A 72,089-nucleotide genomic window follows, 5' to 3' on the forward strand; every position below is an offset into this window, starting at 1 on the left:
TCTCATATATGTAGATATAGGGTAGACTGATAAAAAAGAATGTTGGGATATTGAGAAACTCAAAATTAAAGTGAGAGGATTTACAGTAATAAAAACAAACAAATCCCTTGAAACTTTCTAGATTAATTAGACAAAAAAAGTATAGAGAGGATTTTCTTATAGAGTTTCCAACTTTTGTCTAACAATTTGTAAACCTCACAAAATATATATTTTTAAAGGTACTTATAAAAATGACAAAAAGTAACTATGTATTAAGTCAGAAAGGAAGTGTCCACAAATTTCATAAGGCTAAAGTTGTACTTTTTTCACAAAAATAAGTAAGATAAAATTTAAACAACAAAAGTGGATAATTGTCTGGCTAACTGAAATTTATGAACCTTCTTTTTGAAATTAACTAAAGCATGTACTTTATTATTAAAGCCCCTAATGTGCTTTTATTTTTATCCTATTTACCTCTCTTTCTTCACTATGGAGGTATCCTGAGGTTTTAAAATGCATTCTCCTGCTTTTCTTTATAATTTCTTGAACACACATATATATCAATAAAATGATATCATTTAGTTTAAGTTGCCATATATATTTATTAAATGTTATATTTTTGTTCAATTTCCCCCGAAACATTCACTTTACTACAATTTTTATATTTAGAATTATTAGTTTTTATAAAACTTAAATTTTTAGAATGCAACTTAGAAATTACTCCATTAATCCATTTTCCAAAAAGTGGATATTTGAGTTATTTACAATGTTTGATTACTATAAGCAATGATGTTATGAACATACTTGTATATTTATCTTGGTGAACACAGAACACATGCAGAAGGTTGAAGGTAACTTACGAAAAAAATTGCTGGAGTTCGTGTGTGTACACCTTTAATTTATAAGGATATTATAATTTTCTGAAGTTAATGTAATAGAGGAGAACAAATCTGACTCTATATTAGATCTGTTCCTTTAGTTTTGACCACTGTGCCCTGTTTCCTAGGCTTAGTCTTGCTAGCTCTGCACTCACATAAAGATAAGAAACTGCAGAATAGAGAATAACACTTGTTTGTTGGAGGTTTACAGGGACACCATGAACTGACACACATGGACAGCTGTAAGAACAAAGAATTTCTACAGCAAGAAGTTTGCAACAACCAACCATACACCCTCCCTTGTTTTTGTTGTTTGTTTTTTGTTTTTGTTTTTGTTTTGTATAAAAGAAGCCTGTATTGTGACTGGATCTGGATGGTTCTCCAAGACATTAGTCAGCCATCCTCTCGGTCTGCCAGCTTTCCAAATAAAGTCGCTATTCCTTGCCCCAACACCACATCTCTTGTACTTAAAGTTTAAAGTTTAAACTTAAAGTTTCAAATTTGTGTGTTTTTCTATCTTTTCTGCTAAGTGTTACTGGCTAATATTTATGGCTGGAATTTACACTCACCTAATTTTTTTAAAGAATAACTTGACTATTATTGGCTGTGTCTTTTTCCATATAAATTTTACAGTAAGTTTGTTGAGTACCATTCAAACCTCTGCCAGAATTTAATCATAGATATTAAATCTGAATCACTTTGGTAAGATTTTATATGGTTAAGATATTGGCTTTCCATATTCATGAAGAAGCTATATTTATCCAGTTACTTTTGTATCTTTAATGCATTTCCACACAGTCATATTTTTTTTTCGGATGGCATGCAAGACTTTTATTTGGTGAATTTCTTTTCTTCATATTTTTCTGTGGTTAAAATTGTATCTGTTTATTGCATTTCTAACATTTTGTTTCTAGGCATAGAAATACACCTGATACTTAGTCTCTGAAAACTACTCTTTTTATACCTATCTTTTTGGTTTTTTTAACATAAACAGTTTAGATTACTTCATTCAGATTCTAGTAAATAATACACTTGATTCTGTTTCTTACTAAGGTCTTAAGTACCTCCCTTACAATGATGAATGGAAGAGGTCATAGAGGTTATTGTTAACTTGTTTCTAATTTTGAAGTTAATGTTTTTACCTTTTTTGTATTCATCACAATAGTTTACTTTGTTGTTTTTTTTTTTTTCAGGTATTCTTTGTCAGAATAAAGAAGTTCTTTCATTTCTTGTTTTCTAAGAGTTTTTATTACGACCAGTATTGGACTTTAATCACGTATTTTCTCTGCATCTTCTGAAATGATCAATTGCTTTTCCCCTTGTAGTTTTGTAATCTATTAATGTGCCATACTACATTAATTTATTGTATACAGGCAAACTAATTTGCATTGTTGGAATAATCCCATTTATTTTTACAGGTCAATTTTGCCTACAGATTTATATTTTTCTACTGTATTTACCTATTTTTGTTCTGTTATTTTGTGTGATAGTAAATATGAGACAGTTTACACTTTAAGAGTTAAATATGCAATGCTGAATCTCGCTTTTTTCATAAGGCGTACATGCGCTCAAACTATTTAAATTTTGAGTTGTGAACAAGTCACATTTAGTCAACCTGAGGTGAAAGAGTCACGGTGAAAAAACGCCCACTATAAAAGTATGTAGAGTGAACGCTAGGGCCTTGCTTCACCTAATCCACACAACTGGATATTTACATTTGCTTTTCTCACAGGAGGGTACGTCCTTCTTTCAATTTTATATTTATATATAATGTGCTGAAAGAAGCATTTTCTTGTCAGAGATTTTACAGTTACTAATAATTTAATCAAGTTTTTAAAAGGTCCATGTCAAAGTGTACCAAATAACTGCTTCCAGAGATTTGAGGTGTGACTATAATCACTGAAAATACAGTTAATTTATGCCAGATGACTTTCTATTATTGTACATATGTACATGAAAAGGTTGTTTTAGTAAATTTAGTAACTTATACAAGGACTAACAATACAAAGGTCCCTAAACATTTAACTTTTCATTAGTAATATATTTATGTGTGATCATTGTTTGAGTCACATATTACTATTTATTGCTCATACATGATATACCAACATCATGAAAGACACAGCTCTAAGGACTAGAGGTGTATAATATAAAATAAGAGTGTGCTTTATTTTAAGGAGTTAACAATTGCATATTAATGGCTTTAAGTCTAGCACATATTTCTTTCTCTTAGTGTCCTTGAATTTTTATATTTATGTTGCCTATTTGTCATTTTTTGAGCCAACTCAGATGAAACACAAACACAACTCTAAAAAATTACCTAAACACGCTGACACAACTTTTTTTTTAAATCAAGAAGCAACTCCATCACTGTCTTCCATGTTTATGTAAACTGGTTAACTACACAGGGAGCTTACAGGGCGTTCCTAGGAGAATAATTTGCCTATACTTTGATGATCACTTAAGAAATTGTCATGGATACATTTGGCAGAATAGAATCATTCATATTATTACATTTATACCATTGATGTTTTCACTGTTTCTGCCTTTGTTGCTTGGTTCTTAAATTATAGTTAAATAATGATGAAGCCTCTGTTTCCTTAAAACAGAGAACACATATTTATACTCTTGTAAATATTTTTAAATACAAGATCTAAAAAGAAAAACAGATCTGTTATTGCAATCACTATAAACCACAGATTCATTTCTGTCTGTCAGCTATGGGTCTGCAACAAAACATCCCAAAGCTTAGAGGCTTATAAAGCTGAGTATTCTTATGCACTGACTAATTGTTCATCTGGGGTTCTACCTCAAACTGCTGACCCACTGGGCCAGCTCTGCTGAGAACTCTGATGCCCTCACTTAGGTTTAGTTCCAGGACATGGGTTCAGTTCAGGTCTAATCTTAAGTGCCTTTGAATTGTTTGAGGCCAATCAGTCTACTCAGCATGTCCTCATGGTAGAGGTAGAGTACAAGACAGAAAGCCCAGTGCATAAGCACATTTCAAGCCTTGGCTTGCATCACATCATATCTGCTGATAGCCTACGGGCCAAAGCAAGTTACAAGTTCAAGCCCAAAAGTAGGAGAAGATAAATACTCCTCATGTGGAAATAGAATGCCAAAGGATATTCTAATACACACCATAACCTTCTCTGAATTCCACTCAAAAGTTCCCCACTGAAAATTAGAAGCTTAAGTTAATTATAATGGTTAGTAATTTAAGAAAAGATCCTTTTGAGAAAAAGGTCTCTATATTAACACTTTCTATATCACTAACATTTAACACAGTGCTGGTCACGTATTAGGCACTCTCTAAATGTTTACTGGCTAGCTGACTGGGTGACCTGGTGTAAGACATCAATATAATAATGTCCAACTAAAAGAAAGTTACATTACTGTACCAAGAACTGGATTGTCTTGCCCACACAGTTTTTAAAAAATATGCATATAAAATATAATATACACTATAATTCACTCAATTCACAATATGAAACACAACAATGAAGATAATATTCCCACTGGATATTCCCCATTGACATTCTCTAATGTATTAACTCTCCTGGAAGGAGTTGCATTAATTATTAGATATTTAATTAGATTTTCACTAATGGTGTAAACACAATATGAAAATTCACTTTGATTTGCTTTGTCATTTAGAATTACTAATCAACTGAGAGGTATGAACAATCATGGCAGGAGACTGAAACTTCAGCATTGAGGGGTTTTTAAAATATGCTTGGCATCATTAGATGAACATATAGTCTCAATTACAGAATGTGAAATTCCATTAAATTATCCCATATGAGCCAATGCCCAGAGGACCATTTTTGATCAGGGTAGAATAACTCATTTTTGAGGACCTTAGGATAGAAAATTTCATATTTTAATGAAAAGTCACATCATGGATACTCTTTATTCCTTCACTGTAAAAGGCAGGAACTGTTATTCCCCTTCACTAAGAATAACAGTAGCTTGAAAAAATAAACAGATTTTGGATTTAAAAACTAGAAAAACTCTGTAATTTTTACTTATTTTGCCAGTGTTTTTCTTTAGAATTATTAATAGTAAAAATCACAAAGTCACTTGGGATCTATGTCCCACCCCTTGTTTTTAGTATTGGCTAAACGAGCTAACCCTGCCAATAACACATACCTTTGCCCACAACAGGCATGTGTGTGTGTGCCCCCACATGCACAACACAATGTATCCACACATCCTCCTTACTACTATTTATTGTAGTATAAAATCTCCTAAGTTTAGGACCAAAGTCATTGTTCTGAACTCTATGTCTCTGATGAAAACACAGAAATGAATTCTTCACTGCCTCTCCTATGAAACAGTCATTGTCAAATACTTTCACTGCTCTGTAACTACTGACTACATGTCTTTCACTATCTTAATAAGACCACATACTCCCAACATCAGGCACTGTGGTTTGAACCTCAGTCTATATACCATGTACATAACAAGGCTTAGCCCAGATTTGTTAAAATCTGTTTTCTGCAATAGGGCCATAGGTTTGATTGGGATAGTATCTTGCTAGGTCTCCTTTGATTTTTGTTTAAAATGAATTTCTAATTCCTCAGTTGTTTTAGTTATGATTAGGTTTGCAAATCCAAATGAATTTGGAACAAACCATAATCAACATTTGTATGACTGAATCATAGAAATATGTGCACAATTGGTAACATATATGCCAATTGGTGGTTGGTGTAAGTAGTCAGTTGTATTACAAAAAGCAATAATAAAATAAAGCAGGCACATGAAAAGTTCAGTAACTTATACAAAAAGTTTATTTATGATCTATATAATTTTTCTTACTTTATCTGGGTAATTTTCTTTTTTTATCTATCAAATGATAGGATTAAGAAAGATAATTTTGAAAGTTCTCTTCATTTCCAAGAAAAATATAGTAGAACTTTAAAAATCTATACATTAATGGCATTTGCATTTATTTATAAACAGTTCCTATGTGTTTCTGGCCAGAAGTAGAAATTACCAGCTTAAATGTGTGTTGGTCTCCACTGTTCATTAGCTAAAATTGAAGTAAATAAGTATTAAAAATCATAACTATTAAAAACTCAAAGCACTGAATTTCCTTCCAACTAATTTTATCAGAGCAGCAGTTACATAAAATTCAAATCTATATTTATAATTTTCTTGGTAGTACAAGAACTTCAGAATTCCATGTAATCGATTTTGTAAGCTATCCACCTCTTTGTCTGTATGTGTCATGAACATTAAATTATTAATGTGTTATCTTATAAGTCACAAGTAAGGATTTAGTTAACAGATGATTATTGAATTTTTTATGTAAATTGTGCATATTGCACTGTAAAAATTTGAAATCTACAATCATAGACTATAGAACAAGCAGATATACACAAGACAAGTTAAGCCCACACTGTTTCAAGAGGCTTCTATTTTTAAAATGTATGAAATATTTATTTTCACAGATTGATGTGTTTAGGCAAATCATTTTAAAATATGTTGTCACAATTACTTTGAAACAACAATAATTTTTATCATTATTGTAATTTTCAGTGTATATTCACATGTGATTCCAACAACTATGACACTGAGTTGCTGAAGCAAAATCAAACATTTTAGAAATAAAGAAATTAAAGGACAGGAAAATTAATTGACTTGCAGCAATTTTTTTATACTGTCATCTTGGCTAAGCTAGAACAGTTTACAAGAATCCCCTATCCTGTATGACAGTTTGTTAACTGGCCCAAATAAGAAATTCTTTTTACAAATTTTGGAAGGGGAAAATAAAGCAGCTCATCTGAAATCTGTTAATTTAGAGGTACGAGTAACAAAGAGATACATGTGGATTCTAGCTAGTTCTTGCTGTCTTTGGCTCCACACCCATATCATCTTCCCAAATGAAAATCTTGCTGACCAAGAGCCACTGAGACCCAACAGATATGTGGAGACAGCAGCTTTCCATAATCTTTTGCACCAGGTCTCCTTTGCAGACCCACTTGGGCAGCCCAAACTGCTTTACTTCAAAGGGTTGGTTATTGTCTTTCCCATGAGCCTCCAATTCTTCCTTTTAGAAATTTATGACCCCAGCAATACACACAATTTGGTGAAGTGCTATCACATATCTAACCCCTTTTCACATAATACTCATATTTGTTTTCATTTTCAGATTGAATCTGACTGAGACATAACTTCGATGAGATCACACTGCTATTAAACGTCAGTATTGAAAATCAAATATTTCATACTATTTCTCAATCTTGAAAGAAAGAGTATTTCCAAAAAAAAAAAAAAGAGGAGTTGTTAAGGTATGTATTTACTAAAAAAAGAAGTTGGGAGCAAGGAATAAGAGGTTTCAAGAGAGATAGAAGTGAGAAAAAAGGAGATAATCTAGCAGGAGAGAATGATTCATGCTTAAGAATGTTTTCATGGTAGCCAATGCTAACTACCAGGTGGCTGGTTATATCAGGAAATACTGGTATAATTGATAACATGGAAAACTTTCAAAGCTTCATGCCCTTAACTTTCATTGAAGATGAAAATGTCCTGATTTTGTATATAGGCTAAATGTCCTCATATATGTGTGTGTGTGGATTTAATCCAAATTTCAGTGGATTAAACAACAAAGATTTAGAATTTACTCTAGCAAAGTCTGTATCCAGATAAGAAGCAAGATGAACTGTCCCACAACCAGCAACTCAGTGATTCAGAATACAAGGAAAGTACCACCATCTTGAAGCAACATCATATGGAGCTTACTGCCTCCTGATGGGCATCTCAGAAAAAGAGGCACCTGCAGAGCCATTGCTGGTTTTTCCGTGCTTTGTGCCAAAATTTATACATGTAAATTTGACTCATGGCCATTGGACAAAGCTAATCACATGACCTTAATGATCTTCAAGTGGATAAATAATGTAGTCTTGCTGGTGCACAGAAAGGATACTGATGAACACTGATAATATTCTTTCCATAAAGCTTAATATTTGAAATAATTGACTTTGGCATAGGGCTTTATGATATTGGTCATATTAGTTAAATTATCTTTTCCTCAATTTTCTCATTAATAAAATGGAAGGCAGTAATATTCCCCTATTAGAACAATTAGGGAATCAAATGCAGGCATATAACACTCAATAATATTAGACATTATCAAAATCATCATTATCATCATCATCATTCTCTATATCTCTAGTCTTTGACAACATGTATCACTGAGGCTGATAGATTTTGACAAAAAAATAAAATATTAGAGCTGGAAAGAATTTTAGAAATTATCTACTCTGATCCTGTCCTTTCATTTATGAGAAAAGAGATGTCCATCAGTTAAGTGACCTACCTGGGCCCAAATCTCCTTAACAGCAAAATTGGAAACAGATGTCTAAGTCCAGTGTCCTTTGTTCTCAAGATAGGGAAATTAGAACTTTCTATCAAGCATAGACTGAAGATATCCAACTCTTTCGTATACTGCTAAATCTGTTCCATGTTACCTTTGTTCATTTTACTCCATCAATTAATTGACATTTTGTAATTAATTAAAATCTTCCCAAAGGTGTCAGCTTAATGATTTTATAAGCATGGCAGAAATATGTTGATATAGTAAAGCCCTTATTGCCTGAGCAAATGCATTTTCCAATTTCTAAGATCTAGTCACCCAAGGAAATTTTGCTTACTGTGCTAAAAATTAGGGATTTTCATGGCGGGAAATGAACAAGAAAAAATTAAAAAGTTAAACTGTTAATAGGTCAGTTTACTTAAAATATTTAATTATTGAAAGAAAGTAGTATTTGACTTATACAGATACAAATGATTTTTTATTCTCCCATTTCCACCAAAAAAGAAAAAAGATGCTATTAGAATTGTATGGTTCAATAAAACCTTACAGAACACAAAATCAAGAATATAACTAAGATTCTTGCCATTATGAACTTTCTTTGGGGAAGAAATTTGTACCATCTGGAAATATATGAATAAGACAGAAAAGGCCAGGTGACAAAAACACATTAAATTGCTTAATAAATGGATAAAACTTAAAATGTTAAATGCCAAAATGTCAAAATTCCACTTCAAGTTTAGGAATGCTATTTTGAAAGACTTTCCAAAGCATTTTACCACTTTTTCTATGAAATCAAAAATTTCTTTTTAATCAATCACTTACAGATGCATAAGAACCTCATTCAGACTCACAAAAAGACCAACCAAGAAATATGTTTGCTATATCCATGGCATGTTGCTGACACAATTGAGAAAAAAAGAGAGAGTGATGACTCTGTGTGTGTGTGTGTGTGTGTGTGTATGTGTATGCATGTTTTTGGGGAGGGGCAGGAGGTTTGAAGGTGAAGTAGACAGGGAAAAAAGAGGCTTTGTTTATGGTGTTTTAAACTTAACAGATAATAAAAACACTGATGTAAATTTATTTAAATCTGCAATGTTTCATCATTACAAAGAATGGAAATCAAAATGCATTAAGGTTAAAGAAACCTAGATGCTAAAAATAGAAAAATGTGTTGCATAAATGAACTGCATCTAAAAACTGTTATTCTCATTAATGTGTATTAAGAATCACAATTTCTGAATGACGGCCATTCTGACTGGTGTGAGGTGATACCTCATTGTAGTTTTGATTTGCATTTCTCTGATAATTACCGATATTGAGCATTTTTTCATGTGCATATTGATCATTTGTATGTCTTCCTTCGAGAATTGCTTGTCTAGGTATTCTGCCCATTTTTGGATTGGGTTGTTAATTTTTTTCTTATTGAGTCATATGAGCTGCTTATATATCCTGGAGATCAAGCCTTTGTCGGTTTCACTTGCAAAAATTTTCTCCCATTCCATAGGTTTTCTTCTTGTTTTATTTTTGGTTTCCTTTGCTGTGCAGAAGCTTGTAAGTTTCATTAGGTCCCATTTGTTTATTCTTGCTTTTATTTCTTCTAGGAGAAAATTTTTTAAATGTATGTCAGATAATGTTTTGCCTATGTTTTCCTCTAGGAGGTTTATTGTATCTTGTCTTATGTTTAAGTCTTTAATCCATTTTGAGTTGATTTTTGTATATGGTGTAAGGGAGTATTCTAGCTTCATTGTTTTACATGCTGCTGTCCAGTTTTCCCAACACCATTTGCTGAAGAGACTGTCTTTATTCCAATGTATATTCTTGCCTCCTTTGTCAAAGATGAGTTGACCAAAAGTTTGTGGGCTCATTTCTGGGCTCTCTATTCTGTTCCATTGGTCTATATGTCTGTTTTGGTACCAATACCATGTGTCTTGATGACTGTAGCTCTATAGTATTGTCTGAAGTCTGGGAGAGTTATTCCTCCAGCCTCTTTCTTTCTCTTCAGGAATGCTTTAAACAAAAACAAACAAACAAACAAAAACAAAGCATAAGTAAAGGACAGAAATAGACTCACAGACAGAGAATACAGACTTATGGTTACCAGGGGGGTGGAGGGTGGGAAGGGATAGACTGGGATTTCAAAATTGTAGAATAGAGAACACTGTATAGCACAGGGAAATATACACAAAATGTTATGATAACTCACAGAGAAAAAAATGTGACAATGAGTGTGTATATGTCCATGAGTAACTGAAAAATTGTGCTGAACACTGGTAAAAATAAAAAATAAATAAATAAAGAAAAGAATCACAATTTCAATTTATTTGTCAATTATTCCTGAGTTAAATGAAAAATAAAATTAAAAAGTCACAATACACTGTACTATATCTTACAGAACAGAATGGGTCTTTAAACAGAACAGCAATAATTTGGGGGAAGTACACAAGGCAGAAGTCAGAAAGGCTAGTTAGGAAAGTACTGAAGTTGACCAGGAGAGAATGTAAAGGGTTATAAAAAGGTGGATTTATTCAAGAATTATTAAGGAGATAGAATTGATGGGCTTATGTACTATTTAAAAGTAGGACATGAAGTTGGCAAATATAGATTGACCTTCATTCAAGATTCTTCCTGGAGTAACTGAGTCAAAGGAGTGACTTACAGCAATAGAGAGTGGGGAAGAGATAAGAAGATAGAGAAATGCACCAAGTGTATTGAATTCAGTTTTAGATATGTTGGGTAGTCTGTGTCTGATTTTAGAAGACATATGCAATTTTGGTATATAAATGAGTACTAGTTTAAACCACAGATTTTGATATTATTCCAAAACTGTATATAAAGGACGATCCTTAAGAAGACCAGCATTTTAGGCATTATAGGGGATGGTAAATCAAAATTTTTTAGAGACATAATAAAGATGAAAGAGCCTGACAAGAATACTGGATTTGATAAAGAAAAGAAAAGGCTATGTATTAACCGATGAGGCCTGTATAATACCACAAACTAGATGGCTTAAGCAGCGATTTATTGATTAGGATGCTAAAAGTCTGAGATCTAGGTGTTAGTGGGGCTGATTCCTTCTAGGGTTTCTCCCCTAGTTTCTGGTGCTTTTCTGGCAGTCCTTAGCATTCCTTGGTGTGAAGAAGCATTGCCCTGTTCTCTACCTTCATCTTCACGTGGCATTGTCCCTGTGTCCATGTGTATCCATGCTCTAATATTCCCTTTTCACAGGGACTCCGTTCGTATTAGGTTACAGACCCGCACTAGCCCACCATGATTTCATCTTCACTAATCACACCTTCAACAGCTCTATTCCATATAAGGTCACATTCTGAGGCAGCCAAGTTTTAGACTTCAGCATACAAATTATACAGAGACACAGTTCATTCTATAACAAAATTCTAGCTCAGTGGTAGAGTGCATGCTTAGTATACACAGGATCCTGGGTTCAATCCCCAATATCTTCATTTAAATAAACAAACAAACAAACAAATAATAAATAGATAGATAGATAGATAGATAGATAGATAGATAGATAGATAGATAAATACCTCCCCATCAAAACAAAATTTAAAAAATATGACCACAAGGAAAGTCATTTTTACTAACCAGTTTCAATTGGTAGTAGAGGCTGATGTTGAAAATTATTTACTTAGTTTAAAAGATAAACTAGAGACAATAAATTTAAACTCATTTAAAAAGGCACTTGGATTTGAAGTGAAGGTCAAATATAAAGACACATTTAGAAGAGGGAGTTTGATATTGAATTAAATATGAGAAAAAAATAATGTTCAATTTTTTATTTAATTTGGCCTACCTGAAATTTCTTTTGAGAAAGTAAACTGTGGAGATAGATCTGGGCTGCCTGGATCTATTTCTGGAAGTAACATGGTCTAGCAGAACGAGTAAGAGATTTGGAGTCACAAGATTCACTGTGTGGTTCTGAATCTGAAATCTAAACTGTGCAACTTTGAACATGTTTACTGACCTCTCAGACTCACTTCTCTTCAATTGTAGATAATAGCATTCCTGCACCAGAATGTTATGAAAATTAAATATTATTATGTTGTCTAAATGCACTTTTTATCAAAATATTATATGTGTATACTATTTTTTATATTGTCAGCATCATTTTATTCTGTCTTATGTTCCCTCATATTAAAATTATTTGTGGTAGCTATAAAGCTTTTATAAACATTTAGAAAATGCAGAATTTGACTTCCTCTGATTGCCAGAGCATAGGAAGGATTGTTAGAAACATAACCATATTTCCAAAATACTACATCTTTTTGTCTTAAAATACGAAAGGAATGTATTACTATAAAAATGTGTTGTATTGTGGCAATGGCAGAAACAAATCTTAAGAAAACTTTATGAACATCACTCAAGACACAGAATGTGCAAACCAAATGGCAGCAAAAACAGAAACATTTTTGAATTTAATAAAATAGTACAATTGCATTCTGGTGCATGGACATCAACCCACAGGAAATATTAATAGCTATTTTACTCACATTTATAATTCAATAAAATGTAATTTTATATCCTTTTTAATATCAGAAAACACTAATAACATGGATTGATTAAATTAGATTTGAGTAATGACAATATGTCATAGAGAAAATGGAAAACCACGTTGTTTCAATCACAAAAGCCCTCATTGTTTGCTTCCCCAAGCTAAAAGCAGATAGTGGCCTTTAAAGATTGATATGAAAATTTTGAAATTGTGAATTTTCTCATGTTAAAGTGTTCTATTTTTTCTACACAGGGAATTAAAATGTGTTAAATTTGTATTCTATTTACCTGTAACATCAGGTTTTCTGACAGACTATAACACTGCATAATTTGTCCAAAAGTTTAATTGAATTAAACTAAATATCTAAGGAGATATATTATATATATCTATAGTACTATTATATATAATACTAAAAAGTAGCTTATTTTGGGGGGGTGTACACATTGTAAGAGGAGTAGTAATCTATCGTGTCATATTCCAGAGCATTCTGTGCCCACCATCCCCTCCAGCCATCCACAGATAGTGTGATTGCCCTGATCACCTACTCCAATTACCCCGCAAGCATGCTGCATGTAAGAAGCATGACCTCAGTGTTTCACATACAAAAGGGAAACTTAAATCGTCTTAGTGCTGTGCTTAGACATTTACACTGAATCTGTCATTCTAGCCAGTGGCAGAATTCTCCAGTTGAGTATGCTATGGAGTTTCCTATTGAAACACTTATCTTCACCCAGCATCTTCATGATATGTATATGTTAGTGATCAAAATGCTCAAGTAAACTTCTGCAAGAAAGTACATGTATTGAGGAACACATAAAAAAAGGAAGTACCCTCAAATCATTTGTCCTATTGATTGAGTATATTTACACCTTGTCTTTTTCCCAAAACAAGTGGAAACATTTCTTCTTCTACTTTCCCTTTGAATGCAAATTACTAAGGATTTATCTCCTGGAAAATGGGAAGAATGTATTACTCACCTCTACAGTAAAGTGTATAGTATAATACACTATAGTATAATATAATATGTAGCATATATGTTGTAGCATGTATAACATAACATATTCTATATGTGGCATGTGTATGTGTGGTAAAGTTGTTCATGCTGGTTGTTCAAATACTTGTCATCTTCTCATTGTACTATGAGTGTCTGGGGGTCTGTAACACATCACAATTTTATCTATATTTTGTTCTCTTCTAAAGGAATTATCAGGACTAACACAGATCTTGATATGCATTAAGTCCGACCAACATTTACTCAATGAATAGCATCATCCAAATATATTTAAAATGAAATACAGCTACCTGCCCCATGCTCTAAGCACAAACTTAAAGGAACCAAAAATAATTATAACAATCACATAACATCCTGAAGGCCTTCAGTGTCGAGGACTGAGCAGTGTCTAAAGTTTCTTTAGAAGACACTTCAACTCTTTCAAAATAGATCAATTTTGCTTTTGGCATCTGAGAAATATTTTCTCCTCTGAATGAGCAGCTGACTTACTGAGAGCAAGTGACGTTAGAGCAGAGGAAGGCAGGACACAAATGCCTACTCTTGATTCTGAAACTCCCTTTTCTTTTCTGTGAGACAAGGGTTGAGAGTCATAAAACTACAGGTTTATAAGAGGATGTACACTGATTCTTTATTAAAGGAGATGTGGGCCAGACTGCCAGTTATCTATCATTCAATGTCCACTGCTCCTTTCCTGGGTAGAAATGATACTTGTACTTATCTGGGAACATTTCCCAGCATGACTTGTAGCTAGATTTAGTGACTAAATTGTAGTCAGTCACATATAAAAGTAAGTGTCACTTGTTCTTTGAGTACAATTTTAAAGGGTTTCAATGCCCTTCTTCATCCTTCTTCTTTTCAGCTGCCCCAGATACATATGCACTGGCTTGAGGACCAGCATATTGAAGGAACTTGAAAATGGAAGACCACCTCCACCCTACTGCCCTCTTCAACAGAAAAGCAACGGGACTGGTTCCTGACATTGTGCCCTGTGGAGCTGTCATTACAGTTTAATCACTCCACTCACCAGAGAACTCGACATATCACATCACACGTCTTAAGACTATTTAGGATGATGGCACACATTCCAAGCCAACTTTATGATTTCCTTTTTGGTGATCTCCTCCTGTTGAAAAGTAAAATGTCCTTCCAAAGGTTGTTTTCTGACGTTGGTTATTTTAAGTGTCCCCTATCAGATTGCCATTCTCCCCTCTCTTTTCTCATGTTCTCCTCTGAATGGATATCCATCCCTTTGTCATCATTTTGTCTAGTTTTCTGATATCCTAACCATTCTCTTAATTTCCAGTTCCACCTCCTGTATACAAGGAACATTATTCTGGAAGACACTTCCCTGAAACCTGAGTTTCAACAGAAACTTGGGGGCAAGGGTTCTGCCCATACAGTGAGAACAAGCAATTATAACCTTAAGAGAGTATGGGAATTCTGATGTCACTACTCCGTGATTCTTTATTTTCAGTCAATAAATAACATGTACCTCTGATGATGGCTGTATGGTCAGGCAACTCAAGATGGCTTCTCTCTATACATCTCCTGCTTGACTGGTGCCTGCTTCACCTACACACAACTCATAAGACTGATCTTCCTTCATATTCACCCCAGGCCCCAGCTAATGACTGTTCTAGATTTAGATCAGAACTCACCACTATGCTTATCCAAGGGGTGGTGAGAGGCATGACCCTGTGCTGATTACCCTCATAACCAATGAGCCAACCTGACATCAACTCCCCTATGACTGGTAACCTCTTCTTCCCCACCAGGAGCAAAGACTGCCATCATGTCCTGCCCTCCAGCTCCCACACATGGCAGGATGTTGCTCCAGGACTTTGCTTCAGATGTGTAAGATCACCCTAATCATTAAACTATTGATTATCTCTGTTGCTGACTCTGGGCTCTTTCTCAGGTCTTGAAGCTGGGCAAGTACAGGGCTTGTAGACCTGCAGGGTGCAGTCCAGTGCTGACATAGCTAATTAATACCCTCACATAAAACACTTCGTTTATATAAACATAATGTAACTAGTAGCCAAATTGGGTTCAAAAGAATGGAAATATATGGAGATCAGAAGCAACCTTAGCTCTAGGGTCCTCAGAAAGCCCAGATTCAGTGGGATATCATGGTACAGCACAAGGCTTGTGGGGAGAAATGAATAGCAGGCACAGCTTTGCCCATCTCTTATCTAATTCTCAATAGTTCCTTCTGCTATTGGACCAAGCTGGGATGTGTCTATGTCCATTCAAATACTATCCCTTTCTGAAATTCTTATGAAAATTTCAGTGCACATCATGTTAATTATGATGTTTCACTCATGATGCCACTTAAACTTATCATCATCTTGCATTGTTTCAAAATATTGAATGTATGTAATTACTCTAATTATTTATGTTGCCTTATTTTAGTTGTGATGGTTATATATTTTTCCAGGTTTATTTTCTTCTCTTGTAAAACTTTCTGCTCAAGCAAAGTAGATCTACCCAATGTTTCACAATGATACCCTGTACATTTTGCCTTCCCAAAATGTTACTTTAAATATTCTATTTGAAGAGATTTCTCTCTCTTCTCACTCTGTGTGAATAGTGTTCATCCTTCAAAAACCAGTGAATGCCAGTGACTTCAAAAGGGTCATTCCTCTCACAAAAGTGTATCTGACCTTGTGAGTATGTTTTTTCTCAGAAAAAAAAATCATGAATTTGCATAATTTTTTTGGCAGTTTCTATATGCAGGTATATCTTATTTTATTGTGCTTCACTTAACTGTACTTTGCAGATACTGAGTTTTTTCTTTACAAATTGAAAGTTTGTGGCAACCTGGTCTCTGGCAAGTCTATCACTGCCATTTTTCCACATTGTATCTCTCTGTCACACTTTGGTAATTTTCCCAGTATTTCAAACTTTTTCATTATTATTATATTTGTTATGGTGACCTGTGATCTTTGATGTTACTATTGTAATTGTTTCAGACTGCCATGAACCCCACTCACATGAGATGAAAACCAGATTCACAGATGCTGTGTGTGTTCTTACTGCTCCATTGACTTGACTGTTCCCCCATCTCTCTTTCTTTCCTTGGGCCTCACTATTCCCTGAGACACAATAATATTTAAATTAGATGAGTTGATAACCCTACAATGGCCTCTAAGTGTTCAAGTGAAAGAGGAATCAATCAATATTTTGCTATCAATTATTATTTATTGTTATTTTAAGAATTTGCCAGACATCTCAAATTTCAGCAACTGTTAGCCTGATCTGTCAGCATCGAGGCAAGACCCTTCACAAGTAAAAAAATTATGACTCACTGAAGGCTCAGATAATGGCTAACAGTTTTTAAATTATTTTTAATTGAGGTATGTGTATTGCTTTTTTAGATATAATAGTATTGCAAGCTAAATAGACTACAATGTAGTATAACATAAATTTTATATGCACATGGAAACCAAAAACATTATGTGGCTCATTTTACTGTGATATGTGCAATCAGTAAATAAAAGGGTTAACAGCAGTTTTTTGGGTCACTGTATAAGATAATGTAATCAAGATAATGAAGAAGCAGAAATAACTTAAAATCAAGGAACACAGTAATAAACGGACTAATTATCAAAATGACTTTCATGGAGAAGAAAAAATAACAAAAAGCAATCATTTTAAATTTTGATCTGTAAGTAACAAAGGCAAAAACGAGAATTTCAAAAAAATTAAGTATACATTTAATGGTATAAAACTTCTATAAAAATTGGTTTTCTGTCACTTCATACAATAGTTATCCAACTGCAAAACTGTACAATAACAGATTTCACATTTATTTCTTTTAAAGTCAATGCGTTAGGCTAATTTCTCCTATCCCATTTCTTTTCCTTTTCACTCTCTCCAGGAGACAATGGAAAAGACTTCTATATAACTACAGCATTTGGCCAGTTCACAATGGAGGAAATAATGAACGGCGTAAGGAGCTAAAAATCATCTATAGTTTGAGTTTTTACTTTCAGATGATAAACAACCCTCAACCTATTATAGATTCTATTTTAGAAAGAATGAGAGGAGTAAATATGATATAACTAAATGTCCATCCAAATAAATTTCAGAAATACATGTAAATAGATTATTTAAAAAGTTAACATAAAAGCATAATTTAAATTACAACTTAAAAAAGGCTTAAATTTAATCCTAATTAAGCTGCACATATCTTTGTATAATGTTCAGTGTGAGGATCTCATTAAATAAGTGTTTTCTTTTAAGTCTTCTCAAAAAATAAGGGCATTATATTGCTTTTCATATGCTTAATGATATCTGTTTTGTAGTGTACTCTGATAGACACTAAAAAAATTCCTTTTATGGGCCCCAAGATCCCTGACATCACAAGGAAATGATTCATTTACAACTTGGGTAACAGGTGAGTTTTTTAAGCAGTGATTTGGGGCTATTGTTAATAACAAGGTACATGAAAGCTTCTTTATAAAACTAAAATTGTATAATAATAATAAATATTACCATTTAGTAAATGGTAAATGTATTATGTAAATTGTTTCATGGAATCCCACACTGGGGACCTGGGCCTATTGTTTCCCTTTGAATAACAGATTCTTCCCTAAATCATTTGAAATCTGTTCCCTGTAAATTTTAAATAGGATAACATTATTTTGCTATAATAGAGTAGTTTAAATTTAAGCACAACCATTCTGTTTCAATTATAGAAGTGTCATTGGGAATTAATTACACAATTTGAAAGACTGAGAGCAAAAACTACCTGCGTGCTCCTGATCTGGGAAGGAAGGCCTATCTCCTCCAGACCAGGGTTTCTGGACTTTGGCATTATTGCCATTTTGGACAGGATTGTGCTTATGTGTGTGTCTGTGGTAGGGGGGGAGTGAGGAGGGATGCTGACTTGTACATTTTATGACATTTAGCAGCATCTTAGACAAGATTGCAATAGCAATGCACTCCTAGAATGACAATCAAAAATCTTTCCAGATCTTACCAAATGTCCCAGGGAAGAATTACTCCACGTGGAGACCTACTGCTTAAAAAAATAAATAAATACATAAAAAACTCTGAGCAACCCACCTAGCCACTTAAAAGCATAATCCTTCAGCCTCTCTTCCTTGGAAACCTGGTGGAATCAGTGCTGCAGCTGTCACCCATTCTCTACGAAAATCACTGTCTTTGTCTGAAATAGTAAAGCTGAGATACTGCACTCAAGAACTCACTACCAAGCAGTGAGCAATCTCCTCTCTACAAACATCATGGACTCAACTCAGGAGCCCTTTATCCTTTACCCTCTTCCTCCACCCTCTAAGGTAGATGGAGGTAGTAACCAGATGTGCTTTATTCAATCTATGGTTTCTGCCAATAGCCACATTAGAGAAATGAAGCTGCTCTTGTTGGTTCAAAAACGGACCCCATACATAGAGTGCAAAGAGAGACTGAAGAAAGAGGCAAACCACTCCAGACTGGTATGTGGCAGGTTTAATAAGCATGGGAAGTTACATATGAGGTTTGTCTTGGGTGGCTGTGAGACAAGTAGACTTCTGAACCTGCTCACCAGAATCTTAAAAGTTTATTTGGAGGCCTTTACTGGATTCAGTCACATGTACTTTCCAGATGGTCTCCATCATACATTGCTCTCTCAAGGCTGTGTCCTTGAAAACAGCTCCAGCTGTGGGAAAGGTGGTCAGAAGGTACATGGAAAGGGCAGGGGAGGGGTTGAGGAGCTCTGATTGGTGGGTCCAGCTCATGAGTCAGCTGAAGTCACATCCTCTCATTGACGACCTCCAATAGCTCTTTGTTTCTTTTTTGAAGCTCAAAGATCAATCTTTACCTAAGCCTTTATTAAGGACCTGTATGTGTTAATAAGCCAGGCCTGTTGACATTTTATATCTATTTAAAAGACCATGGTGATGTGTCCTTCCATGGACTGTGATCACATGTAACCATAGGTCCACAGTTTCTGCTCTGGAGAAAATAATAAATAGGAACAGTGCAGAATCCCACCTTTAGATGAGCAGCTACCTTCAGATGTGGCTGACAGAGGACAAGGTCAATAAGCAGGCTAGTCCACTCTCATCCATCCTCTCTAAGAAAGAAGCAACCGCAGCTCAGGGTCTCTAGAATTTCTAGACAGGTGAAGAAAGCCACATTCTGGCAGGAGGCATGAATAGTGAACTTAATATCTAGATATCACTTGATATTTAATTTGTCAGGGAAAATTTATTGAAATAATTTTGTCCAATTCCTGTTGGTCAGTGTTGTATCAGTTATTTTGTGTTGAATGAAAGAAACACCTGGAAACTTAACAACTTAAAAAGATAACCATTACTTCTGTCAGGTTCTCTGGGTCAAAGCAAGTCATAGACAAGCCCAGATTCACAGAACTGAGATGCAGATTCCATCTCTTGAATAGGAGGTGCTATAAAATATGTTAGTCATTTGTTTTGTAATTTTTCTTAGATGTTCTGAATTTCATTAATTTTGCAGTTAAAACAATTAAATGAGGTGTTTTTGAAAGTAAGAAAATATCCTTAAATTTGGCAGGAGCTATTAAATTTATAATATAGATTTGCACAATGTTTATAAATGATCCTATTTGAAGAGCAGGCATAGACAATTGTATTTTATAAAGTGCCAAGCCCAGGAAAAAGGTACTGCTTCTAGGAAAATTGACTGCAAGCCTTTTTTCTACTTATTTCTTTTTTTTCCTTTGTTCTTTCCACTCAAATTCTTGATACTTGGATGTCCTCACGTGGTAAAACAGAAGTAGTATTTTTTTTTTAAAGAACATTGAATAAATATTTTACTATATCCTCTTACACAGTTTCCTGTAATATTAATCTATAGGTTTATTTACTTTTAGGGGAAATCATCATTCCATTAATGTGCCCAGGATCTTTTAAAGAGTGTTTTTGGTTCATATTCAGATAACAGATGCTCTGAGGCTATGTAAACTACGTAACTTTCTCTCTGCCATGACAACAATTATAAGCACTTTGCTTCTGGCTTATTTCCATAGCTTTTAATATATAAAAATTCCAAATTATATCATTTTATATTTGGTGTCTGTGTATTTGCAAACATACTATTCACATGGAGATTTTGCTTATAAGCTTAAAAATGACAAAAATATTTGTATAAAATTATAGATTTAGGAGTCCTATAAAGTTTGCTATTCTATGATCATATATATATTACATATTTTTCTCTTAAAAAGATAAGATATATTCACAAATGTACTATAAGACTGTAGATCTAAGAATAAAGGCTTATGCCACAAAGAAACAAAGCACAGTACGAAAAAGGACATGAAGAATGGACATAAGAAAGTTTGAAGCCATTAAGTAAGAAAGGACAATAGAAAAGAGGATGAGGAGAAGAATGATATAGAGTAGTTTAAAAAATTACAAAAAAGCAATGTATATATTTTCTTTCCTCTTTTTCATAATTTTATGTGCTTTTACTGTTTTCAGAGTAAGCCACACAGTAAAAGAAACCCACATTCTACTGCTGAATACTCAAGCATGCTTTGAAAGAAGCCATGGTTTAAACTGTGTGGGACAGCAGAATAATTCGGTGGACCTGAGCTCAGATCTAGTCCTACCCCGAAATTTGCCATGTGAAATTAGCTGGGGAAGCCTCCCTGAAACTCATTTTCTTCAACAGGAATTTGAACATGATAATAGTTCCCTGTTAGTGTCAATGTAAATTTTGAATTTTTTTTTAACACAATCTTTCTTTGAGGTGAGTGGGGACCAAGTTAATTTGGTCTGTTAGTTTGTTTGTATAATGGAGGTCCGGGATTGAATGTAGGACCTCGTGCATGCTAGGCATGCACTCTACCACTGAACTCTACCCTCCTCCTCAAATCTGAATTCTTGAAAAATTAAAATATGTGCAGAACAGTGTAATAGTCCAATAAATGGTAGACATTTTACAAATATACACCAACATATTTTTGAGGAACCACTTTCTATTCTGTTTCTGTTATACAAGAAATTTTCATATTTGTAGTAAATAAAATATATGCAGATACTTGAGAAGTCAACCTCTCAACCTTTGCACAACCTTTAAGCAAACACGTCTAGACTGTTTAAAACTTCAGGGATGTCAAAAAATTTCAGTTGCATCTTGCTGATATTTATGTTTTTTGACAAAATCAAGGGTTAAAAAATGTTAGTGTAAAGTTGATTCACCAATACTTAAATACTTATAAAGTGCTTTTTTCCTCTTGTTCATCTGGACTGGAACTCAAAGCTTTCACAATTCAGTTCTCACATTGATTCCTTTGGACTTCTTTCAGTACATGGTGTCCTATCTCTGTGTCTAGACAACTTTTTCATAAGACAAAAGATGTTGGAGTAGTGTGTGTGTGTGTGTGTGTGTGTGTGTGTGTGTGTGTGTAATATTTTTAAGAAATTATCTAATAGATAATATCACTGCCTTAGAGAAAATGCTCCACTGAAGATCAATTGAAATTAGAAGAATACCTAAGACTTTTTCATGGCCAAATTGAACCCATATTATTCCTTCACATCCACCCCATAAAACTTGTCATGGTTTTCTTCAATCCCACTAACAGTTTCTCATCTTTTTCTCTCTTTCTCTCTCTCTCTCCCTCTTCCTTCCTTCCCTTTGTTCTTCAATTCTTTGGAAACCTCAAGCCACTATCCTCTTTGGAAATTAAGCCTGACATTCTCTTCTCCCAATATCCTGTTGTGGCTGAGTGTCCATTTGTCACACCCCAGCTTGAAATGTAACTCCCTAAGAGAAGACATTCAGAACACTAGCTCTAAAATAGCCATGAAAACATCCTCACTCTATACCTCTGCCCCCTTATTTCTTCTTTACTTTTTTATTTTTTGCATTCTGAAATTACTTTACTTATTTTTTTTCATTTACAGTGTCTCTCTCCCAGTTAGAATGTAAGTTCTTGGAATGCAAAAATTCCACAGCCCTTTAGTATAGAGAAAATGTGTGATGAATACATAGTATATATATTTGAATGACTAACCCTTTGAATCAATAGATGTATGAATATATTATTAAGGGCTGGAGAGGGCACAGGGAGACACACTTTGACTTACTTCATTCATAATTATTTCCTAAAGAATGGGTGAGTGGTTTATCTCCTGGAACACATGTAAGTCAGTGTTACACTCCTATGTGTGCGTGGGGAGGAAGTTTATTATGACATCACTGAGTGGCTCACTCGAATCTCCTTTTATCCTGAAAATGTTTAGATATATCTGCTGTGCTACACACAGAAAAAGTGATAGAGAAAGCTGCCCACCACTTGGTTTATTCCCTTCCAAGTCCATTATATTTTTCAATTTAAATATGAGAGATAATCAATACACTGGGTGCATTCCAGATGTGTTTTTAAGACAGTAAACTGTAAATGTGATATGACCTGAGGTTGAAAAAAGAAAACTGTGTGCAGAGGCATCAATGAATTTCAGTGCCATCACTGAGCAGAAGTAGCAAGAAGGATTTTGAAAGCAGGGAATGCAGCTTGTTCCTAGGGGCATTCTAAGTTTTAGACAGTTTCTGCTTTTTTTCTCTTCCAAAAATATTAAATGATCTTACCAATGTTATTCATCTTTCTTACAGTAATTTTATTTTACATATTTACCATGGCTGATTCTACTAGAAACTGAGTTAACCTATCACAAGGAAATCATTCTGAACAGAGACACAGTAAATTATCACAAGTTATGGGTTAAAGCAGTTTATGAAAAAAACTATCTTACTCAGGAAACAACTTAAAGGAAAACTGGATTAATTCTCTTCAGGAAGCAGAAAGTGTTTGTTTATTTAGTTATCTGCTTAGACATCAGGCATATAATGAAATTATAGATAGATATGCACGTATATGTATATAAAGTCCTGCTCTTCTTTTCTTCAAAATTCCTAGACTTTCTATGAAGTCTTTTCTATTAGCTTCATTACATTCACCCTTTTATTCATTTATCTATAAGTAAAGTTGTATTATAAAATTACCAAATGCCAGGCACTAATCTATAGTAGTGAATTCACAGGTCCCTAGCCTCACAGAGTTTACACTGTATTGGAAATTATTATCTGGCATTTAAGAGCACTCCTGATACTCCAGCAGTCTTAGTTCTTTGGTGGGCATTATGTTAATATCATTTCTTATTCAAAGGACAAGGAGATGAAGTCTCAGAGCATGCAAATCACTTCTTCAAGATCATCAAGCTAGTAAGCATTAAATATGAGATTTAACTCCATCGAGTTTGCCCATGCCCACGAGTCCAGCTGCCATGCTATTTCACCTTTTTAACACATGTTCTTCTAATACGTATTATCTATGCTACTCACATGTTTCCTTGCATTTTTAAGTAAATTTAATATTTTAATGGTGAAAATAGAAAACAACACAGAAATTTGGAAAATGGAGAAAATATTCATATTGACAACATGTTATAACTATTTTTCTCTAAATATTCTCATGTTTCAATCTGTTAACACTTGGAATCATAGTTCATGAGCAATTTCACCTCCTGTCTTTTCCATTTTATTATAATGTTTCTATTATGTTACATGCAATTCACATACAGTTTATTATAATATTTCGAAAATGCTACACAGAGTTCATAATCATTATTTTTAGAGGCCACTTAAATGTATATTGAGTTGATATAGCATAATATAATTAATACTCTCATTGGTAGCTATTTTACTTCACTGGAGAGAAGAAAACCAGGATTTTATCACATAAAAAAAGTCTTTAGAATTTCAGTTCAAGTTAAATTGAACATGTGCAATTGTTTGACAACTTTATGATAGGTAGCCTTCCAGGTACTGATATGTCTCCAAAAATGCACTTCAACAAATATTTCTTGTAGCCTAACATTCACCACTCACTGTGATAGGTCTTAAGGATGTTTAATTGGTGGGAAACAGTCTCTAAACTGAAGAAGCTTCTAAATCAGTCACAGGTGACAGAAATCCAAAACAGTATTAGCTAGAACATATAAAAATTCAGCAAGTCTAGTAATGTGGTGTGGATGAAAATGGATGTGATAGAAAGGGCTTTGGAAAAGGTGATATTTACACAGAAATCTGAAAGGGTGGTAGAAATTGGTTGCTTAGTATTAGACTGCTCAGGTTGCTATAACAAGATACCACAGACTGGGTGGATTAAACAACAGGCACACTTATTTCCATACCATTCTGGAGGCTGGCAGTCTGATATCTAGTTGCCAACAGGTTGGTCTCTGGGAGACCTCTCTTTCTGCATTGTAGATGATGATCTGCTCTCTGTGTCTTCATATGTCCCCTTTTTTGTATGTACATGGAGAGAGAACCGGTATCTTTTCCTCTTTTGATAAAGAAAGATCTCCTGTGGGATTAGGGTCCTACCCTAATGACTTTATTTAACTAATTACCTCATAATTGTCCGATGTATGGACACAATCACATTGGGGGTTAGGACATCATATGACATCATATGAATTTTAGAAAGACACAATTCAATCCACAACAGATAAGCAGAAGGGTGGAAATGAGAAATGAGTTAAATCCTGAGGAAGGGAAGGGATAGATGGATAGATAGGTAGGTAAAGTTCATCAATAATACATTTAGAAAATTGTTTTAAAAACATGATGGGGAGAAAAGAAACTAGTAAAATAACTGCATACTATCTTAGAGGAGATTAAATTGAAATTTCCAGCAAAATTAACAATCACAGTTTGAACAGGTCTCTTAAAACAAGACAGGAAATCAATTATTTAATAGCATTTTTAGTTTATAGATTTGCTTCTAGTTAGGGTCAAGTATGAATAATTAACTTACTTGATTACAAAATCATTCTGAATAATCTGCTCATATTTTTAAAGATAATATGAAAACTATAATCATAAAATGTGAGAGAAGAAAATATATAGAGAGATGAAAGAAGGTTGTTAACAAGAAATATGTACCTCCAACAGAGGTCTCTAAAGAAACTAAACTAAACCTTTGTCAGGGCAGGAGACAGAAATAAGATTATAGACTCAGATTCTTCTTTTGACCAATATTTGGACAAACTTGATCATATTGATAAAGATGAAAAGATGACACCTGCCTTAAACTTATTATCTAATAATGATGTACAAATGTTTTCAAAGGCTGTTTGTATTTCAATATATGAAATCTCTTTCTGTATTATGGGAGTTAGAGTTCAAAAAATCTTCCTTTGTGGACTCACAATATATGTTAATATGACAGCTAAATTTTTTACATATTTTTAGAAAATGAAAATGATTTATTAAATACAATTTTAATAATTTGATTTATAAAAGAGCTGGAGGTGGCAACCCACAATAAATTAATCTATTGTGAATTATGAAAATATTAATCAGCTTGATGTAAACATCTGTGGTTCACAGAAATGGCCTGGAATTATTTATCAGTGTCATTTCTCCTTTCTGCCTCACCTAACTCCACTTAATGACTGGGACTCGCATGTCTTTGTCATTACATAGGGAATAGAATATGTGCCAAAACATACAGCTCAGGGTTTAAAATTTAAATTGCATGAATATTTATGAATACACTGTCTAGTATACAAAAATTCTAAAATACCTCAATGATTGAGATTTAGCATTAAACTTGACAGAGTGAGAAAATGTTCGCTTTAAATTTAAAACAAAATAACTACCATTTCTTAATCTGTTAGACTGTACTAACAGCTTTACCTCCTCTATTTAATTTAACTGTTCAAAACAATTTTATTTAAAAAATACTGAAGAATGTATGGGAATGCAAATTGATGGTAAGTTATAAAGCCAGAATTTGAAATGAAGTATATCTGATTCAAGATGCCATGCTCATTTTTCTCATCTGCAAAATTGAAAAAATATATACCATGTCCTCCTTAACTCACATTATATTGAGGTTCAAATGTAAGAGTGAGAATATTGTAAATTGTGACATCAAAATAGTTGTACAATTATTTATTCAGGTATGGGTGATGGTTGCTAGTACAAGCTAATAACAACATAAAACTCATATATATGTGGATAGTTGAGTTAGAATGAAGTTCTTCATTGGATTAACAGGAATTACTGAAAACTTGTTTTGTGGTTATTAAGTTCATCAAATCATTGAAGAAGAAATGTTTGAAAAGTCCTTTAAATCACATAAAGAAGGTAGATGTTTGATCCAATTCCAAATCAATATCCCTTCCTTCTTTAAAAATATATGTCAAATTTCCAGCTCACTTTACAAATTTTTTTCCAAATCTTTCAAACCTCTATGGCATTCTTCTCTGGTGTTTCTATATGAAAAGCTTCCTGGATGTCTGTTTTATATTGTTCTAGTACTTATCCAAATATTCATTTTTAATTAACATTTCCTATCTCTATTTCCTAAGGCTGTTATGTAACTGTGTCTATGATACCAGAGAGATCACGGACTTTGCTTCTGTAAGTCATAGAACCCTTCAACTAATTATCCTGCAATTAGCAATGCACAATGAAGAAGTAAGTTCTTAATATTTGCTTGTGGTTGACAAGTATTATGACAATGCAATTTTCTGAAAAGTTTACCAGCTCACTGGGAGTGTTTAACAACCTGGGGCCTGACATAATAGACCATATTGCATTCATATCTAACATCATGAGGCCCACTATAATATAAATGATGAAACTAAGCAAATAGCTATACTGGTAGAGACTTTATGCATGGATTAATGTCTTTGAAAAATGTTTACTAGTGTATTTGTACCTCCAGTATATCTGAAAAATGTAGGTAATAATCTACCTTCTGGAACAGCACTGAATATATATATGTTTATGTGTGTATATAAATATATATATTTATATGTGTATATATATGTATGTGTATATATATATATGTATATGAATACATTTACTTAGTTTCACATCCACACACCCACAAGCAAACATACAAAATATCCATTATATATATTTGTAAACTTATATAGAGGACTTCCTTTTTTATGTGTGAACTATGCACGTGGTATCTTATTTTTAAAACACATTATGCGTATAAGAAAGACTGCATTACACATATCCATATGTAGGAACCTAAGCGATTGTTGATCTTTTTTTTAAATAGGACTATTACTCCATGATCTCTTATTTCTAAATCCAGAACTCTCTTCCCTACTGTCCTATGAAGGGGAAAGTGGCATGTGTGTTGAAGAGCAGAAGTAGATGAGAGGCCTTTGTAAATCAAAGAATGAAAACTCACCATTTTGTCCTTAGATATGTGACATACAATTTAACCACATTCATCAAAGGAAAAGCATTCAGGAAAAACTTTAAGTCCCCTAGTTCCATTTGTTAAAGGTGATATAAATTGATCTTTTTTATTGCTTTATGCTTTTTTTTTTTTTGAAAAATGAATTTTCCTCATGGAAGAAGTTTGCCCTGCCTTGGAAAACAGCTTGCCATCAAACATGTTCACAAGATATTTGCAAGCTTGATGCATTAAAGGGAAGAATTTTTGTATACAAGTCTTTGCAAATTTTCTTGGATGAAATGCAAGAAGGGTTTGATTTGTATGAGATTCTACCTGATGGCAAACAGGGCAGAGAAATCTCATGGTTCCCAGGAGTCTTACACCCAACAGCATGAAAACTTGGAAGTCTGCCTGTATTACCTTATGTGATGACTGCAGAGCTCAATCGCATTTAAGATTTAATATCATTGGCAAGACGCCTCCAGCAGCCACTGAATAATATGGAGTAAAAATGTCTTAATCTCCAAAAGATTGCTGCCTTGTTAAGTAAATTACTCTAGTTACATTAACAAGTTAACTAGGTACAAGGTGAGAATATAAAATCTTAGAACTAAACTCTGGTTCATATATATACAAAAGGTAGCAGGATAAAAGCAATGTATAGACTAAGAAGAAGCAGGGAGAAATTTGTGATGTTTGGACACCAAAGATGTCTGAATTTTATGAGAAAGAAGTATCAACCTAGTGTAAAAAGCTGGGTCTCCTTTGGCTCTACTACTAAGTTTGTCATTTCTAAGTAGTGTGATCTTGGACAAGTAACTTAAATTCTTAATATCTGTTTTCTTGATTGTAAAATTGGATTAATAATGAAACCTAGCTCATGGAATTATCAGGGAGGCTTTAAAGGATAAAATACATTAAATTATTAGAACATCTAGACTTTTATACTATAGTTTTATGTTATTATCATTATCAAAGTCATTAAATTTGGAATTAAAAGTGATCATTTTCTTTACTTTTCTATATGTAACTTCTATTGTTACCACAATTTCTTTATTTCTTAATGCCTACATTCAGTTCAAGCTCTAAAGAGAAAAGACTGAAATTTTTCTATTATTTTAAAGGGTTAGTAACACATTCTTTAGAATGGAACAAAGTCTCTTATTCTTTATCCTAAAATGACCCACTAAAATAGTAAACTGTAAGTTACAGAGAATTTGGCAAATCTAAAAACTCACCTTGCTATTTATTTTAACAACATTAAATTAAGATGAATGCAAAGATTCTTTAATCTGGAAATAAAGATGAGAGATGCATCAGTACATATTTGGTGATTGAAGCCAAAAAATTAGTAATTTTGGACATTAGGAAATTTAAATCCTAGGACATTATTTAAGAATGTACAACTGCTAGACTGGCACTAAAACACAAACACTGGAGTGGAGGCTACCAATTGTAAAGCTAGTATTCATAAACACTAAGGACTTCTCTCACAATACTTTGATATTTTTTCCCCAAAGTGTGACCAAGGATAGAGCATTTATCGAGACTTAATTGTGATAAGTATCAGGATTATGTGTTTATCTGAAATCCATCAATGAAACATAATGAAATAGTCTATAACCACGGATTTAATATTTCCCCTGATATTTGATTGTGAATTTGGGGGGTGGAGAATAAAGTTTAATAAAATTTCAATCACATAGATGCAATAGCATTCAATCTCAATATCCCAAACAAGTGGTTCAAAACAGAATGTCATATATCAAATCACTGATATGCTCATACAGGACAATGACATTAGCATTTGTCATCTTGTCACTCGTAAAAACCCTGAAGACCTCAAGAGGCAGAAATATCCATTTTCCTGCCCCCAAAGGCCAGTCCCAGTTAGGTTGATGTAAATTCTCATGTATTTAGAATCAATTGGAGACTTTAAAACTAAAATTATATAGCAGTTTTAAAAAGAATTTTACTCTCAGAGGAAACACAGCAGTAATGAGAGAGAGAAAAAAAATAAAAAACAAAAACCCTTGCATTTACTTGGCATTAATTTTGTCTATGTAGATTCTGCTTTTAAAGGATGTCCATGATAATTATTTTTCTTTATTTTCCTTCGGATTGGCCCTTCATTTGACAATGACTGTGTAAGCTCTATGTTTTGAATATGCGCCTGATTGACGACAGCAAAAGAGGAGGAAATGGTCACTTAACTTGAAACTCCACAGGAAAACAGGACACTCATATAAAGATGATTTTAAGAGCTGAATATATGTTATTCTGTTTGAAAATCATTGTACTGAGAGAATTTTAATAATAATATTTTAATTAATGTGTGATGAGAAGGAAGTCTGCATTTATGGTACTTGTACAATATTCACTTTGATTTCATGTCTTTTAAAAATATATTTTCTACAGTAACATATCTGGTTCATTGACAGTCATTTATACTACTCATTAGATGATAATACATGAATGAAATTGTAGTTAAATGCATAAAATATCACTACATGAGGCAAAAATTCTATAACAAACGCATTAAAGCTGCCTGCCATTCTGTCTGATGCTCCAGTTGATCGCTGATATTTAGGTTACCATGACAACATGATATTTGTGTACTACTTAGCATTTAAGAATTTATTTTAATTTTTATCCTTATTTGATTTTTTAATATATTAATTTCTCACATATTTCTGTTATATATCAAAATAATAAAACATTTGAGCACCTTAAAATATTCTAATAAGTTATGATAAATATTATTGTAATAAATTATATACTCTTTATGAAGTTACAATAAATTATATAATTAATAAAAATATATAGGTATATAGTTTTCTGACAAATTATTAAAATACTATAATAAAGGACACAAAAAATTATGGCAAATGTTTTGCCCTTATGGAATACTTCTTTATTCCTAATAATACAAATAATTCTAAGAATTAACAGCAGCCCTGATATTTAATAATTTACTCCATACACACACTTGCAGACACACATACACTCACACACTAACACAAAAATTCTTATACTGGCCAATGTTAAGGGCTCCTTCTTAAGAAGACAGTGTCATATCTAACACTTGTTTTGTTATTTTGGTGGTTGAAACTCTCCCAGTAGGGACTTTGCTTTATTGGTAACCCTCTTTTCCCAAAATTCCATCACAAGGAAATGACTGATTCAACTGTGGCTAAAGAGTTTATGAGTGATTTGTTCACAACTTATTTCTATTTTTCATTTTGTGAATATCAATGGAAGTCAGCAGTTATGATACTTAAAAATCTAAAAAGCATTAAGTGCACCACCACATAGTAGGTCCAGAAATGTTCCCATGTGTGTTTATCAGCTTTACTTATACAAAAACCTACAGCAAAACTCCAAAGAAGGACTCCATCTTTTCACCTCCTGCTCCTGGGAAGGCGGTGGGGATATTCAGCCTGAGGGGAAAATCATATTAAAATAAAAGGTAAAGAAACGGAGCACAATCTATACAAGGCCAAAAATAATATAGACCTTGTTTAGAACTATTACCTATTAAAGGACGTGTGAAAAGCAAGAACAACTACAAATACACAAACACACTTTGATCCCAACAGCCTGTCTTTCCTTCCCACTTCTGTGTTAAAAACCACAAATAAACTTAATAAGGTTATCAGTGTTTTCAGATGACACCTTAAACTCAGGAAATGACCAATATTCAGCCCAATTGGCTTAGTTTGCCAGGGATTGTCTTCAAAGAGAACATAAGAGAAAATACTTGGTGGTTCAGGGAACATTATTTCTTCCTGATGAAAAGGGAGAGTAGTAAGAATGATCTCCTCTACACACTCCTTCCTTGCTGCTTTCAGATGTTGTTAACTGAGGATGTGATACTGAAACCCCAGCACCATCTGATGAATGGAGGAGTAGCCTGAATATTCAGCAGAATGCTTGAAAAGGATTCCATCATTCCATCACTGGAGCACCCTTTGTGAGATTCTCTTTTTCTAGAATCTCTATTAAAGGAAAGCATACAAGTGCCTACAGTAGAAGCCAAGATTGTTCAGATTTTCTGCAACTTGAAGACAACACATCCTCACTGAATCAGATGCCCATTTGGAAATCAGATTCAGGACTACACATATTTGTTGATTTTCTCCATTCTCTTATTCCACTAGGAAGCAGTTTTGGTTAATTTGTGAAACCAGAAAGAATTTGAAGCCATAGGAAATATATAAATTATGATGGCTATAGTATCTGATTGCCCTCATGTTGTCCACTTGTAATTTTATCTGGTACCCTTCTTTTCTCTATTTCACTTACTTTTACTGCTTCATTTTCATGTGCTTTATCCTATCAATTAACATCAATTCATATTACCATATTTGGTTGGGCAAGATAAGAAATATTACCCATGCTAATCCAAATAGCATAACATTCAACTATCAGTGAGTACACATGTACAGCATATAATTTTGTGCCTTATGTTTATCTTTGCAATTATGCTCTGTTTACCATGATATTAAAATTACTTTGATGCCTTCTCCTGGTGCCAATTGAGGACAGAAAGAGGACAAAGATAGAAAACATTCAGGAAAAAGTCAGAGCATACCACAAAAATGCAACAAATTAGAAAGCTAGAAGATTAATAGTAACTACTTAATCCAGTTCCATTCATAAGAAAACTAAGATGAGAGACACAAAGCACTATCAATCCCTTGTGGTGGTATAGTCAAGAAATGATTCCAGGTTCCTATTTACTGACATGGTCCTCTCTTAATTTCATTACATGGCATGCTTTCAAATGGAGCATCTTGGATGTCACATGATTTGCCCTGTTGATAAGCCAAGGCAAGTTAGCCTTACCTATGTAAAATATTAAATGAAGGATGGATGCAGAAATGAGCTAACAAAAGAATGAAGCTAAAAGAACAATTTAATTTAATTCAAAACAGTACAGATAGATTTTCTTTTTAATCCTCTCTTCTCCCAATTCCCCTGTTTGAATATTTCTTCTGGGCATTATCTTATTTAATTATAATTATTTGTTGATGTCTTCTTGCCTCTGTATGTATATTTTTTAACTCTGGTCTTTCTATTCGTATAGGCCAGGCATTTTTTCTAGGATCTAGGAAGATTGTGTAAGTAAACTGACAAATTGCCTCTTCTCATGTATCTTTCACTCTAATGTGAGAAATAAATAATAACAAATAAATATATAACCTAACATTGGGTATTTTCCATGTGCCAGGCACTGTTTTAAGCCCCTTAGATAAAGTAACATTATCACTATCAAGGCACTATTATTAGCCTCATTTTTAGGGTTATGGAAACCAGAGCACAGAGTGGTAAGGTAAAATTGCTCAAGGTCACATAACTACTAAGAAGTAAAACCCAGAAAATATGGCTCCAAAAATTCTGTACTCCTAACCACTATGCTATGACAGTTCTCCATGGAAGAAGAGTTCTGAAAACAAATTAGAGTGTAACTTGTTAAGAGAAAATAGAATTAATGTGTGAAAGGTGATAGAGCTTTTATTTAAGGAAGTAGATGCATGCACCCCAATGTTCATAGCAGCAATATATACAACAGCCAAGACATGGAAGCAACCTAAATGTCCATTGATAGATGACTGGATAAAGAAGTTGTGGTATATTTATACAATTGAATGCTACTCAGTCATTAAAAAAAAAAAGAATAAAATAATACCATTTGCAGCAACATGGATGGATATGGAGATTGTCATTCTAAGTAAAGTAAGCCAGAAAGAGAAAGAAAAATACCATATGATATTACTCATATGAGGAATCTAAAAAAAAAAAAAAAAAAAGAAAAGAAAAGAAAAGAAAAGAAAAAGAAAAAGAGGGCACTAATGGACTCATCTACAAAATAGAAACAGATTCTGAGACATAGTAAACAATCTTATGATTACTGGGGGAAATGCGTTAAGAAGGGATAAATTTGGAAGTTTGAGATTTGCAAATGTTAACAATTATATAAAAAAATAAATTAAAAACATATTTCTTTTATATAGCACAAGGAACTATATTCAATATTTTGCAATAACATTTAATGGAAAAGAATATGAAAATGAATATAGGTATGTATATATGCATGACTGGGACATGATGCTGTACACCAGAAACTGATACATTGTAACTGGCTATACTTCAATTAAAAAAATGAAATAAAATTAAAAAAAAATGGGAGAGCCTCAATGAGAAGATAAGGGAGTTAGCCAAGTAACTAGATGAGAAAGAACTTCAAAAGGGTCTGCAAAGGTAAAGCCTTACTGTGGGATGTGCTTCCTGTGTTCAGGGCATAATCAAGAAAACACCGTGGATGATCTGCAGATGGCGGATGAGTCAACAGAGCGAGAAAAGACCAGATCATGTCAGACTTTTGATTGCAGTATTTTTTTTTATGAGTAATGAAAATATTTTGAGGAACTCTGAGCAACTAAGTAGCACATTCAGATGAAAAGTATTAGTTAGCCTGGGAAATAGCATATAGGCACTAAAAGTGAAAGAAGAAGAATCAATAAATATTTGAGCTTTAACAGCAGAGGTGGTGAATGGTGGTCAGTATTTTTTTTTTTTTTTACATTTGTATCACAATTTCCTGGACACTGGGTATGAGGGGTGGAAATAGCCTAGAGTTAAGTCTGACTTCAAGTTTTTGACCTTAGCCCACAGGCAAATGACAGTGCCAGGTACTGTAGTCGGGAAGCCTAGGAGAGAAGCAGAATTGAGGGTAGTGTAAACATGCAATTTGTGATTATGTAACTTTGAGACACCTGTTTTTCCTACATTGTTTTGTGTGGTAGCCTCTGGTACTTAGCAGAGACCCAATTTTACATTTTATTTAATCTACTGAAGTTAAACTTAAATTTAAAGCTGCTACTCAACTCACTGAAAAATTTTCCTTGTATTTGGATCAACTTAGGTTGTGACTGTACTTTCTGAACTGCAAATTTTATAAAATTCAAATACAGATCAAGTAATTGATGAAAATCTAGTATCTGAATTGGGATATCTTTTAAGTGTAAAATACATGCTAGTTTTCAAAAATTTGAGGTGAGTACCCCATAAAATATATTGTCTTCCATTCGTTGGAGACATTGAGATTGGAGATACATATTTTGAAAGCATCAGTAAAAACACAGTGTTGAAGCTTTGGAACTTAATCATTTGATTAAAGAGTGTGGTTAGCAAGGAGTAACATCTTCCCATGGGTTGACAATGTGATCATGGTGAGCACCTGGCTTCTTCAGAGGAGGTCTGGTTTGCTTATTTGTGTTCAGGAGTTGGAGGATGGGTGGGAAAGGAAGGGAGAGGAAGGAGAGCTTTTATCCTCTTTGTTTTCATACAATCTTAGAAAAATAGCTAGATGCTTAGATTTCAGTCCTTTTCACCCACCATTCTTCAGTACATCTAGACCAATTTTGGCAAGATAAAACTAACTCTCAAATCATTTAGCTAATTTTCAAAAATTTTCCCAGAAAATTAGTGATTAATTAAGATTAGGATTTAAATACATTTCAATGTATAATTCAGCAATGATGCCATTATCCTCAGGGTGACCAGATGCCCAGGTTTTCACAAGCCTGCTCTAGTTAGAAGCTTCATGTTTGATTTAATTATCAACAGTGTTCCTTTTCACCCTAAACTGTTTCCTGATTCAGATGATATATTATATATTCACCCAAATTATTCTACTGTTTTTCTTTAGTCTGATGAATCAAGGTTTTTTTTGTTAGTTTAGTTCACCTGGTTTTCTGTTTTTGCCTTTATTTTGTTTTCTGGTTTTGTGCTTTACTTTGTTTAATTTCATATTTTTATTTTATATTTCCTAATACCTGTCTTATTGTTTTCTGTTCATCTCCACCACATTACTTTATATCAGGTCAGCATCAATTCTTACTTGGATCATGCAATCAGACTCTTAACTAGTGTTCCTGCCTCCTCATCTCATTACGCTAATCCTATCAACACTGCAGGACTGATCTTTCTAAACTACTATAAAGGAAGTAAATGTGAAGGATTCAGAATGGCAGAAAAGGAAGAGATTGACAAAAGAAAGACAGAATTGGAGGTGAGACCAGCCTCACAATGTGCTGACATTTAAATTTGACCTTGATAAAGAGACAGACATTTCCCCATGGGGGTAAAAAATGAAAAGAAAAGGCAGAGACTCTGATAAGAAGAAAAGAAGGTAAAACCAGGAGAAAGTTGTAGACCTCCCTGACATAGGATAGTTCAGTTTATGCTTTCCTGCTACAAAGCTCTTAAACATTTTTTTAATCTCTTCTCAGAAAACATTTTTTGCGGAATAATGTTTATTTTTTACATAAATGCATACTGAATGCACTATAAAATGTGATAATTCAACAATATGATTCCAAACAAAGACACACTCAAAAATGGAGAGGTTTCTAGTGACAAATTGTCTAGCTTGTACAATGTCACATTGGGCATCTTTGAGTCACCTGCCATGTTTTGATGGACCCCAAGCAATTTACATTCCCCTACCTATGCCAATCAAGACAAGTAAAAATGTAGCATTTTCTGCAACTCCTCTATCTGTTTTGCATATGCAATATTTCCAAGTATTTTAAAATCCTCTCTAATATAGTCTTTATCTTTTCCTAAGCAAGTTTTCTGTGTTGTAACAGTATTTAAGGGCTGCTTGTTTGTTTGCCAGAATAAGTGGCACACTAAAAGACTGGAAACATAAACAAAGAATAAAGTAACTTTCTAAGAATGATCCCTTTGCTGCTTTTATCTACCAACCACAAGTCATTTATTCTTTTTTTAGTGAGGCCAGCACACATTCAGTAGAATACATGTTATGGAAATAATTTTCTAATTAATAATTTGGTGTTTTAAATAATTACTTTTAGGACCAGAGATTCTTAGCATGTTAAAATGCTAAATGTAGTCACTTCTTCCAAAAATACACACCAGGCTCATGGCATAATTGAGGTCACTTTCACTAGGGCATGAGTGTAATGAGGTAGGCAGAGTAATTGGGAATTGGGAAATCAGAACAAGAATTTTAATTCTGCTAAGAAGATCACCAGAATAGGGACTTTCTTTTATTTACTGCTGTGTTCTAGCATCTAGACCAAAGCCTGACTTTCATTAGCACTAAATAAACACTGATGAATGAACTCAAGGATACAAGCACAGCAGTCCTTCAGTTTTCTCATCTGATGTTAAAGGGTCATATCAAAAAATTCTGATGTTTCTGTTGCATCCTATATTCTATAGTTTAGCTAACAAAACAATGTTAAGTGTTATTTTTGTTGCCTATTATTTTCCCTATATCATTCTTCCTTCCTTCATTTCCTTTCCTTTCCTTCCTTTTATTCTCTTTGCTTATTTCTCCTTTGTCCTCTCCATCTTTTTCTTTTTTCTTTTTTTTCTTTCTTATTAACACCTTAAAGATAGTGGCACTGGATCTTTTCAAGTTTAAATAGCATGAGTGAACTTTGCTTAGAAGCAGATAATATGTAGTGGTCCAGAAAAAAGGAAACAATGAGCCCTTCTCTGCCTTTCAGAGAATGCACAGAACATAGGAAACACTTCTTTTCACATAGAAAAGGAAAATCTGTCAGCCCTGAGACACAGGGAGTTGCTGAGATACAGGTAGAAATGACTGATTATTAACTCAATTTTGGCCTATCTCTCCTCCCTGGAGAACAGGGGATGAGGCTGAGAGTTCCAAACTTCTGATAATGGCTTGTTCTTTCTGGTGACCAGCTCTGATGCTGAAGCTATCCAAAAGCCCACCAAGAATTTACCCATTAGAACAAAAGATATTCTCATCATCCAGGAAGTTACAAGAGACTTAGAAGCTCTGTGTCAGAAATTGGCAGCAAAGACCAAATATATATCCTATGTTTCACATATATTCATATATTCAAGATAAGGAAATATATTTAATAATTAAAATAATATGCCTTAAATGAGCATTTTACCTATATTGTAATATCAATTGTCATTATCACTCACTTGGAAAGTACTATTTTAATCCTTAGTTTTACAGATAAGGAAACTAAAGCATAAAGGCTTTAAGTTACTTGATTATATCTAGAACATACCTGAGCCAGAATTCCAATCCACGCAGTTTACTCTAGAGTTTACTATTTTAAACATTTGTACATTTATGTAGTGATAGCTGCAATTGTTTGGGTAAAATAATTATGAAATATTTTAAATAAGACTCTTTAGATAAGTGGCTTTTCATGGTTCTACTGCACATCATCATAAAGTGATGTCTGAGTTTACCATATTGAATGGAAACTAATAATATTGTTTTTTAAAATCATAAGTAGAAGGCTTGCCGGAAGTGTTAATAATTTCCTGAAAGTGCTATAACACTTGAGTAAAGAAATTGTTTTGATCTATGTGCTATATTTATTACTTTATAAGAAAGAACAATTCTGAGAATATCAGAGAGTGACTATTTAACTTGGATATACCACAAAAACATAAGTGAGTTTGTAGATTGAAACAAATTTATGTCTGGGAGACTCATTAAAATAATTTGTTATCGATTCCTCTTAATGAATTATATGAATAGCAGTAATTACATATCCTATAGTACTACCATCAATGACAGTTCTTTTTTTCTATAAAGTAATTTAAGATAAAACAGCTGATCAAAATGTTCATATTGATGCAAAATATTTTTAATGTATTAATGTCCATATGCATAAAATAGAAACGCTCACATGGTATAATGTAAAGAGTAAAACAAATTGAAATCGGATGTTTTTTCCCCCCACAAGATTAGTCTCCTACGTTTCTAATGAAATCATCAAGACATATAAAATAATTAAAATTTTCTATCAGCAAAATAGATTAAAATTTACTCACAGATTTGACATTTGAAAAATTATTCCCAGACAAAAACAAATAAAGCCAGCTTCAAAAATTTGCCAAGCAAAAAATCTGTAAAGCAGAATTGAACACATAGGGATCAAAGAATGACCACATTCATGGCCTCCAGTATCACACTAGATGAGAAAGCTTATTATTCTTATTCAGATTTTTAAGAAAATTCTCACTTCTGTAGGAATCCCTGCTGGGTGCAGAAAAAAAATTCATCCATTCAGGACACAAATCTCATTGAAATTGTTAGTCTAGCCCAGTCTTTCATATGCTTATTTGGCTGTGCAAGGCACTATGGGATCATTTTCATGAGTTTTTGATAATGCAGGCCACTGGGCTATTAATCCCAGCTTGTGGACTTTGTTCTAGTTACATTCAATGACTTTGTCTTCAGAAAAAGAAATTTTTACAGCAGGATGAATTTACCCACCTTGGCTACATCAGTATGCAGCAAATTCCTTCCTGTTCATCAGCCATTAGCCTCATCTGAGGGCTGGACAAATCAAACACCCTCAGGATGGCAGAGAAGAAAGATGAGAAGAACTGGGTCTTTGTTGATGCCACTGCATGTCAACAAATACGGTTTCATGATGTCCTGCCTCTAAATATCTTGTATTCAAACAATATACATACAGTTAAATGCAAATTGTTTTGGAGTCTTCTGTTATTTGAAATCTAACGATATGTACTGGCCTGTTGTGCTTGATTCTCTAGAAAATTTCCTGATGGACTTTATTGCCTTACAACATTGTTTCTGGGATGTAGAAGGTTTGTATCTAACACTTGAATTTTATAAACTATGGCCTAAGTCTTAAAATCTGTACCTTAATATATTCTAACTTTTATTTTCAAACAGCAAAATTTGCAGTACTGAGATATGCTCCTCTAATTTTTGTACCTTCTTTATTTATTAAATACTTAGTGAAAGGAGCAAAACAAGCTGAATTAGTGATTTTCATGCTACACGTTGCAACATCAAGTAAAATATTCACTTGCAGCTTAGACTAATCATGAAAAAAAATCCAAGTTTCTTGGATAAAATATAATCCTTGCCATTCAGTGGTCAGAGATAAATTTATTATGGTTATTTATGTTGTTATGTTTTATTTTATCTAAACAATCTTTCAATCCCCCAAATGTGAGGTCTTTTGCTTCGTGTTTTTCTGCAATCTGACACCTATAGGTGAGAGAGAAAAGCCCTACACCCATTTCTTTCTTTATACACATTCTCTGAAAGCATTCTCAAATATATATCATGCCTCTAAAGAAAAGCATAATACATCCTCTGAAATTATCCTGGTTCCCTCACCAGACACATCTTCAGCATCATGTTGATGGGCCTTTTCAGAGTGTCAGCATCTGTGATTTTATGCTTGCACTGTAGGGAAAACTGAATATGTAGTTAGATGATGCAACCAACCTATATACTTTAGCTTGACCATGATAATTTCAGTTAGACTTCATCAAACTATATGCACTTGGTTTTGTTCGTCTAAAGCTAAAGAATAACAAAGAAATACAACATTGAATATCTTTGTAGGACAATTTTTTTTTTCAGGAAAATATATGTGCTGCTTCTTCTTTTTTTGCCTTTTACAGCAGAGCCTCTAAATACTCCACAAACAATATGAACAAATGAAACCAATGGATTTGTCAATATCTGATATGTTGTCATAAGGAGAAGCCAAGAACTTAGACATATTGGGAAAGTCTTTAAAAACATGAGGAAAACAGATTAAATGGAGACACACATCTTGAATAATCCTTTATAATAAGAAAAAAAAAGACTCTAGAGGGAATGCATGGAACTATTGTGTATTCATTTTAAAGGTTCTATTTTTTGGTTCTTTGCTTAAGGCTCACTCCCTAGAATTCTAACTAGAGCACTCAGTTTTTCTTTTGTGAAATGGCATTCCCATTCCACTCTCTCCTTGAGTTCGATGGGAATGATTAATCTTAAGCTCCGTGAAGGACTCCTATTCTCCTAGCCACAGAATTCAGTTCTGAGATGACCACAAGACCTAATCCGTGTCATGTGACATTGAGAACACTTAGCTAAGGCAGTAAGGAAAGAAGCTTTGTCTAACTCCTTGAGAACAACAGAATATTGGACTGGTTGGAGTAGCATAGGGATTTTAGGAACTCCTATATATATTTTACTCATCAGACGAGCTGTCCTAATGGTGAAAGTGGCTCACAAAGGAGAAAAATGCCCAAAACATCACAGAATACACAGAAATAAAGCAAAATTTCTGAAGATGTGTGAATGTGGAAATTAACATTCAAAAGAATCCAGGGCTCTTTTAAGCTTTTCTGCTCTGTGATCTAAACAGTTACCTTTTTATTTAAATGAGTATATATACATTTACAAATATTTCATATATTAAATATATTATGTATATATTTATATTTAACTATAAAACTCAAATTTTTCAAAGACCAAGTTCAAAATTGAGACTACCAATAAGCCTTAGAAGTAAGTGAAACAATACTGAATTCAGATTTCTAATCACTTAATAATGAAGAAATAACATTGCAATATCATTTATTCTAAAAATTGTACATAGTATAGTATACATATATTTTTATTTATTTTAAAATTTTGTTTATATATATACAAACAATCAAATATTTCAAGAAGGCAATTTTGCTGAGCGTTTAATATTTCTCAAACATTGTTCTAAATATTTTCACATATTAAATCATGTAATCTTTAAAACAACACCATGAATTAGGTTTCTTTATTATCTTGATATTATAGGAAAACACATCCAAGATATTGGGCATCAGCATCCAGGAAATTAATGTTTATTTATTATATAAATAATAGGTTGATTGTGAAAAGAGATTGTAGGAGGTAAAGTATAAAACCAGTGTATCACAGGTTAAGATTTAAGTTTTACCCATTAGGTTAGAATAGCTCTATTTTTGTTTTTCCTCTCACTATTGCAGATTTGTAGTACAAGAATTAAGTACATATTTCCCCATTCTACTTTATACATGCTTTCAATATCCCCAGTTCCCCCAACAGAGATATTCTAATGCTTTGGGCATGAAAAATTGAATATATGTGTCTACACACATATGTAGAATATATATGTATGCTTTTAAGTATAATGTATTTTTCTTGCATATCTTCAATGTTTACATGCATAAATGTGATTGAGAAATGATAATACAATGACATTTTATTTTTATTCTTGTTTGTGCTCAACTTCATGTTTTAAGATCCATCAAAATGTTCTGAGGGCCTCTAGTTTATACATATTTGTTTTGATACCTATTATGGCATCGTATGTATTACACATATCCTATATTTACATTGTTATTTTTAGTAATCAGTAACAAGGATGGTTCCAATTGTTTGCTTCCACATAGAATGCTGCAATAACTGTCTTGAAAATATACACTAAAGGACATATCATGTACAGAGGCCCCTCTTTCCTTTGCTTACTAGTGAGCTTTGTCCTCTTCGCATTTGGTCTCTACTGTTTTTTATTATGTTGATATAAACTTGTATAGTGTAGATGTGAAATATTTTTCAGATACTAATTTTGCAAATTCCTTCATTTCTCTGTTATCTCAGCTTATTTTTCAGTTGTGCCTTTGATTGAACAACAATATTAAATTTGCCAATACTGAAACAGAATTTTTAATTTTTGGCCTTGTATATGTGCTTTCAAATGCTTTATTAAAATCCCTTACTGAACACAATGGTGAATATAGTTTCCTTGGTTTTTTTCTATTACCTTTACAATTTTACTATTCCCATATAGTTCTTTGTGTATATTGATAGGTAGAGATCCAAAGTTATAATCTTCTCCATGATTCAGTTTTTCCAATACCTTCCCTTAAACAAGCTGCACTTTGTCCAATTTTTGTGATAATTTTATCACAGAATAGATTCACTCATATGTGTTTTATTTCTATTTTAAAAATTTCCATTTTATTCCAAGAAGCTGATTTGTTTACTGTGATGTTTATACTACATTGTTTTGTTTCTTTAAAATATGACATCTTCTTGGGTAGGAAAAGTCTTCCAGGTTCTTTTTTTTTTTTTAATGATTGAACAATTTTTAAATAGATGCTCTTGTGTATGTATGCTGAGTATTTACTAAAAATAATTTGTCAGGAATTATAATTTAAACTTCACTGAAGTTATGATGGTTTGGGTAGTGATAGTGGGTGACCTGGTCTTATTGTCAATCTTAAGAAAATATGGAATGAGCAAATGCAAATTACAATATATAAAATAGATAAGCAATAAGGATTTACTGTATAACATGGGGAATTATACCTAATATCTTGTAATAACATATACTGGAATAAAATCTGCAAAAATACTGAATCACTATGCTGCATACCTGAAACTAATACCAAAAAAACCCATACAAAATTTTCTAGTACATTTAACTTTTACAGAAAGCTATATATCATTTACAATCTTAAAATAGCTACCCTCTGTTCATTGCATTAATAGGATAATATTCTTTAAGTACTTTTATGTATCTAATTAAATATAAACAAATATAAAGCACTTCCTTAAGTTGGTGTCCCAATAGGGTAGAATAGATTTGGACTACCCCATAGAGCCTTATTCCTACAGATATCTTTTATTATTATTTGGCATGGCAGCCCCCTGTAAACCCAAATTCAACAGCTGCTTTTTATTTGATATGAGTCAGCATGTAAAGTGGAAATGTTTACCCCAGGACACATGTTAAAGACCATCAGCCATAATTGTTTAGTACCACAACTGCTTGAGCCAATAACAACACCTGGAGCAAATGGGAAGTTTACCAAAAGACTTTAAAGGAAAAATTGGAAAATAGGACATCTATAGGGGGTTTTAAATAGCTCTGATATATTCCTGAGAATGTGGAAGGTCATGTATAGTGCAGTTTTTAAGCCCAGGAGGAACTAAGAAGGTCTTAATATGTCACTTCTGGCTGATATTGAAACTTCAAAGTGAGAGATGAAGCATAGTGTAAACAGAAGGAGCATTAAAGATGTGTCTAACATGCACATAAAACCCCTCAGCAATATCCAGGAGACTTATTGGAACATCGCATTTAAGTAAAATGTGTGCACTTATTAAGTGACCGCTAAGCTAATAAAAGAGGTAGTTCTGGTGACAAGTGATATTGAACACAGACTTTACAAATTTGTTCAGGAAATGTACCAAAAAAAAAAAGCAGTAAGAAAAAAATCTTATTTCCACAATTGCCACATTATATTACTTTAAAAGTTCAGTTTTCAAAAAAAAAAAAACAAACAAATTTATGAGACATGCAAAGAATCACAAAACTATGCTACACAATAGGGAAAAAAGAGTAAAGAAACTTTCCCTGAGAAAACTTAGATGTGGGATACACTTTACAAAGACTTTATATCAACTTCTACAAATATCTCCCAAGAATCAAATTAAATCATGTTTAATGAACTAAAGGAAAACATGAGAGTTATGCCTTGCCAAATATAAAAATGTTTCCATATACTTACAGATGACATGTGAGTGGATACAGAAATTACAAAGTATTTCACACACACTCAAACACAATTAGAAGTAACAAATGAGTTTAGCAAGATCGTTGGATATCAAATCAGTATAAAATATTAGTTGTAATTCTATACAATAGCAGTGGACAAATTCCATACATTTATGATCTTGCATATAAAAGAATAAAATGTTTAAAATCTATTTATCAAAAGAACTATAAGACTTGTACACTGAAAACTGTAAAACCTCTTTTAAAGAAATTAAGATAAACTTACATAAGTGGAAAGGAATCTTGTATTCATATATTGGCAAACAATATTTTGGGGGGATCAGTAGTTCCCAGTCTGATTTAGATTCAGTGAATTCCCTATTGAAATTCTACCTAACTTTTTCACAGAAATTGATAAGCTGACTGTAAAATTTATATGGAAATTCAAGGGTCCAGGATACCACAAAAATGGAAAAGAAAAACAAAGGTAGAAGACTCACATTTCCCAATTTCAAAACTTTCTATAAATTACATTATTCAAGTTGGTGTGGCACTGTCAGAAGGATAGAGATCAAGTTAACATAACCCACCTCTTGATAAACAATGTTGGAGGGATTACAATTCAAATGATATTAAAAGAAAAACATAGTTACTTACAACTTGTGAGCCATGAAAGTATAGTGCAGAATCAAATATATTGAACAAAATACAAAACACTTAAAGGAGGGTATTAATTCTGAAAATGATCTGTTCCATAATTTGGAAAATGTTTGGGAATTTGTTTTGAATTCTCAGAAGAATGTTATTGATTAAGTGACATGGGGAACAATTTGAAAAGGTTTCCCTGAATTCACAGGACAAGATGAAAATTAACAGAAAAAATATGCAAGTATCTATAGAAGCTGTAAACTGGTGATTCTAAAATGCAGATTACTGGTGATTACTGATAGAACAGAACAAAAAGGGAAGAAGTGGTAGCCAAAATTGTAGTGTGGATATGTTTTCTAGACAAATAAAAATGTTTAAAAATCATTGCATGTGTAATGAAATGCTCACTATGGTACATGTAATATAATTCTTAAGACACCTACATGTAAACACAGAGGAGAGAGGAAGGAAATTAATCCCATAAAATATATAACAGAAAAGTCAAAGATAAAGGTTAGCTTCATACTAAAAATAGCAAATAAACAAAGTCATATTCCTCACATTTTCTTTTGAAACACAAAATGATAGAAGGAAAAATAAACTCACAGCATCATCCATAGATTAATATTGAAAATAAAAGCTCATGATCAGATATTCCTTTTCAAGATAAAATCCACTTAAACAGGACTCAAGAAGAATTTAAACCTGTTTACTTTGCCTAAAAAAAAAAAATCTATTTTAACCAATTGATAGAAAAAGGAAAATTAATACTCTTAAGTAGAAAGATTGAATAAATGTCTAACAATGAACAATGCTTAGTGATAATTCAGAGATGATATAAATAATTGTTAATTTTATTACAACTGTAATAGCAAATTATAATTAATAAGATAATATCTATAGCATATTGGACTTTTAAAACTAAAATTGATTGTGATTATTATGTATTTATTTCTTACATGGTTGTAACAAACACATACACCCCCTTTTTTGGATATCTATTCTTCTACTTTTTGGAAATTTCTACCAAAATGTGTCATTTACCATTCCCAAAATTAGGCACATTGAGGTTTTTTCAAACATGTTCTCAAATTCTCACAAGATATATGAGTCTTTGGAATATGGACTGGTTTATTGACTCATTTCTAATGAATATAATGTGTCAGAAGTTACATTGTATAACTTCTGACTCTGAGAAAAAGGAAATGCAACTTCCTTCCACCTGAATCTCTTGTTCTGGAACTTTTGAGCTGACACATTAAAATCCTGATTACCCTAAGCTTCATACTTAGGTCAGGTTATGAGACCACATGGAATAAGGAAGAGATGCCATAGGATTCCTGTCTATTCTGCCCCTAAGCTGTCCAACTCCCTCTAACTTCAACCTGCAGACATATGAGTGAGAGAGACTTCAGATTACTTCAGAACCCTGCCTCTGAGATGCCCTGGCAGATGTCAAGTGAAGCAGACAAGGCTTCCCCACCATTCCCTGTCTGAAGCACTGACCCACAGAACCAACAAGCAAAATGAATTTTCACAACAAAAGTTTTGATAATTTGTCAAGAAGCAGTCACTGCAAAACACAGAGACCAACATTTCAGTTAGAATGTATCTTCCACAGATTGCAATTGGTTTAAGGATGATTATGTGGTTTAAGCTAAGCAAGACAGAATTGGGATTGCTTGCTTGCCTGATTGCTTGATTAATTTGATTTATCTTGATTGATTCTTTTTTCTGGGTGGTAGAAGTAGACATATGTGGAGTTTTCAACGTGGAATTTTGAAAGGAGGATATCTCTGCATGTGAGGTCCTGAAAAATAAGTTCTTTGTTAAACTGGAACTCTGAGCAGCATTCATAATGATGAAGAGAGGGTGTCTCAGAAAGAAGTCAGAAATGAGGTGCAGAAAATGATACAGGTTGCTAGTTACATATTTGAGGCCTGGAATCCATTCTTACCTGAAATGAGCATTTTTTCCCCTCGGTTGTCCTGCTCCCGATTCTCAGGAGTGTACTCTCTTTTAGTACCTTTTTACTTTACTAATAAAAACCTTGCTTATATCACACTTTCTGTCTCTCATTAATTTTTTATTCAGTTCACTAAGAACAATGATAATTCTTATTTCCCTTATCACAGTATCTATCCTTCTCAATGTATGGACTGATAAGTAATTTTTTATGGATTAAACTAGTTTGAATCAATGTCACTTTAAACCAAACGGTTACTGAATAATACAGTAGTAAAACATGTTTTATTGTCCTCTTACAAATCTGATTCTCACAGATTTCTTCCAAACAGTATTCAATTTCTATCAGTGTTGTTCCTCAGTAATTTTCCAAAGGGACATAATACCCTCTGAGAGCTGCCCTACATCAAAGAAAATAAAAAAGTCAGTTTAATTTATTTGGTTATAATACAAATTTGGGAACACTTTTTTCTAAGGAAGTTGCTTTTTAAAAAATTTGGATCTGTTACAATTGTGATTTATTACAAGTCAAAAAAAAACCCGGAAAATGTGAAAATTTTGAGCAATTCACAATGGATATTTGAAAATAGATAATTGAAAAGAGATATTTGACAGTATCTCATTTCCATACTCATAAAGGGAGACAAGAAGGGTTGCAGATGATCTTTCTCATCTATTGATATTATGCTGTCTATCAGATCCTAATAACACATGTGATATATATAGTTTCAGATGCATTTAAAAGCTATTTTTAGGACATTCAAAAATTAATTGTTGTAAGATTATTAAAGGAATAAACTCAAAATGTTTTCTTCTTTAAAATATTAAAATACTGTTTGAGAATTAATATTTTAAGAGACTAGTTATATTCTCCATTTCAAACTTGGGGATTGTAAATAAATAGAAGCAAGTATGAAACTCAGTTTTAGAAAAAAAAATATGGATAACCATACATTTTGTTCTACCATTTTCTTTTCTTTCTTGTTTTAAACCTGAAGCTGCCAATCATGTTTTTCCATAGGACATATATTCTTCTGATTTTATTCCTTTCAAAATCTAGTTTTTCCCTTAGGGAAAAATGTTTATATTTTAAAAAGTGATCTGGAATTTCTCAACAGAGTCAAGGAACCATGCTGTATGAGTCAAAGGTAAAAATGGTGTCTTTTTCCCTGGACCGCTCCCACCCAATCAATCTACATGAAACACTGATGCATGGCAAATTCCAGAATAAAAAAATATAGTGTCAAAAGGAATAAAGCATGACAACAAGAGTGATACAAGATTCACTTTTCTGATTGTGTGCACATTCTCCATTTCCCCATTGTATTGTCATTAAGTTCTCACACTATGTAATAGTGCAGAGTGGCCAGAAGTTGGTGAACTATCCTTTCCATCAGAAAGCATACATGCATAAACAAACGAACAAACAAATACAATTGTAAAACACAAACCCCAAAAAATAAGGAAAGAGAAGAGGAGTAGAGGGGAGGGGAAGATCATAAGAGAGAATGCTGTCAAAAACCCACTAGCATAAATATTTAACACACAGGAAACAGAAGCAATGTAGCAGGTGTGACCCAGAAAGAGAGCAATTGACTTAAGATACAGGAGAAATTAAGCCTTGGAAGGATAACACAGAAAGAAGATTTTCCTGTCACAGATTTGACAGGATTGTTTAATACATGTTAATTCCTGTTTTATTCTTACAACTGTATCCTACACAGCAAAGAGTGAGAGACCATGGTAACCCTCCTCCTCAAAGTCAGAGAAGCATTGTGTCCTGGGAATTGTGGCTATTCTGGACTTAAACAGACAATGGTGAGAAACTAATTTGAATATTCAAATTTTAGAATTAGAGTATTCCAAAATGTGTAAACGCAAAAAGAGTATAACTGAAAGACAGCTGCATGGCCCCAAATGATGATTTTCATAGAGTATTTTCCTAAGCTCTGGCTCTATTACTACATGCTGCATTTGTTGCTGTGCACCATCTCTGGGTCTTGCCCAGAGCCTGCTTAGCTAAAGAGAGATAAGCTGTCAGATGTTGAAGTAGTTGATCAAGACAAAAGGCCAGATGAATGTAACAGTCAAGCCTTCTATCACTTGTTGAGATGACACAGTTAGAGGTTAAACAGGAGAAAGTGCCAGATACCATGGTGGTTCACTTTCCCCCAGGATATTGCCCAAGAAAATAGTCAGGTGGATCAATGAAAATATTTGTCTTACTTTCCCGGGAGCCTCCAAACCAAATGCTCCTGTCACGTTGGATCTGAGGTCTGTGGGGGGCCAAAGGGTAAGGGCTAGGATAGCACAGAGGAAAATAGTTTCAAGGGTCCCTGATAAGGTTATCAGGGCAGAGGTGCCTGAGAGCCTCCTCTGCAGTGAGACACTGATGATGAAGCCTCCAAGAGGAGGGCCTGGGCCAGGAAATGAGGTAAGCATAAAGACATGCATGACTAGGGGCCCTGGGTTCTGAGACTGTAATTCATTGGCTGGGCACTGAGTCTGGGTGGGCTGAGCAGCTTTCCCCTGTGAATTTCCTCAAGTAAATCCTTTGCAATTGCCTATGGTTGGACTTAAATTAGACATAGGCTTTTGGCCTGGAGCCTGACAAACTCAATTCTGTCTATGTGAATGATAGTAGTGATAGGACATTAGCCAACTAGTTTGGATGCTTTCAAAAAGAGCAGAGACCTAAGATTGATGTGCTGAATAGATCATGTCAGGGAGGGAGTCTGTGTATAGGGGAGTGCATTGTCTAACATACCAGCCAGTGAAAGTCCCAAAGGGTCAAATATAAAAATGCCAGTGAGGAGGAAACAGCTCCCTATTGTAACTTGGCTGAATAGAATAAATATTTCTCACCACATAAGGAAGAGTTGTTAATATACAAGTGATTTGATTTAAGGAAATTAAAGCAACATAATATTTCTTAACCTGAAAGATATTCAGCAAAAATATACCCATTATACAACTAAAAATATACCAGTGAGGATTGTATTCAGCAGAATGTTACAACCTCATGTTCACCACAAACACAGGACTTTTTTTTTTTAATTATTTAACAACATGCCAAGTGATAGATTTTACAAAGGGAACCTAATTTATGTTATCCCAGAAGAGACTTAATGTCTCAAGGATATGTAGGAGATATTCTGAAAAGTGTATCTCAGGTGACAAATATGTGGACCACAAGGTACCAAGGATCCTGGGCTGCTGGAGAGTCTGGATGAGGCCTACCTGGGCCAAGTCTGATGGCAGGAGATAAAATTGGAGAGGCAATAAGATATTCTTTTTGATATAAAATTTAAAACTCTCAGAAAAAAACCACTCGTGACATTTTCTTTTATTGTACCATATGTCTCCCCCGTTATAACTGTTAACCTAAGATATGAAATATTTTTTAGTGATATGTACTAATGATTTCCTAGAAAGGCATTATAATATATTCAGTCTAGAAACCCATTAGAATTGCTCTTTTAAGATTTATAGTCATGACTTTTTACTGTATGATTTTTCATGATTTTAGAAATGTGTATAAATTTTCCAAATTGTGAAAATAGCTTGATTTCCAGTTATTCTTTTCCTTCCTATTTTTCTCTGAATGTGAAGCTATCATCTGAACAATGAAGCTGTCTGATCCCTCACAGCCAAAATGAAAGAGACCCTTAGAAAAGTAGTGCTTCCCTGAGAAAGCAAGAATATGCAGCTTCACTTATAAGGGAACCCAGAACATCTTAAATTTACCAACCTCACAAAGAATACAGGGATGTGATATTGGAATGAATGGCTAGAAGTAATTATAAAACTTTCATCCTTACAACCCTAACAGGTTTACTCCCATTTAGAAATCTCCAGTGCATGAGAAATCAAATATGTCAATTTATGAACTTTTAATTTCTTATCATTAAGAGAATATGCTTCACGTTTCACTGTAATTTACTAAGTTCTTTCTGAAACTGCATTTCATGTTCTCCTTACACCTATCTGTGAGATAAAGTGAGCAAATGTTTTAATTCCAATTTTGTACATATGGAAATCAAAACAGAGAGAAAGGAAATAATTTTCTCCAATTTCTTGAAACCAGTCAGTGACCAAATTGGGTTTCAAATCTAAGTCTTCATTTTTCAAACACTTAATGGCCTAAATAAATAATTGGATCTGAATTGCTGTAAAGTTAACCCAAGCAACAATAGATTTCCTCTAAGAAGCTTAATTTTCATGGGAAAATTATTGCACACATGTGGGTAGGTAATATCATCCAATGTAGCTCAAAGAAGCAGAAAGGATAAGTCAAAAGAAAAAAACATTTAGAGATGATAAATAATCATCATCCAAGAATACTGTAAGTATCTTCTTAGCTATATAAACAAACATAAAATTGGAGAGTTGAAATTATTTAAGATTAGAAGTAGAATAAGAATCAGATGGCTTTTTTTCAGGTCCTCAATATCAATTATATCTTTTTCTTTGTGATTAGTTAAAAGGAAACTATTTCTTCCCATTCAACTTCTGAAAGGAGAGTTAGGCAGTCTGCCTGTGACTCATAGTAGCTGGTAAAGATGAGGTGCTCAATAAACATTTCTCAAAAACTAGTCTTACAGAATGTTTTTAGTGCACTTCGTTTTTAAAATTCTTGTTTATTCTTGTCTCCAAAACAGATAGACAACGTAAAAATAATAATAAAAAAAGAGTCATTGTTTTGTAATATGATATATGTTTTAGCTGTGGTGTGTGCAATTAGCAGAACAACGTTCCCCATTCTCTCTTGACTCATGAATCACAGCTGAGACCAAACGTGGCATCACCTAGTGACACACACACAAATCTTCATAAAATATAGCAATACATTTCTCACATAAAATACATTTACTGGCTATTCGTCAAGTCTCAGGTTCTTTCCCTTAGTTTTCACAATGATTCAGGACTTGGGACAGTTTGGTTTTGGCAGCTGTTCTCATAATTGCCTGATTGTCAGTCATTAAATTTGCCCTGTTTTTTTAATAACCTATGGGTTCACACACACTTGGTGTAACAATGATTAAGCCTACACTTATTCAATTATCACTTTTTTATTGTAAAATATTTCTAAATAATTTTGAAAAGAAATTCACTTAACTCTTGCAACATCTCTTAATGAGGGAATCAGATCACCAGTATTGTCTTTTTTGTTTTATTTTTGTTTGTTTGTTTTTGTTTTGCCAATGACCAGCACCAAGAGGTTGCTGGCTTTATTTTATTTTTTTAAATTAAAGTATAGTTGATTTACAATTTTTTGTTAATTTCAGCTGTACAGCATAGTGATTTAGTATGTATATATTATTTTTCAGACTCCTTCCCATTATTGGTTATTACAAGAGATTGAATATAGTTCCCTGTGCTATACCTTGTGCGTCTGTTGATCCCAGACTCCTAATTTATCCCTCCACTGCCTTTTCCCCTTTTGTAACCATAGTTTGTTTTCTATGTCTGTAAGTCTGGTTTAGTTTTGTAAATATGTCCATTTGTATCATTTTTAGATTCAGCATGTAAGTAATATGATATTTGATTTTCTCTGACTTCAGATAATATGATAATCTCTAGATCCAAAAATAATTAATAAAAAGCATTCTTAGTTTCTAATCAATTCTCTCATTTGGTGGACTCAACACTTGTAGATTTTAACTTTAAACTTTTAACTCTTCCCAAGGAACCCTACAAGTTCATAGTATGTAATATTTTGTATCTTAATTATAGTGAAATTTAGATTCACAATTTCTCTTGCTGAGATGAAGAAAAATGTTTTTGAACTATAATAAATTCACATGACCATCTCATATAAGAATATCAGTGCTTTTTCTGGTTCTTAATTCCTTGTCAATGCATAAATCTCGAGAGGAGTGCTATGAATAATATTTCCTAAGGAACAAAAAATATTGTTTTTAAATTTTAAAACATTGAGTGAGAGAGAAAACTTCTGCCAGAAGTGAAAAGTTTTGCTATGTAGATATTTTCCCAAGACATATCAAATATATAGTGACTTAAAATCACATCTACCTGTTTTTTTTTTTTTTTGCAAGGTTTTGACTCAGTTTGGAGGTCTTGCTAATCTGAATTGAGTTGGACTGACATTGCTGAAGGTTCTTTCTCCTGTATAATAAGCTTATGAGTCAGTAATGAACTGACCAGACTTGGCTGGCTTCAGCTGGGGTGACTTAACCCTGCTTGATGGGGTCTCTTAGCTGCCAGGAAGCTAGTCTCAGCTCATTCTCAGGTTGATGGTGAGGATTCAAGAGAGAGTAGGTCCTGTCATGAACAGGACAATCAAAAGTGCACTCTTCTATCTTCAATTAATTTTCAGCTTATATCACAATTGTTAACATTGCTTTGACCAGAGCTTGCAACGTAGAAAAGTCCATTGTCAAAGGGAAGAGCAGAAAATTACAAAGTAAATGACAGGATTTAGAAAAGAATTAATGAGACCATGAATGAAATTAGCCTACCACAAAAGGTGATTCGCTTGTTAATAACACTGTTGAAGACCTGTCTTCTAAGACAGGGACTGATTCTCCATTAAAGGGTGAAGACAGTAATAATAATAATAATAATATTAATAATAATAATAATAATAATAATAATAATAATAATAATAATAATAATAATAATTAGAACAGATACAACAAAGCAGAAACAGACTCACAGATACAGAGAATGGACTGTTGGTTGTCAGGAGAGAGGGGTGTGGGGTGGGGCAAATCTATTATAGAGGATTATGGAATACAAGCTACTATGCATAAAACAAGATACAAAAAGACCTAATGGATAGCACAAGGAAAATAGTCACTATTTTATAATAGCTTTGTATGCAGTATAATCTATAAAAATATAAAATTTCCATGCTGTACACCAGAACTAATATATTGTAAGTCAAAAATACTTCAGTTTAAAATAAAAGAAATTAGTGAATGAAATGAGGGTCATTTGGCTTTTAACTATAAAATAATTACCATACAATAATTACTAGCTTCCTGATGGCATTTATAATTACTATAACTTTCAGTTAGAGGCAAACTAGGAGCCTCTATGAAGTCAAGGAAAATACATATTTTGCATGATTGATAAGTCTTTCCTTCCAAAATACACTCATACTTCAATTTAAAAAAAAATCTTTATTGAGAGCCTGGAAATACAATTATGTTCAATTCAGAGTCCTTGCAATTGAATTGGCAATTGAAATATAAAGAAATCCATGTGCCAATAGAGCTAAATACATGAATTCTATGGAGTGCTACATAATCAAAAACTAAACTTTGCCACATATATGCTTTACTCTAAAAGTCTTTATTGAAATATATAAATGATAAGACAAGTGCATAAAACTTAACTTTATAGCTTGATGAGATTTCACAAATTGAAAACACTGACATAACCAGCTCTGGGACGCTTTTGAATGTTTTCTCTGTGTTGTCTATTTCTTTCCCCTTATTACTGGCAAATACTTAGAATAGCAAGTGCGTGTAGTGCAAAATGTGTGGCTCACACTAGACCAGATAGCTGACCATGATTTTTTTTCCAGATGCATTTTTCTTGAGAGACATTAAAATGTAATATATTTGTTATCAGTGCATTGCCTCTCTGCTGCAAACCACCCTTAAATGACTGCTCTGAAATAATATATTTGGACCCTGTAGATGTTTCTCCTGTGGCAGATGGCATGCTTTGTTAGTAGAGTAACAGAGAGACACTAGAGTAAGAAAGGGGTTTCTCTTCAAAGTCTGCTGTGTTTTCCTAGGCTGGCTCCTGCACCATGTCAACTTCCAAGCTCAGCAGAGGGCATAGCTCCTCCAGTCCCTTGACTCCAGAAGTACCTGACTTATAAGCAGCTCAGGATATTCCTGGGGGGTAGATTTCTCCACCAACTCCACAGTGGCTTCTTAGTGGGGATTTTCCAGCAGGGTACCTCCTATTAAAAATTTCTTCCTGTACTCCCTGGGAGGCTTGTGGCCTCGGTGAACTTCTCCACTCTCTCATGAACCATAGATATACTCACCCTCTAAAAAGAAGTCTGGGTGTTCTCCACACTTCAGGAAATGAGTCTCTCCCTGTGGTTCATGATCTCATCTCTAGGAGATCTGGTTGTTATTTTATCTGTTATTTCTAGATTTTTTATAGGACCCTTTACATTTTAGTAGATGTTTCCCTGTTATAGTTAATACTTTTAATTAAAATGTCCACATTCAAGGTACTACATGGTTCCTGCCTCTGGATTAGTGCTTGACTGATGTGCTTGCTTCCTTCAGGGTCCCAGAGCTCTTCTGATTCAAGACATGATTCACAGTAGTAAAGTTGAGTGCATTTTGCATAGTAGTATTTGTCAGTTGAATTTATGAAATTTAAAATATCTGTCAATGAATATTAAGCTCAACTTAGTAGAATATTAAAATTAACTTGAGATATTGGAAAAGTAATTATTGAAATTACATTGAAAGAATGAAGCAAATGTTATTGAAAAGCAAATCAAAAGGGAGTGGGAAGGAATAAATTGGGAGTTTGAGATTTGCTGACACTACTATGTATAAGATAGATAAACAAAAAGCTTATACTGTTTAGCACAGGGAACTATGTTCAATATTTTTCAGTGACCTATAATAAAAAGAATATAAAAAGGGATATATGTATGTATATGTCTGATTGAAATATTATGCTGTACACCAGAAATTGATACATTGTAAACTGACTATACTTACATTAAAAAAAAATCATCAGAAATGTATATTATTTGATTACAAATCCCGAGACATACTTTGCTTTATCATTTGAATATATAATAGCATCAGAATATAATTTTAAATTGTCTTTATTCATTATTTATATATGTTCATACAGTTAATTAATTGATTCATTGATTTGTACACTATATATGACTGGGTGATCCAACTTCTAGCCAGGAAAAGCATACTTTACACGGGATAACTGACCTTGTTACCTCCCTTCTCTGATTTCTCTTAACCCCTTTAGCGGATCATTCACTCCTCTAAATTATACATCATTTTTTTAGGCACGTTGATAACTTTATTCTGGTTCCACCTGGTCTCAAACACCTGGGAGACACCCCACTTCCTAAAGATGATCATGTACATTTCTCTGACAGAGTTTAATGCTTCCCTTCATCTTTGGCCTTTAGCATTATGAATTTATTTCTAGGTTGTTTTTTAATTCATTATTTGTTGAAAATTCTTGACCATTCATTTTGCAATTTTTTTTCCTCTTTCCTTTATTTTCTTTTCCTTCTGGGACTTCAATTAAATATATTTCAGACTGATTGGCCTACATCTCTTGGATACTCTGTTCTTTTAAATTTAAATTATTAAAATTTTCCAAGAATTTCCTCTTTTGTTTTCATTTGAGTAATGTCTGTTGACCTATATTCAAGTCCACCAAGGCTTTCCTTGAATTTGTCAGGCCTACTGATGAGCCTGTCAAAGACATTCTTCATCCCCTTTGCTGGGCATGTGTTTAAATTTATTCCTAGCCTGCTCTTTGACATTTTCTTATTGTTTCCAATTCTCTGCTGAAATGACCCATCTATTCATGAATGTCTTCAAGTCTTTTCACTGGAGCTTGTGATGTATTAATCATAGTGATTTTATATCCCCTGTCTGATTTTCACTTCTATTATTTGTTTTATCTCTCAACAGTGGATTCTTTTTTCTTTCCATTTCATAGGTCTCATAACTTTTAGTTGAAATCTACATATTCCATATAGGGGGTCAGAAGCCTAAGTAAATAATGTTTAAGGCTGGAAATAGGCATGCCTCTTTTCCTGCTAGGCTTTCATTGAGGAGCTGAGCTGTGTTTCTGTTTTGCTGGTAGTTTCAATTACCTGCCATATGTGGCCAACCTCAGGTTCCTTCAGTGTCACCTTGTGGTTAGGGTGGGAGCTAGACTGATAGACTATCTGAGTTTTATTCTGGAATGTGCTTGGTCCACCTTCAGTTGTAGATGTTCCCTGTGACCCAGTATCTTGGTCCCTGTGTGCTCTTATCTCTCTGCTGGGGGTTGGTCTTCTGTTGCTTTTTCTTGGTCCTGGTTAATCCAGGTGGTGAGGAACAAAGAGGCTTTCCACATTTTCCTCATTTAGCATCAGTCTTAGGTATCTCACGTGTCTCTGAGTTTTTGGATCCAAGTTCCCTTGGTGATCCTGCCCTGCCCTCCATGGTAAAAAGAAATCTTTAATTTTCTGAAACTAGGAGGATTTCTGCCTGTCTCCATTAACCAAACTCTGAGTTTTCAACCGCTGAAAGTGACAGGATTTACTGCCTTTTATTTTCAGCATCTTAAGACATTATTCCACTGGGGAAAGCATCCAGGTAAGAATTGTTTTCTCCCTCAGCAGTGACATCCCAGGGCAACAGGAACACACCAACTGTGGGAGGCTTTCTCAACCCTTTCCTGCCCCCAGGCTTTTTCACAAGCAAAAAGTGAGGTCCTTGGAGAAGGGGCTGCGACCTTCTGTGATCCCAGGACTCCATACTCTCCCAACTGGGAGTGCTCAGCTTTGAGCAGTTCATTAAGTAGTTAGTTGATACTTTTGTATCTGTTTGCATCGCCACCTTGTCTCCTTCTGTTACCCTAAAAGGAGGAAGGAAAAGGCCACAGTTCTTGACTTACTCAAAAGATAAGAATTCACATGGGAGATGAAAGAATTGTGCAGTGAAAGATTTTATTAGGAAAGGTGAAGTACCCCTCCAAGAACAGGAGGCAGGCTGATCCAAGTGCAGACGGCAATGGTCTTTGCTCCTTCCTCTTGTACCCTCACTTAGAGGTGGTCTTTTGATTGATTGATGGCTCTTGACCCTTGGAGTGCTCAGTCATGTTTGTCCCCTTTTGTGAATGCCCTTATCCATGATGAACACAGAAAAACCCATGGAGGGGCCAGAACCTCAATGCTAATTATATTAGAATGAGAACTGGGTCATGTCTGGTTAGGTCCTTGTCACTACCATGAAGTTCCAGCCTTTTAGTTCTAATTGGTTTCTTGCTGGCACTCACATAAAAGAAGTAAAGCCCCTTTATGCTGGTGGCAGGCATGCCACCATCATACACACCATCCTCTCTCTCCTCCACCTGTCTGCCTTGTTCCCCCCTTATCTAACTACCTAACACTTCCAGTGCTCTGGGGTAGGTGAGGGATTGCCAGTGTCTTGTCTGTCTGGAGGCTCATGCCAGCATTCCTCAAATTTTACCCTGAAGGTAGCCGTTCAAAGTCAGCACTCTGATGGGTTCAGCAGCAGTGAGATTTTGCAGATTTCCCAGCTTCTTCTTATGCTTTGATAAGTATGACACTCTTTCCATGTGTCTATCCTTAGATGGAACCAGGTCTCTGTAATACATGTGATTAAATCACTAATTATTCATGGTTACCAAGATTCCAGGTATTTTTGGTTATTATGTTATTAATATTTCATGATGAAACCAAAATAAAGATGTGTTCTCCTTTGAAATATGCCAAAATATATCTTAAAAACTAAATGTTTTATTTTTATTCCATTAAATTAAAAAATACAGTTCCTGTCTATTTAAAGCAATAAGAAAGAGATTTGGGATTTTCTACGTATACTTAGGGGAACCTATGTACTTTGAAATATGTGACAATTTTTATTGAATTTTTATACGTATTGCACACATGAGGGTATCTATAAGCTACATATGACTTAAAGTAAAATAATACTCTGATAACTGTAGAATTAATAATCATTTAAAAATATACAGTGTCATTTGTGGATTTTTGAATGACAGCCATTCTGACTGGTGTGAGGTGATACCTCACTGTAGTTTTGATTTGCATTTCTCTGATAATTACTGATATTGAGCATTTTTTCATGTGCTTTTTGATCATTTGTATGTCTTCCTTAGAGAATTGCTTGTTTAGGTCTTCTGCCCATTTTTGGATTGGGTTGTTTATTTTTTTCTTATTGAGTCATATGAGCTGCTTATATATTCTGGAGATCAAGCCTTTGTCGGTTTCACTTGCAAAAATTTTCTCCCATTCCGTAGGTTTTCTTCTTGTTTTATTTCTGGTTTCCTTTGCTGTGCAGAAGCTTGTAAGTTTCATTAGGTCCCATTTGTTTATTCTTGCTTTGATTTCTTCTAGGAGAAAGTTTTTAAATGTATATCAGATAATATTTTGCCTATGTTTTCCTCTAGGAGGTTTATTGTATCTTGTCTTATGTTTAAGTCTTTAATCCATTTTGAGTTGATTTTTGTATATGGTGTAAGGGAGTGTTCTAGCTTCATTGTTTTACATGCTGCTGTCCAGTTTTCCAACACCATTTGCTGAAGAGACTGTCTTTATTCCAATGTATATTCTTGCCTCCTTTGTCAAAGATGAGTTGACCAAAAGTTTGTGGGTTCATTTCTGGGCTCTCTATTCTGTTCCATTGGTCTATATGTCTGTTTTGGTACCAATACCATGCTGTCTTGATGACTGTAGCTCTATAGTATTGTTTGAAGACTGGGAGAGTTATTCCTCCAGCCTCTTTCTTTCTCTTCAGTAATGCTTTGGCAATTCTAGGTCTTTGATTGTTCCATATGAATTGTATGATGATTTTTTCTAGTTCTGTGAAATATACCCTGGGTAATTGGAAATGGATTGCATTAAATCTGTAGATTGCCTTGGGCAGTGTGACCATTTTAACAATATTGACTCTTCCAATCCAAGAGCATGGAATATCTTTCCATGTTTTAAAGTGTTCTTTAATTTCCTTCATCAATGGTTTATTGTTTTCTGTGTATAATTCTTTCACCTCCTTGGTTAGATTTATTCCCAGATATTTTATTACTTTGGGTGCTATTTTAAAAGGGATTGTTTCTTTACTTTCTTCTTCTGTTGATTTATCATTAGTGCAAAGAAATGCAACTGATTTTTGAATGTTAATTTTGTAACCTGCTACCTTGCTGAATTCTTCAATCAGCTCTAGTAGCTTTTGTGTGGACCTTTTAGGGTTTTCTATATATAGTAACATGTAATCAGCATATAATGACACTTTTACCTCTTCTTTTCCAATTTGGATCCCTTTTATTTCTTTCTCTTGCCTGACTGCTGTGGCTAGGACTTCCAGGACTATGTTGAATAGGAGTGGTGATAGTGGGCATCCTTGTCTTGTCCCAGATTTTAGTGGGAAGCTTTTGAGTTTTTCACCGTTGAGTACTATGCTGGCTGTAGGTTTGTCATATATAGCTTTTATTATGTTGAGATACGTTCCCTCTATACCCACTTTGGCGAGAGATTTTATCATAAATGGGTGTTGAATTTTATCAAATGCTTTTTCTGCATTGATTGTGATGATCATGTGGTTTTTGTCCTTTCTCTTGTTGATGTGATGTATTACACTGATTGATTTGTGTATGTTGAACCAGCCTTGTGTCCCTGGGATGAACCCCACTTGGTCATGATGTATAATCTTTTTTATGAGTTGTTGGATTCTATTTGCCAAAATTTTGGTAAGGATTTTGGCGTCTATGTTCATCAGTGATATTGGGATATAATTCTCTTTTTTTTGTAGTGTCTTTGCCTGGTTTTGGTATCAGGGTGATGGTGGCTTCATAGAATGAGTTTGGGAGTATTCCCTCCTTTTCAATCGTCTGGAAGAGTTTGAGAAGGACTGGTATGAGTCCTTCTTTGTATGTTTGGTAGAATTCCCCGGTGAAGCCGTCCGGTCCTGGACTTTTATTTGTAGGGAGGTTTTTAATTGCTGTTTCTATTTCCTTTCTAGTGATCGGATTGTTCAAGTGTTCAGATTCTTCTTGATTCAGTTTTGGTGGACAGTATGTTTCCAGAAACTTGTCCATCTCCTCTAGGTTATCCAGTTTTGTTACATATAGTTTTTCATAATATTCTCATATGATATTCTGTAATTCTATTTTGTTTGTTGTAATTTCTCCATTTTCCTTTCTTATTTTGCTAATTTGTGCTCTCTCTTTTTTCTTCTTTGTGAGTTTGGCCAGAGTTTTGTCGATTTTATTTACTTTTTCAAAAAACCAGCTTTTGGTTTGGTTGATTTTTTCTATGGTCTTGTTAATCTCTATTGTATTTAATTCCTCTCTGATCTTTATTATTTCGTTCCTTCTGCTGCTTTTTGGGGTTTTTGTTCTTTTTCTATTTCATTCAGGTGGTGGGTTAAATTGTTTATTTAAGATTGTTCTTCTTTTTTGAGGAAGGCCTATATCGCTATAAACTTCCCTCTTAGCACTGCCTTCGCTGTGTCCCATAGGTTTTGAGTGGTTGTGCTTTCATTATCATTTGTCTCAAGGTATTTTTTAGTTTCAGCTTTGATTTCCTCATTGATCCACTGTTTTTTTCAATAACATATTGTTTAATCTCCATGCTTTCCTTTTTTTCTCCTTTGTTTCTCTGCTGTTGATTTCCAGTTTCATGGCACTGTGGTCAGTAAAGATGCTAGAGATAATTTCTATCTTCTTAAAATTGTTGAGGTTTCTTTTGTGCCAAAGTACATGATCGATCCTGGAAAATGTTCCATGTGCACTTGAAAAGAATGTATATCCTATTTTTGGGGGTGTAATGCTCTGAAAATATCCACCAAATCTAGTTTTTCTATTGTAGTATTTAATTTCTCTGTTGACTTGTTTATTTTCTGTCTGGAATATCTGTCTAGTGATGTTAATGCAGTGTTAAAATCTCCAACTATGATTGTATTCCCATCAATACCCCCCTTTATCTCTGTTAGTAGTTCTTGTATGTACTTAGGTGCTCATATATTGGGTGCATATATATTAACGAGTGTAATATCCTCATCTTGTATCACTCCATTAATCATTATAAAATGTCCTTCTTTATCTTTCTTTATGGCCTTTGTTTTAAAGTCTATTTTGTCTGAAATCAGTACTGCAACACCTGCTTTTTTGGCTTTTCCATTTGCATGCAATATTCTTTTCCATCCTTTCACTCTCAATCTATATGTGTCCTTCTCCCTAAAGTGGGTCTCTTGTATGCAGCATGTTGAAGGTTCTTGCTTTATTATCAAGTCTGCCACTCTGTGTCTTTTGACTGGAGCATTTAGTCCATTAACATTTATAGTAATTAATGACATATGTGTGTTTATTGCCATTTTGAACTTATCTTTGCAGTTGAATTGTTATATCCTCTTTGTTACTTTCTTCTTCCTTTTGTTGTTTGGTAATTTTCCTTTGTATTATCATGGATTTTATTTAATTTTTGTGACTCCTTTGTAAATTTTTGGCTTGTGGTTACCCTATTTTGTAAATCTATCAACCCATTACTATAACTATTTTTATTAAACTGATAGTAACATGATCTCAAACCCATCCTACTGTTAAAAAATTTTAAAAAAAGAAAGAAAAAAATATTCTATATTTCCCTGCCTCCCTCTCCCACTCTCAGTGATTTGTATGTCTTCTTTTATAATTCCATGTTTACTTTATTTGTAATTCATGAGTTATCACCTTTCCAGTTGTGTGTTTCTCATTTCTGTAGCATCCTGCTGCTTTTCTATTTAGAATAGCCCTTTCAATATTTCTTTTAGCATGGGTTTAGTGTTGCTAAACTCCTGCAGCTTTTTTTTTTTTTGTCTGTGAAACTCTATTTCTCCTTCTATCCTCAAGGATAGCCTTGCTGGATAAAGGATCCTAGGCTGCATCTTTTTTTCATTCAGGGCTTTGAATATATCTTGCCACTCCCTTCTGGCCTGTAGTGTTTGTGTAGAGAAATCAGCTGAGAGCCTTATGGGGGTTCCCTTGTAACTTAATCTTTGCTTTTCTCTTGCTGCCTTTAGAATCATTTCTTTATCCTTGACTCTGGCCATCTTGATTATGTTATGGCTCGGTGTGGGTCTATTTGGGTTCTTCCTGTTTGGGACCCTCTGAGCTTCCTGTACTTGGATATCTGATTCCTTCTTTAAGTTTGGGAAGTTTTCAGTCATGATTTCTTCAAAAACCTTTTCAATCCCCTTTGATCTTTCTTCTCCTTCTGGGACCCCTATTATGCGAAGATTGGGATGCTTTATATTATCCCATAGGTCCCTTATGCTATTTTCATTATTTTTTATTTGCTTCTTTTGTAGTTCTTCTGAATGGGTGCTTTCTATTGCCCTGTCTTCTAGATCACTAATTCGTTCCTCTGCATTATCTAGTCGGCTTTGCACAGCTATTAGATCATTCCTCATCTCTGTCAATGAGTTTACCCATTCTACTTGGCTCTTCTTTATAGCTTCAATTTCATTTTTGACATATTTTATATCTCTAAACACTCTCTTTTAATTCCTTCAGCAATTCGATCACTCCTTTTTTGAAATCTTGATCTAGTAGGCTATCAATGTCTATTTTGTTGATCTTTCTTTCAGGGAATTTCTCTTGTACTTTTAATTGGGAAAGGTGTTTCTGCTTCTTCATCTTGCTCATACCTCCTTGGCACTGTTGTTTATGGAGTATCAGTTCTTTATTTTGGTCCTTAAGGATTTTATCTATCTGATGCCTATTTAGGAATAGAACTTAGGAAAAAAAAGAAAAAAAATAAGAGAGAGAAAGAAAGAATTTTAAAAGAAGGGAGAAAGAGGGTTTAAAAACAGTGTATAATGAAAGAAGATTGAGTTGAAGCAGAGTATTAATTGGGTTGATACGTCCTTTTAAATCCTTTACAAAAAAAGGGGGGGAGATGAATAGATGTATTTGAAACCTGTGTCTAATCAATAGCAGGACATCCAAACCCAAGAGAAAAAGAAATGAATTAAGAAGTAAAGATTAAGAGTGTAATAGAAAATAGAACAGGTAAAAACAGATTTAAAAAAAAAAGGGGGGGTTGTCGGTGTTCTCCTGGAGTCTGTGTGCTTTTAATGTGGAATCTTTCTGTCTTGGTCCTGTTTTGGAAGCTCAGCTTGCTGTTTTCAGAGGCCATCTGTTGGCGCCCTCTTCTGTGCTGCTCCCAGCACCTGTCGGCAAGCAGATCGTGCCTCCTCCTAACACTGGGTCAGGTGCAGCTCTCTACGTTGGGCAGGCGGGTCGCTGCCCCTCCGGATGCTGCAGTCAGATGTTGCAGACTGGCCAGGTAGGAGGGCGGGTTGTGCCCCCTCCCAGCACCTCGGTCAGGGGCTCTGTTCCTGCCCTAAAGGCGGGGGGGCCGCTCTCCCTCTACCTGCACCACCGGTAGTTCCGCTCTCTGTGCGGCTGCGCACTCTGCCCTGGTCGGCGCTCCGCCCTGGTCGGCGCTCCGCTGGTGGGCTCGGGGAAGACCTAGGGACAGCCCTGTCCCTGCTCCAAGCCAAAACCCAGATCCTTGTTTGTCTTTGTGGAGCAAGTTCTCTGAGGGACCAGGATGGAAGGATCCTATCTGCCCCGGGCTGCAGGCCAGTCTCAGTCTGGCCTTTGAGGCTGCTAAGCCCTTCAGTGCGGATGCAGGATTCGCCCCCGCCCCCGCCTGAGTGCTCAGCGGGGAGGATATGGCGGCTGTGCCTGAGCCCCACCTCTCTTCCCCCGAAAACTTTCCACAGGTTTTCAGAGATAGGGGTGTGCACCCTTCCCCTGAGAGCACATCAACCTTGCTGTTTTATGGAGGGCCCAGGTTGTTATGCCCTGTGCACCCAAAGCCACGGCGTGCAGCCCCTTGCATTCCCCCGGGGCTGCCTCCGTGCAGCCACTTCCATCCTCCGCCTGGCTTGTGCAGCCTGGCCCTGCCCACGGCTGCCGGCGCGCGTCTCAGGCTGGGTGTCTGGGGGACGCTCTGTGCCCGTTTAACTTAGTTCTGTTATTCAAGGGCTGCTCTGTACAGATCCGAGCCTCGGAGGCTCCCCCTCCATCCCGCTGGCCTCTCAGTTGGAGAGGGGAGACCCAGCAAGCGAGCGCCAGACCTCCTTTGCCGCTCCCTCCCCGTGGGACACATCCCGCGCTGCTTTGCCTTTTGTTCTTTCTTTTTTCCTTTTCTCCTACCAGATTTTTGGTGTTTTTATCTTTTGAAGAGGGCGATGTTCTGTCGGAGTTCCACAGGTGCTCTGGTTGGCTGAGTGGGTCTGTAGATATGGGTCTTGGTGTATTTGTGGGAGAGGGTGACCTGCAAGCATCCTTCTACTCCTCCATCTTCTCCGTCTCCTAGAAATATTTTTTAATGTGAAAGAGAAACAAACATCACTTTGTTTATGCCACTGTTCTTTGCAGTCTCTGTAACTGGCAGCTAATTTTAACTAATCCAGAAACTTATCCAAAGTGATCATGTAAGGTTCAAACCCAGGCCCACTAGTCTGCAAAGTCCACACTCTTAGGCAGAAGCCTGAAGAACTCCTGCTTATAATCTGCAAAAGATTGGTGGTGGGGGAAGTGTGTGTGTTTGTGTGTGTGTGTGTGTGTGTGTGTGTGTGTGTGTAAAACTGCTGACAAGAATTTGACAGAAGGAAAGAAGGAAAGTTCGAATATGCTCACAATTCTGCATACCTAAGAGACAATCAAAGGGTATATGCTACTGGACAGTAAAGAATGTAGTCTCCATCAGAGGTGGACAGAGAAAGATCTGTCACCTGCATGGATCTGGAAAGAGAAAGGAAACAGAAGCTGTGTCTCTGAAATATGCTGCTGTATTTTATTTCCCATCTATATTTTATAAATTTCCTATATGCATTTATTATTCTGTTCATAGAAAATTCTAAAAGACTCAGTCACTATTTCCACAGCCAAATTTGTCAAAGTGTAAAATTGTGTTTAGAAGTCTCATCATAAATATTAAGCATTCATTTTGTGCCCATCAGTATGCTAGATATCAAGCACAATATTAAAAAAGCATCAATCTTGATTTCTGACCTCAAGCAGCTCAGAACTTAGGTGAACACATAGAAAACAACCAAGTGCTACTTACATGAAGAGATGGATCAGTGCAGGTGATAATAATCAGAAAGAGACTCATGAAAGAGAAGTAAAATTTAGAAAGACCTAAATTCTATATGTTTGCCTTATCTGCCCCAAATATTGTCTTAAAATGACCAATCCACCTTCAGGGCTCAGTCAATCTCTTTCTGGTAACCTGAGAAAATCCAGAAGAAAAAGACATAGAAATACTCTGTTTTCTACAGCATCCCATTGGTTTGGGGAAATATCTAGTGGTAGGCTCCTCACATTCATATGATAAAGGAGATGACTGTGAGCAGCAATGTGGCCGGTTCCTCTGCCCAATGGCACAAGCAGAGTCACAAATAACAGAAATGAAAAGATCACTAGAAATTGTGTTATTGAACTGCATGACCTACATGGAACAATCAACTCACTCCTAGGTTTGGCAGGGCCTTTCTGAGTTGATTCCCTGAAAAACAAAACAAAACAATAAAACCCAAACCAAACCAAAAAATAAAAAATTAAAAAAAAAATAAAAAAATTAGAGACTCTGAGTGTCATCAGCTTTGCTCCATGTGGCTGCCTTGATAAGAGTTCAGTTTTCTCTGTGTCATGAGAAAATTTTTATGATGAATGGAAGACAGAATATTATCCAGTATTAACAGTTATTTTCCAATTCTGTATTATAAAATTATTTCTGATAATGGAAAAATCTCTATTTCTTTAAATTAATTAAAACATTGAAAGTCTACAGTGTATAAAAGAAAGCACTGGAGTTCTGGAGAGGTGAGGCAGAATACGAAGGTAAACAGGAATCGTTATAACTTTTCTGAGAGGTATGTAATCTACAGGGGAAGCAGGCAGCACCTGAAAGGGGAGGAGAGGTTGGTGGGCCATGCAGGGTTGAAGGAGGAGCATAGGAACATGGGTCTGGGAAAGTTTGGCTAGCTTTACCGTGCTCAATTGAAATACCACTTTGGAATATTTTCTCAACACCAGGGTTCAAGTTTGTTAGTCCTACTGAGACATCAGGTCAGAAGAAAAGAACAAAAGTGAGAAGGCATTCATGGCTTTGCATTCTCAGAAAGGCATCCTGCTGGTTCAACTGTGTATGATTGAGCATATTGTCATTGATGAAGAATTTTTATTTATTTTTGATCAAAGACTTCACCATGTTTTCCTGAAATTTTCAATCTCCTGTTTGCAGAGTTTTAACATGAGCTCTCCTCGGGCCTGGGAGAAATTCTGAGAATGACCCCTGAGAATGAGCTCAGTGGTGAGAAGTCCAAGGACAGAATGAGGTCGACATTGCAAGTGTTTTTGGAATAAGGTAGCTTGACTAGAAACTGTAATTGTGCAAGGCCAGGCTGTGCACTTCTGTGTGAGCTGATCCCTTATCATGGTCCCAATCTTAAATATTCACGACCAATTACTCTGTGTTCTCACCCCACTGTGCTGATTGACCCTCTGCCTTAACTATAAGACATCCCTTCTTTTTATGACAAGTGTTAGGTAGGTGATCTTCCAGGCTCTTCTTCAAAGGAAAAACACGATTTCCTGCAGCAGGATGCCCGCCATCTCCAGCTAATCTGTCTTCTAGGAAGATGTCCAAATATTTCTTTGAAAGTTTCCCATGCATCCCATTTAAAGAATATGTACTGTCACCTGGGTCCCATATTGGAATCTGCCACACAGGAGCCAGCCAGTTATTGACTATTTTCTCTTTCCCATCCATAAAATGAAGACTTCTAAGAAAATATTTGCAAGTGAAGCCAGGGTGAATGCTTAGATTTAAAGCAGAGTTGGTGCTCCTTAGCTCCTGTGAAGTGATATAAAAAACAGCCTGATGGGTTCTGCTAGTGACTGAGAGAGTGCTTGCTGGGATCCCTGTAAGAATTCAATCTGTTCCCTGGACCATGTTGAAATCTGGGCAAAAGTTTTCCTGATACTGTGAAAGCAGCTGGTTTCTGAGGTTCCTCACAGTCAACTTTTTCATTTCTTTGATTTGAAGTAACCCAGGTCTAATACCAGCTAGGCCTTGATTCCATGCCCCTCCCATCTTTTTTTCCTCAATGACTGTGTGTGTATGTATTTGTGCATATGTGTTTCTTGGCCTAATATTAGGCTATCTGTTAATTGTAATACACATTTAATACTGAACTTCAATTCTAACCTTAACTGATTCTCTAAGACTAGGACATAATATGTATGCACATGTATGTGTGTGTGTGTGTGTGTGTATGTATATATATATACACACATATATATAATTTGTTAAGAATTTTTAAGAATCAATATAAATTGTAAAAGAACAAGATTCAGAACATTTTAGAAATAGAGAAAAAGAGATATGACTCAGAAAGTGTATGAGAATTGGTATCTTGGGTTCTGCTTGTGGCTCTTCTGTCAGTGAGATCTGGGGCAAGCCACTAACAGTCTAGGCAGGAGTTTCTGCTTACTATGTGTTTAATGTAACTATCCTGGACTATATCAGAAAAGAAGATAGGAATATTTCATGTTCCAGATATCTCAGACTTCGTTTCATTTTACCACTCATTTATCATCCAACAAATATTTATTCTATGCCTACTGTGTGCAAAACACTGGACTGGTTTCTGAGGATACATTGGCCCATTTGATGAATGTGGCCTTTGCCCTCCTGGGTTCCACAAGTTTCCAAGCATTCCTCCAGGGACCGTTAGGCTGGACATGATAAATCAGTGAGGACTAACTAACCAAACCCCAGTGTGTCCCCACACCACAGTTCTCTTTGTCTTTGTCTCCTGAATCCTATGTATCCAAATGCAGGCACAACTTCCAATTATCCACTTATTCTACTAATTTATCTCTGCTAACTTCTTTATCTCCAATTCAGTCTCTCCACCAAATTGTTTTTGGAGGATATAAAAACAAATAAACATGTGCCCTCAAGAAACTTAGAGTTTAAAAAAAAAATAGAGGCAAATATGTAGCTGGATATATGAGCAAATTCAGGGCTGAGTAAAATCTCCTAGTAGAGGATATTGACATGGTTCAGAGCCTATGACTCAAATATGCTTTATAATAGCTGAATGTAACCAGGTCACCTTATGAAAAAGAGCAGTATGATAATAAATCAGGCGTCCTTTATCTCATTACAAAATTGAAGGGCAAAAGTATTTGGGTCTTACATTGGTATATGATAGAGTGGGCTAAAGTGGAGAGGACTTCCCAGATTTCTCACAGAAATTGAGACCTAAAGGGCAAATTAAAAAAAAAAAAAAAAACAACTTAAGGCTTAAGGAAGCCTGTTGTTTTTGTGAGCAGAATAGCTTTTGGTGTCTGGTAAAGGCCTCTGTGTAACTGGGGGAGTTAAAGACAGATTGATTACAAGTAAAAATGAGGGGGGGAAGCATACTAAAGGATGAAACAAATATGTAAGTGGGTGTAAATTTTATAATTTTACCTTCATCTTTGAGTGAACTTAATTATCAAATAAAATGCCTGGATTTGTTTATTTACTTAACAAATTCAATAATCAGATATAAAATTTTGTTCTTCAGGGTCCTCAAGGACAGACAAACACACACAAAAATGATGTGTGCATTCTGACAAAACATAATCATAATGCAAATAATTTCTATTTATAAACTATTTTATAGTTCAGGCATATCACTCAAACAGTGTATTACTGTCATTTCAAAATAACATGCTCTCTCCTCTGTAGTTGGCACACCTGAGAGTGACAGCATCTCTTAGCAGTCCCCAGTCTTGCTGAGTCATTCTCTTCATCCTCCTGTAGCTCAGGCATCATTCAGAGGCCCAACAGGTTGAGAATTGACAAGTGCTTAACTATGGATCCCTAACTTACTCTGGAGTAATGCTGTAAGACTGTGAACCTCAGGAGAGTAAAGGTCACATACATCACATAGACTAGCACATCCCCAGAACTCAGTGCATTGTTGTGCATATGGCAGGCACCCAATAAATATTTGTTAGATAATAAATGAATGGGTGAAATGAAGTCTGAGGCTTCTGAAATGCACATCTTCTCTATCTTGTATAGTGCAGGGTCCTCTCAAGATTTAATCCCTAGCTCTGTCTATATTAACATGTTCTTATTTGATTGAAGAATCAACACACTTAAAGACTGGGATTTGGAAGTGAGAAGGAGTACATGGAAGTGATTCAGGAAAACAAGGAAATGAGACACAAGTGGCAACATTTGTCAAAGTAAGATAAAAAACACTTATTACAAGATTACTTATTATATTTCTCATGTCTGTGCATGTCTTCATCTTCACCTTCTGGTAACATATACATCCACGTTGAATTGAGCCATTTTCCCCAAATCGAGGATCTTGTGACTTTGAAGTACCATAATATCTTGAGATTTCTTTGATAATTTTTGACCAATGGGTTCTAGAGATGCTGGAAACCCTGACAGTATAAAATAACAAGACAGTGTAAAAACATGAGTCAGAAATTCATGACTGCCTTTAGACATAGCTACTTAAATATAGCATGGTGACTAAAAGTATGGATTCTGGAGCAAGACTACTTAGATTCAAATCCTGACTTTGCCCTTGTGAGCTGTTTGATTTTTGTTGTTAATTAATTTCTCTGTGCCTTAGTTTTGTATTTCAAAAATGAGTTGTGGTGAGGATTAAATAAACAATACTGTTAGAGCAGTTCTAGGCGTATAGGAAGTGTCATATTAATCTTAGTTCTTGTCGTGATCCTGGGTAAGTCACTTATCCACTCTGGGTTTAGTTTCCAGGTATAAAATGAGAGATTTTGACTAGATTTTCTCTAAGGCCCTCCTGAACCTACTGTTTTCAAATGCTTACAGTCCATGTGCTTTTCTACATATATGTATGTAGTTGTGATAGGAAAGTGCATGATTAGTTAGTAAATGCTTTCCTTGATTGATGGAAGGAGATGTTATTAGGGGATTGAGACAGTCTTCTTCACTAGGCCAAATTCCTTGAGGGTAAGAGTGTATCTTTTCCTTCTCAGGATCCGAAGGCCTAATGTGGTGCCTGGGGAGAGTGGGTGCTCTGTAAACTGTTAATGGATATGGAATAAATGCCTATGTATTGTGTACCCAGATATATGGGAATGGGAAAGGGTTGTAAGTCCTTCCTAAGCCTTATCTCAATTAAAGCTACTTACACCGAAAATTCAAAAAACATTAGTGCTCTCTACTGGAGACATTCCTAGTACAGGAATTCAAGTTTGAGTTTTTGATGGCAAATTCTGATTTGAGTTCATAAGTCCTGGATTTGAGAAGTAGGGTATAGCAGATACACATAGTTTACTGTGTTGCAAGCACAGATTTGGTTTTATGGCATTGAGGATGGCATGATCAGCATTAAAATGCCAAGTCTCATTTCTTTGCCATGTATTTATGCGTTTTTTTCCAGAGCAGCTTTATCTATAGATTTGTACACATGTTGCGTTTGCTTTGATTCATTTTAAGTAAACAAAAAAAAAAAAAAAAGAGAGAGAGACATAGCATTAATTAAAAAAGTAATGTTAAGAAAATGAAAAGACAACCCACAAAATGGTAGAAAATATTCACAAATAATATATCTGATAAGGGACTTGTATCCAGAGTTCATAAAAACAAAACTAAGCAAAACAATAGGATTTACATTTCTCATTTAAGTTATTATTTTCTCTACACCTCAAGTCTTTTTTTGGCATTACTGTTTTCTTTTTCACTAATTGAATATTTTCTAATATTACTTTTTAACTTCTTTAATGATTTTCTTGCTATATATTTTTAGTTATTTACTTAGTGATTGCTTTAGGCCTTACCATATATGTCTTATCAAAAACAGTTTCACAAATACACCAGCAATTTCAGAGAATGTAGAAACAGCATTCCCATATAGCTCTACTCTCTTTTCTTTCTTTCTGTGGTATTCTTGTCATAGGTATTATCTCTATGCATGTTATAAGCCCGACAGTACATCATTATAATTATTATTCCTTTATGTAATTTTATGTCTTTTAAAGAAGCTGAGAGGAGAAAAGAGAGCAAGTTTATACGTATAACTTTTTTCTTCTTTTTAATTGAGTTATAGTCAGTTTCCAGTGTTGTGTCAGTTTCCAGTGTAGAACACAATTTTTATGTTATATGTATAATTTTTTTCATATTAGCCTTCTTTCCATTTCAGGTTCTATGCATTTGTTCCTTTGGATTCAAGTGAAACATCTGGAGTCAATTCTTAACCCAATGTTGGTTTGTTGTCACCAACCTCTTTGCCCTGCTATTGGTAAATATATTACATTTCTGTATGTTATATGCCCACAAATACAATTAAAAGTATACTGCTTTATGATTTTTAAACAAGATAAGAAAGGATAAGAAATAGGCAGTTATACTCCTTT

This window comes from Camelus bactrianus, chromosome 6 (assembly GCF_048773025.1).
Source record: "Camelus bactrianus isolate YW-2024 breed Bactrian camel chromosome 6, ASM4877302v1, whole genome shotgun sequence".
Lineage (NCBI taxonomy): Eukaryota > Metazoa > Chordata > Mammalia > Artiodactyla > Camelidae > Camelus > Camelus bactrianus.